At 32.5% G+C, this 71,427-nt stretch overlaps 5 protein-coding genes across 14 annotated transcripts; 2 read left to right on the top strand and 3 right to left on the bottom strand.

Moving 5' to 3' along the window:
• Positions 1–464: 464 nt before the first annotated feature.
• Positions 465–9,603, top strand: LOC137830021 (UDP-rhamnose/UDP-galactose transporter 5). 4 transcript variants are annotated; one of them, XR_011084130.2, is made up of 8 exons: positions 465–709; positions 2,708–2,733; positions 6,779–6,945; positions 7,338–7,522; positions 7,597–7,797; positions 8,121–8,282; positions 8,837–9,183; positions 9,287–9,603. XR_011084130.2 is itself a non-coding variant. In XM_090305310.1 (7 exons), the coding sequence occupies exons 3-7, from the start codon at positions 6,816–6,818 to the stop codon at positions 9,125–9,127; spliced, it is 969 nt and encodes a 322-aa protein (XP_090161436.1). In that variant the 5' UTR covers positions 465–709; positions 2,708–2,733; positions 6,779–6,815; the 3' UTR covers positions 9,128–9,285. The 4 variants fall into 4 exon arrangements, 1 of the variants encoding a protein (XP_090161436.1); XR_011084129.2 differs by having other exon boundaries at positions 516–709; positions 2,654–2,733; XM_090305310.1 differs by lacking the exon at positions 9,287–9,603 and having other exon boundaries at positions 8,837–9,285.
• A 572-nt stretch (positions 9,604–10,175) lies between these two features.
• Positions 10,176–11,963, bottom strand: LOC137830022 (small ribosomal subunit protein uS13z/uS13y/uS13x). The gene is made up of 4 exons (XM_068637103.1): positions 11,779–11,963; positions 11,510–11,670; positions 11,236–11,424; positions 10,176–10,505 (listed from the first exon to the last, which is right to left on the bottom strand). The coding sequence occupies exons 1-4, from the start codon at positions 11,779–11,781 to the stop codon at positions 10,400–10,402; spliced, it is 459 nt and encodes a 152-aa protein (XP_068493204.1). The 5' UTR covers positions 11,782–11,963; the 3' UTR covers positions 10,176–10,399.
• Positions 11,964–13,708: 1,745 nt separating this feature from the next.
• On the bottom strand, positions 13,709–32,133 carry LOC137830390 (protein GIGANTEA). Of its 3 annotated transcripts, none has more exons than XM_068637697.1 (15): positions 31,795–32,133; positions 30,961–31,102; positions 28,127–28,198; positions 27,897–27,951; positions 27,638–27,780; positions 26,977–27,251; positions 25,897–25,952; positions 22,138–22,378; positions 21,899–22,049; positions 20,764–20,973; positions 19,044–20,651; positions 17,946–18,014; positions 17,414–17,632; positions 14,524–14,616; positions 13,709–14,318 (listed from the first exon to the last, which is right to left on the bottom strand). In XM_068637697.1, the coding sequence occupies exons 2-15, from the start codon at positions 31,066–31,068 to the stop codon at positions 14,019–14,021; spliced, it is 3,600 nt and encodes a 1,199-aa protein (XP_068493798.1). In that variant the 5' UTR covers positions 31,069–31,102; positions 31,795–32,133; the 3' UTR covers positions 13,709–14,018. The 3 variants fall into 3 exon arrangements, with proteins under 3 accessions (XP_068493798.1, XP_068493797.1, XP_068493799.1); XM_068637696.1 differs by having other exon boundaries at positions 30,961–31,183; positions 31,795–32,075; XM_068637698.1 differs by having other exon boundaries at positions 30,961–31,144; positions 31,795–31,994.
• Positions 32,134–52,939: 20,806 nt separating this feature from the next.
• SOL1 (carboxypeptidase D) lies at positions 52,940–60,672 on the top strand. 5 transcript variants are annotated; one of them, XM_068634339.2, is made up of 15 exons: positions 52,940–53,183; positions 53,629–53,701; positions 53,809–53,904; positions 54,102–54,132; positions 54,240–54,296; positions 55,046–55,141; positions 56,133–56,255; positions 56,573–56,677; positions 57,119–57,165; positions 57,726–57,851; positions 57,940–58,042; positions 58,274–58,336; positions 59,501–59,584; positions 59,775–59,838; positions 60,192–60,672. In XM_068634339.2, exons 1-15 carry the CDS (start codon positions 53,081–53,083, stop codon positions 60,503–60,505), a joined length of 1,485 nt encoding a protein of 494 aa, XP_068490440.1. In that variant the 5' UTR covers positions 52,940–53,080; the 3' UTR covers positions 60,506–60,672. The 5 variants fall into 5 exon arrangements, with proteins under 5 accessions (XP_068490440.1, XP_068490442.1, XP_068490441.1 ...); XM_068634341.2 differs by having other exon boundaries at positions 52,961–53,183; positions 54,061–54,132; XM_068634342.2 differs by having other exon boundaries at positions 52,996–53,183; positions 54,079–54,132.
• A 1,418-nt stretch (positions 60,673–62,090) lies between these two features.
• LOC137830392 (S-adenosylmethionine carrier 1, chloroplastic/mitochondrial) lies at positions 62,091–69,716 on the bottom strand. The gene is made up of 12 exons (XM_068637702.1): positions 69,537–69,716; positions 69,256–69,360; positions 68,703–68,785; positions 67,688–67,764; positions 66,853–66,943; positions 65,539–65,592; positions 65,368–65,463; positions 64,977–65,066; positions 63,356–63,407; positions 62,818–62,879; positions 62,596–62,676; positions 62,091–62,510 (listed from the first exon to the last, which is right to left on the bottom strand). The coding sequence occupies exons 1-12, from the start codon at positions 69,568–69,570 to the stop codon at positions 62,403–62,405; spliced, it is 933 nt and encodes a 310-aa protein (XP_068493803.1). The 5' UTR covers positions 69,571–69,716; the 3' UTR covers positions 62,091–62,402.
• Positions 69,717–71,427: the final 1,711 nt, after the last annotated feature.

Consider the following 71,427-nt stretch of genomic DNA (forward strand, 5'->3'; position numbering starts at 1 on the left):
TTGTATCTTGTAACGTTAGTTTGCTAGGAGAACTTAAAAAATTATTTGAGAATTGGACATAGTCTCCACTATTAGATGAAACACTATAAAAACATCTTGAGTAAGTTTTTCTTTCTTATCTTATTATATTGCACTAACTTAAAGAAGGAAAAAATTTTAAACTCACTTTGTGAATTTTTTTATTAATTTGTCTAACTAACAAATTATATCGTCTAGTTACACTTACTTAAACGATAATTACAAAAATTAGTCAAATTTTTTTAAAACACAGTTCATTCATTACTTCTTTTATTTTTCTTATTTTTCACATATACAATAAGTAATAGGACAAAAAGATCAATAATAAGTATTTTTATATTAAATGTTTTATCTATAAATGTTTGTGAACTACAAAGAATGAGTTAATATAGTATGGTTTAATATAATTGTGATTGTTTAAGAAAAGGAGGAAAAAGAAAGCAGTTACAGTGTTGGTGTTTGTTCCAAAATGAAACTAAATCTGAGAAAGAACATGCATGTTTAGCCAAACCAACAAGGATACTTCAGAAGCATAACATAACATGCATATGATGCTCCTCTTTCTTGGGTGCATAGCGCGTGCCACTCCTACTCCAATCTGCAAACTCCATTTTCCAATCTCCTATTCCTTTCTCCCCACATTTCCTTAATACTACATTCATTCCAACGCCCAATGTCTTCTCTATTCACGGTTAGTTTCTTCTTTTTCAACCCATTTTTGCTTCACATTCTCAATCCTTCTTAACTTCTACCCTTTATTTTTTATTTTATTTTAATTCATTCATTCAATCTTATATTGTTCTTCTTTTAAGGGGACTACAAAAATTGAAACTTGGAAAATATCAGCTTACCCATGTTTGATTATGATCTCTATTTTAGAAAGCATTGTTCTCATTTACAAAATTTTAGTGTCACCCTTCTGGATCTGAGACCCCTTTTGGGATCTGTTTATTAAGGATATGAAAAATAGGAGTTTTAAATTTATTTACTTTTGTATTTTTTTTCACAGAACGCAGAATTGTTTTGCATTGTCAAATTTTATGGGTTCGTTTGGTGATGTATTGGAGTTCAATTTATTTGAACTGGTTTCTGATGATATGTCATTATGGTGAATTTAGGAGTTTTGTTTTGACAAGTGTAACCCAGTAAAGCCAAATTGGAATTGACATTTCATTCAATTCAGACGGGCTATCATAATGCCTTCTGCCCAGAAAACGAGTGAATCACTTTAGGGTTTGTTACTATGCATGGTTAGAACAGAAATGTAATGTTAGCTTTCTTTGGATGCAAGATCTATTTTATTCACCGGGGTGGTTCACTTTATCATTCTTCAGCTGGGTTTAATGTACAGATAGTAAATAAATAGAAATGAGTTTGGTCCTGATGCTTTTAACGTTTCACATTCCGTTGATTTCTCGCCGATTTCTGTACCTACATCTGCATATGTTAATATTAAAATGTAAGAATTATCATGGTGGGATGAATTGAAGACTATACCATTTGGGCCTGTCTTTAAAGAAACCATGGCGTGATTTTGGTGAAGATTCTTATTCACTTAATTTTTATCATTTCTTAGTTAGTCAATACATAAGTATAGTTGCTTTTTGCTGGTCAATCTATTCTCTAAGGGGAATTTTTTTTATAGTCTTTCGGGGAAAAGAGGGTAATATTATTTTATGAGAATAGCAATGATTTCTAGGTGAGAGAACGGTTGATGTGAACTGAAGGTTCTGAGAGGGGATGGTGTGGGTTATTTTGAACTTTAAATTAAAGATGTGCAAAGCTATCTAGCATTGACACGGATACTGGATACTGATACGACACGGATACGAATCTATATATTATATAATTATGAATTATATAAATTGACAATAAAGATTTATGTGCACAGGTATGTTCCAGATTATTTTTTGGAGCTGAAAGATGTTTTTCATGACTAGTTCAAAATGCTTTGTTTCTTAATTTTATAATTATAATAAAAAATTATACAATAAGTTTGAGGTTTTAGAAAATTAATGTATTTTTCCTTTTTAAAATTGTGTTAGAACCGTACTAGAATTATCAGAAATCCAACAAATACTTTTTGAATTGGACATTTTACGGATACGTGTTCTACAAGTGTCATCCGAGTGTCAGTGTCGGACACCGACACGCCACTTAAGAGGAGTGTCTGAGCTTCATAGGTGCAAAGTCTTCTGATTTTGAGTGTTCGCTGTATCTGCAGCATATAACTTTTTTTAATTTCATAAACTTGATTTGATACTCTACTCTAAGCTTAAGGGCTTAGTAATTCTCATTTTATCATCATGTCAACTTTCTATCAATGTAGGCTATTCTGGCATAACAGAAAGTGAACAAAGTTGATACTAGATGTTATTCATCAATGCTTTTATCAATTAATATTAATAATATTATCCGTGGCTTAGTGTTGAAGGTGATGAGATGCATACAATTCCTTTGGTTGTTGTTCATTATTCGTTTCTGATCCTTTTAATTCCCATTAGATGACTTAAGGTTGCATTTTTGTTTTTTCTACACAGAAAGTTGTCCAATCATAGTTCTTCTTAATGATCACATTTCCATCTGTATTATTTTTATTTTAAATATGATAATTTCGTATTTTCCACTTTACCAGGCTTTGTTTATTTCAATGGACTGACCAATGCACATCATTTGAATGGATCAACAGAATGCTATGGAGGCTAGTTAGAAGAGATTACTGTTGATTTTGGCTTAATCCCAAGTCCCACATCGGTGGGTTCATTGTTTGGGAAGGAGGTTTGGGGGTTATAAATTAAACTCTTCTCCTTCACTGTTAAACATCCCAATTTGTAATATCTTCTCTCATAGTAATAAAAGGGAGCTGTTTTTGCTGTGCTCGGAGATTAGGCTAAACAGGCCGAACTCCGTTAACAATTTTCGGGTGTGTTTTTTCCTCTTTATCTCTTTTATTATTCCGCTTTATTTATTCAATATTATTTGTCGGGTAGCTCTGTTAGGGTTTTGTTTTAGTGGGAAAATTACCCGTTTTTCCCAACAAGTGGTATCAAGAGCCGAAGGTTCGCCTTGGGTTGTTTGAAATTATTTGTAATATTGAATATTATATTGTGAGTCTGTAATGGCAAATTCGGATCAAGAAGGGAAGGCTCTGCAAGATGCAAATGTTGCAGAAAGCAAAAGTGATGTGTTGATTGTCTCGCTTTCAGCATCATTGCATCCAGATGAGTGGATATTGGATTCAGGTTGTACCTATCATATGTGTCCCATTCGGGAATGGTTCTTTGATTTTCAAGAACTCGATGGCGGGGTTGTTTACATGGGTAATGATAATCCATGTAAGACAGTCGGGATAGGTTCAATCAAGTTGCGGAATCACGATGGATCCACCAGAATTTTGCGGGATGTACGGTACGTGCCAAAGTTGAAGAAGAATCTCATCTCATTGGGGGCTTTAGAATCTAAAGGCCTAGTTGTGACGATGCGAGATGGAATTCTTAAAGCAACTTCAGGAGCACTGGTGATGTTGAAAGGCGTGAGGAAGAACAATTTGTATTACTACCAAGGTAGTACAGTGGTGGGGACAGTAGCGGCAACAACTTCTAGCACTAAGAAGGATGCTGAGGCAACGAAGTTGTGGCATATGAGGTTGGGACATGCTGGAGAGAAATCCTTGCAAATTCTTACCAAGCAAGGATTGTTGAAAGGTACGAAGGCTTGCAAACTTGAATTTTGTGAGCATTGTGTTCTGGGAAAACAACGAAGAGTGAAGTTTGGCACTGCAATTCACAATACCAAGGGTATTCTGGATTATGTGCATTCAGATGTGTGGGGACCTGCCAAGACTCCGTCAATCGGAGGTAGGCATTATTTTGTCACTTTTGTTGATGATTTTTCCAGGAGAGTTTGGGTGTTTACTATGAAGAACAAAAATGATGTGCTTGGAATTTTCCTTAAGTGGAAAGCTCAAGTTGAAAACCAGACAGGAAGGAAGATTAAGGTTCTCCGAACAGATAATGGAGGAGAATACAAGAGTGATCCGTTCCTGAAGGTATGCCAAGATTGTGGCATAGTTCGGCACTTCACTGTTAGAAAAACACCACAGCAGAATGGGGTTTCGGAGCGTATGAACAAGACACTTGTGGAGAAAGTTCGTTGTATGTTGTCTAATGCTGAGTTAGGCAGAGAGTTTTGGGCTGAGGCTGTGACATACGCTCAACATCTCGTCAATCGTTTGCCATCATCTGCTATAGATGGCAAAACCCCGTTAGAGGTATGGTCTGGAAAACCTGCAACTGATTATGATTCTTTGCATGTTTTTGGTTCTATTGCATATTATCATGTGATTGAATCAAAGTTGGATCCACGGGCAAAGAAAGCTCTTTTCATGGGCTTTAGTCCTGGAGTGAAGGGATACCGTTTGTGGTGTCTAGAGGCAAAGAAGACGATTATCAGCAGGGATGTTACCTTTGATGAATCTGCCATGTTAAAGAAGGTAAATCCAGAAGGAGCTGATAGTACTCCGCAACAGGTGGAGTGTGCCCGGAAGCAGGTGGAGTTTGAGCCGACAGTGGTGATCCCAACACGAAATACCACAAGTGACTCTCCTATGGTAGAAGAAGAGTCAGATGAGGAAGAGGTTCCTACCCAAGAATCTCAACAGCAATCAGCGCCAATTGCAGTTAGAAGACAGAGACGAGATATTCAGAAGCCTGCTCGTTTCATGGATATGGTTGCCTATGCACTTCCAGTTGTTGATGACATTCCATCCACTTACCCAGAAGCCATTCTGAGTTCAGAGAGTGGTAATTGGGCAGGTGCGATGGAAGAGGAGATGCAGTCTTTGAAGAAGAACAAGACGTGGAAGCTGGCACAATTACCGAAAGGTAAGAAGGCAATTGGGTGCAAATGGGTATTTGCAAAGAAAGAAGGATTTCCTAATAAAGAAGATGTTCGCTACAAGGCAAGGTTGGTTGCTAAAGGCTTTGCTCAGAGGGAGGGAATTGATTATAATGAGGTATTTTCTCCAGTTGTTAAACATTCCTCCATTCGAATTTTGTTGGCCTTGGTAGCACAGTTGAATTTGGAGCTTGCTCAACTTGATGTAAAGACCGCGTTCCTACACGGTGATTTGGAGGAGGAAATCTATATGACTCAACCAGAAGGATACAAGGTTGATGGTAAAGAAGATTGGGTTTGTAAACTTAGCAAATCGTTGTATGGACTGAAACAATCTCCGAGACAGTGGTACAAACGATTTGATAAGTTCATGAAGGATCAGAAGTACAAGAGAAGCAAATATGATCACTGTGTGTATTTGCGCAGACTTGAAGATGGTTCCTACATTTACTTACTCTTATATGTTGATGATATGCTGATTGCAGCAAAGAGCCAAGTTGAGATTGACAGGTTAAAGGCTCAGTTGAGTAAAGAGTTCGAGATGAAGGATTTGGGGGAAGCCAAGAAGATTCTCGGCATGGAGATAAACAGGGACAGAGAGAGGGGAAAACTTTGGCTGTCACAGAAGCAGTATTTGCAGAAGGTACTACAACGTTTTGGTATACACGAAGATACAAAACCTGTAAGTACCCCACTTGCTCCTCATTTGAAATTGAGTAGCTGTTTATCTCCGACGACTAATGAAGAACGAGAATACATGGCGAAAGTCCCATATGCAAATGCAGTTGGAAGCTTGATGTATGCAATGGTGTGTACAAGACCAGATATTTCACAGGCTGTGAGTGTTGTTAGTAGGTACATGCATGATCCGGGCAAGGGTCATTGGCAAGCTGTGAGATGGATTCTACGGTACCTCCAAAATACCTTAGATGTTGGATTGACATTTGAGCAAGATAAATCACTTGGTCAATGCATAGTTGGATATTGTGATTCTGATTATGCAGGTGATTTGGATAAGCGACGGTCTACTACTGGTTATTTGTTCACTTTAGCAAAAGCGCCAGTTAGTTGGAAGTCTACCTTGCAGTCTACGGTGGCTTTGTCTACGACAGAGGCAGAGTATATGGCGATTACAGAGGCTGTGAAGGAAGCAATTTGGCTTCATGGGTTGCTTAAAGACTTGGGAGTTGGTCAGAAACAACTTGAGTTATATTCTGACAGTCAGAGTGCTATTCATTTAGCAAAGAATCAAGTCTTTCATGCACGGACGAAGCACATTGATGTTCGCTATCACTTTGTGCGTGAGATTCTCGAAGAAGAGGAGATTGTTCTCCAGAAGATTCACACTACGGAGAATCCTGCAGATATGCTCACCAAGGTGGTTACAAGGACCAAGTTTGAACACTGTTTAGACTTGGTTAATATCTTGCACATTTGAAGTTGGCGTCCGGAGGCGCAAATTTGAAGCACTGTAAAGTTTGTTTTTGTTATGTTTTGAGAAGATTTGTTTTAGGTGAGACTTGAAATTAAGCCAAGGTGGAGATTTGTTGATTTTGGCTTAATCCCAAGTCCCACATCGGTGGGTTCATTGTTTGGGAAGGAGGTTTGGGGGTTATAAATTAAACTCTTCTCCTTCACTGTTAAACATCCCAATTTGTAATATCTTCTCTCATAGTAATAAAAGGGAGCTGTTTTTGCTGTGCTCGGAGATTAGGCTAAACAGGCCGAACTCCGTTAACAATTTTCGGGTGTGTTTTTTCCTCTTTATCTCTTTTATTATTCCGCTTTATTTATTCAATATTATTTGTCGGGTAGCTCTGTTAGGGTTTTGTTTTAGTGGGAAAATTACCCGTTTTTCCCAACAATTACAGCTAGTTAAATTGTGAAAGATAAACAAGAACATGGCTCCAGCTAGCAAGTCCGAGAAGAAGGCATCAGTGGATGCAGCTGCATGGCTGTTCAATGTTGTCACCTCTGTTGGAATTATCATTGTAAACAAAGCTTTGATGGCCACTTACGGTTTCAGTTTTGGTAAATTCCTTTTCCAATTTTTAATGATATCTTTTCTTGGCTTACTTACATTGTTGGAATTATGGAATTTTAGATATAATGGAAGGATATACTAACTGTTATGTATTACAATGTACAAATTTGTTTGATATGTTCATAAAATATTAACCCTTATTTATACTAGTCCTAATTCTAACTAATTAAGAAAACGTATCGTACTAAGACGTGAAAATATGTTAATTAGTCCTAAGAGATGAGGAAATAGGAAAACACTCAAGGATAATTTAAGATTTGACAAAATATTTTTGAATGTTTCCATAGATTTTAACAATCTTGTCCCAATAAATACATTATGATGCTCTTACTTAATTTCTTATAAACTTTTAAATATGATTTGGCTTTGCCTGCTGCAGCTACAACATTAACAGGTCTTCATTTCGTTACTACAACTTTGATGACATCCATACTAAAGATGCTGGGATACATCCAGCCTTCTCATTTACCCTTTCCAGAGCTTTTAAAATTTGTTTTATTTGCTAACTTCTCCATTGTTGGAATGAATGTTAGTCTAATGTGGAACTCAGTTGGATTCTATCAGGTGAGTTGGGTTGAATTTATCTATTTGTCCATTAATGCATTCAGAAGTTAAAATTTCTTTTTAACCATTTGCAGATTGCTAAGTTGAGTATGATACCTGTATCGTGCCTTTTGGAAATTGTTTTCGACAAGATTCAGTACTCTAGAGATACGAAACTCAGCATATGTATCGTTCTTTTGGGTGTTGGTGTTTGCACTGTTACTGATGTAAGTGTTAACACAAGAGGTTTCGTTGCTGCTTTTGTAGCAGTGTGGAGCACTTCTCTGCAACAATATGTAAGAGTGACGTTCCACTATATGCGACACACTGCTTCTGTTTAAAATTCAAAATTCAAACTTAAAATATCTTAATTAAATCTAATTCATGCTTCTGCATGGCAACATTACGAAGAGTTGTAGGCAATATGACAAACATTTTGAAGTTTCTCTATCTTAAAAGTGTTCCATTATATGCTTTAAATATATCAATGCATTTTAGGCAGATTCTAGTATCATGTATGTTATCATATTTCAGCTATCAGCCCTTCTGTTCTGTAAAAAAATTTCTATAAGAAGTCTGAGTCTTTTTTTTAATGAATTTTCAATGTTTTCATGTGCAGTATGTCCATTTCCTTCAGAGGAAGTATTCACTAAGTTCTTTCAACCTATTGGGACATACAGCACCTGCACAGGCTGGATCACTACTTCTTGTCGGCCCTTTTCTAGACTACTGGTTGACAAACAACAGAGTTGACAGATTTGCTTATAATTCAGGTTCTTTGGTAAGTTCTGGAACACAAAAAAGAATCCCAATGCCATTGATTCAATGTGTAAACCCTTGATGATTTGTTTTCTCCGAGAAAGTGAGTAAATGCATCTGTGGATTCACATAGATGTACATATAATGGATGACTTGGTGTGTTAAATCGATATTGATTTCACCTTCAAATGTATGCAGATAAGATAATTATGCATATGATATATATGATCTTGTTTGCATGCCTTTATGTTTAAGAATGCCCCATTTCTTTAGATATACAATATGCTTATTTATGTGCTTGACTTACCTGAAATTATTTTTAAATTTATTGTATATGGCTAAAAAACTTCCTCAGCATTGGAAGCTTTGGGATTTATGTGGTGATTTTCATAGAAGGATTAGTCTTAATATAATTTAAATGTGTATAACTTAGATGATACAAACATTACAGAACAAAATCGAGAATGAAGTAAATTGAACTATAAATTTATCTTTTGTTGCTTTTGATTGTCGTATGTGGGTTGGTATCAGCCTTTACCTACCAAGTTTCTAAAATTTTGGGGTTGGCTTTTGCAGATGTTCATATTTATGTCATGCACTATAGCAGTTGGGACGAACCTTAGTCAATTTATCTGCATTGGCAGATTCACTGCTGTCTCTTTTCAAGTACTAGGGCACATGAAGACCATACTTGTTTTGGTAATGGGGTTCTTTTTCTTTGGGAGGGAAGGTCTTAATATTCACGTGGTTATAGGGATGCTTATAGCTGTGTGTGGAATGATATGGTATGGCAATGTCTCAACAAAGCCTGGTGGAAAGGAGCGTTTGAATCACTCTCTTCCCACCAACAAAACAGAAAACAAATAGTTTCACACCATTCACTCGTTATGGGGGTTTTATTTACAAAAGTTGAGATCATATAGGTGATTATTTACAGGAAAGTAATTATTTATTTTAAATTAAAACCTTATTATTTCAACTCATTGTAATTCTTTTAATTGATATGATTATTGTTTTGGATTCCAGTGGATATTTCATTATAGGGCTGACTAGAATCGAAGCAAAAATTTCATCTCCTTCACAAATGACACTCATCCATTCTAGTTGCTTCTTCATTCTGGTTCTGTCAACAAAAGCGGCATACAGAGCTGTGTGTGAAGACTGAAAATTCACACGACATAAATGAATGACAAGGGTTGCGTCCTAAACAAGTGCTACGAATGAAATTAGTAATATTGCTATTTTCAATAGTAATGATAAGTACACATTTTTTTTCAATAACAAAAACGTGAATTTTGTACTATATTAGAAAAGGTACTCAATTTTTTATATTGATACTCTCACATGCAAGTTTATGATGATTGGTATAAGTATTAATATTAGACCCTTCAATATATCAAGAGTGTCACCCATATAAAACAAAGTTTCATTAAATTTTGGATTCGGTAAATTTACAGGAGCTCGAATTAGCATATGATTATCCCTTCTAAGATGAACCAGAAAATCTAATCCCTTGTAAAAGTTACACTATATCGATAAGAAACTTTTAATAGTGACAAACCAAAATTGTAAATTGTTATATTTGTTGTACAAAATAAAGAGTTTTACAAGAGTTTAATGTTTTTATTTGACTGAATGGCTTTTAAAATGAAAAGATAGAATGGTTTGTACAAGACAAAGTTCTATTGAAAAGATGAAATACAGGAGAATGAAGTTATTTTATCTTTAACATAACTTAAATAAGAACACTTTCAACGTGAATAATGATGATGATGATTATAATTTTTAGGAAGAAAACTAACGAAAAAACTAGACAAATAATTCACACAGTTAAAAAACTATTGATATCGAACGGAAATACAACATATTACCATCACTAATTAATTGCTTAAATGTGAAAAAGTAAAAAGGTGGATTTTACTTCGGGAGTGAATATATAATTTCATCAATAATATTGAAGGTTCTCTACAAATAAAAAAAACCAGCATCGTAAAAAGCTTAACGCAAAACAAACAAAATTGAAATTGTCACCACATTAAATAACTGATACAAAGTCGTTTCGTTATGAAAAACATGTCTAGTGTTCTTTAAAATTTGCCTCCTCAACAAAATCTAATCTTGAAGCCAAAACATAACAGCTTAACGCTTCTTAGAGACACCAACAGTCTTCCCCCTACGGCCAGTGGTCTTGGTGTGCTGACCACGGACTCGAAGGCCCCAGTAGTGCCTCAATCCACGGTGGTTTCTGCATAAAAGAAAGGATGTGAATCTCAAGGGATGCGGTTCTCTACGCACCAATATTTAACAAGCAATGCACATTCTCCAGAAAAAATGCTTGGGAAAATTTGTAATTACATAATTTGACTTTAAAAATATATGGCAGGGTTAGGTTAGATAATCTCATACACTCATATTCCCATATCTACATGAATATGCAATTAATTGCAATAATGTCAATCTAACAAATTAATGATATTTGGAATATTGGGCATGCTTCAATTAGATTTCTTTAGGGTTGGTTTCAAAATATAATTGATAGTCTCACTGACATCTCGCAAATAAATGGCTAACAGCAAAACCAAATTAAAGATACTGGTCAAGAAAGGCAGCAAACTACACTTGACTAGTTTCTTCTTTTCTAGAGAAACTCCATTAAAATAAAGATTAATGTCGCTACTAGTTAATGAGAACTATTCTATCTAATTTCTGAAGTCACACCAAAAACAATTTAGACAAGCAGCTACAATATCTAGAACAAATTAAACAAACTACTAAACAAGGACATAGAACCACATCAAATACAACAATTCTGCAACCATGTCATATTACACAAACTAACCACAGACTGCATCAACTAAAAACTATCATTTGATTTTGTCAACAAAAGCAAAACCAACTTTCATTTGAAAAGACACAGCAGACCTAATTAAAAAATTGAATAACTAAACAACAAATAGACATTGTAAAAGAATGACCTGATTTTCTTGAGTCTCTCCAAGTCATCTCTGAGCTTCATATCGAGAGCATTGGACACAACCTGGGAGTACTTGCCATCCTTGTAATCCTTCTTCCTGTTAAGAAACCAGTCTGGGATTTTGAATTGCCTTGGGTTGGCCACCACAGTCATCAGATTATCCAACTCAGCGGCACTCAATTCACCAGCCCTGACAGTAGCAAAAAGGATGTCAAAAAAGGAAATCCAAAAACATGTGAATCAGCGTGCAATTAAACTGACCAACAAAAAAGTACCTCTTGTTCATGTCAACATCAGCCTTCTTGCAAACCATGTTGGCAAATCTTCTACCAATACCCTTGATGGAGGTAAGGGCAAACATGATCTTCTGCTTGCCATCGACATTAGTGTTCAGCACACGGAGAATGTGCTGGAACTCCTCGTTCGCCACCAGAGCCTGCAACATTCGTAAAAAAAGATTCAGTTACCGATTAAGGATTCTTCAAAAATTGAACTTTTTTCATCAACGTCGCACAGTGAGAGGTGCGATGAGATGGCCACGTACCATTTTCGCCGCAGAAGTGTCGTTGGAGAGTGACGGTCGCCGCCGCTGCTATCGGTGCTGGTTGAATGAGGATCTGAAACTCTAGGGTTTGGGTATGAGTGATGTTATATAAATAAATGTGCTGAGCCTATTCTAGGGTTTTGTCGCGTGGGCTTGCTTAACTTCAATGGCCCATTTAGAACCTCAGTTTGGACTTTGATTTTTTAATTTATTTCTTAAATCAAGGAAAAACGGATTGATGAGTAACTAAACGCTTTCAACACCCTAATAATATTTTCTTACACCAATTTAGAATATTTTTTCTAATTGCTCTATTGGGTAATCGGAAAGTTACTAATATAATTTTACAAGAAAGATACAAATTTGTGAATCAAGTCCAAAAATTAACTTTGTTATGTCATTTTGCTTTTGGGCAATTCTCCCTAGGCCATGTAAATTTGAATATGCACCAATTTTTTCAATAAAATGAAGGAAATATTCCTTTTAAATGATAAAAATTATCTTAAATGAAAAGAGTACAGATAAAAAAAATACTTTTAGAATATTTTTTCTAAAATATATTTATGGATTTAGATTTTCAGAATATATTTTTAAATTTTAAAAATTCTTTTGTTTAATATATTTTCATTTTTTTTTTCTGAAATATAGTTTTTGCTTTTTGAATTTGTATATTTAGAATGAGATTTTAATTTTCGGATTCTAGATTTTTAAATTCAAAGTAAAAGTTAAATTTAAAAAATTTAAGAGATGATAAGACTCCGGTTCAAATTAGTACACTGCAGAAATAATTTGCCTTTGTTTTTATTCTGGGTGATCCAAAATTAAACTAAAATCAATATCCTAATGAATTGATAAATGTTGTATTTTCATTTTTTGGTTAAAAAATACAACTATTTCCAAATTTTAACAGCTTACAGTTATCATATCACCTCACTTCAAATCTTGTGTTATTTTATGCTATATTTTCCTATTACATACTTATACTATACAGTATACCTACCTATATTTGTAGAGATTTTATGTCATGTGATTCCCCATGCCTTATGGGATAGTTTCTAAAGTTACTCCACTTTTTATTTTCTTGTTTTCTATGCTTGATTATAGTGAAATTCTTATTTTTTCTTCCTTTAAAAACATTATTATACAACAAATAATTTTTTTTCTTGATAATGCATATTTAATTTCTTTTAATATTTCATGTAATTTTAAAATCAACGAGTAAAATAATTTACCATTCCCATATTTTTAAGATTTTTAAATTAATAATTTACTATTCCCATATTTTTGAGATTTTTAAATTAATAATTTACTATTCCCATATTTTTGAGATTTTTAAATTAATTTTTATAGGAGTCTTTCATATTGTTTTGTTATCATAAAAATGACTGTGATTTATATTAATTTTACCAATGTTTTAGTATGTTTTATATATTCACTTTTACAAAAAATAAGCAACCACCTTCAACGTCTTATTTTTTTGCCTGTACCTAAATTTTTTCCTAGCTAAATTAATGAGATTGATAATTAATCAATAGTATGTCTAATTGAAGTAATGCCATTGCCAAATAATCATTAGTATGTCTAACAAAATCAGTAATGTCTTCTTATATATGTTTAACTCTTACATAAAAAAATTAAAAAATGTGATAGTACTAGATGAAGCAAAATTAAGTTTTTAAATAGAAATTAAAATAATTAATGATATTTAACTATATATGACACAAAGATTGGTTGTAGCTACAATAAAGTGAAAATCCAAAACCACTTAATCAGACCTATTTCAAATATACTCAATGAAATATGTTCAATTGGAAAATAGTAAAAATACAAAAATCTTCCGCCCGCTAGAACAGACACTACTCCAAACAATTGAAACTGGCTTTCATTACAAGCTAAATCAATATAAACATAACACAAAATGAGACGATGATGAAGAAAAAGGACCTGGTTACAGCCTCGTCTATCGTTACTGTACAAGTCTGTTCTATTGAGACCAGAGTCACGACCAAGTTGTAGGTGAAAACTTAGTTTAACTACAATACATGCATGATACAAAATGAGCTTTCTATAAACATACTAGAATTGTGACTGTGACTCTTTTAACAGGACTAGCATAATGATGTTGCTTATTTTTGTAAACACGTTAGTTCCATAAGCATCAATAATGTGTGTTTTTTTCTACAAGTCTAGTAAAAAAATGTCACAGACTATGATGGATGGTTGCAGAGTTTGATTCCATTTCACATGGAAATATTACAGCCTAACTCTTTGGCAGCGGTATCAAGAAAGTTAATAGGCAGTCTGGTTGAAAGTCGGCTGTGAGCTTCCCAAGTCAAGCATTTTTCTATGTCAGCTTGCCAGTCAATGGCATCCGAATTGAAGTATTGATAAGAAGGGTTGTGGGTGCCATTTATTCTCCGAGGTTTAAGATTATATCTGATTGAACCAGTATGCAAAATGTCACGAAGAACTGATATACTCAGAGCTCGGACATGGGCGCTTGGATGAGAAAGACATCTGATTGTAGCTGAGAGACGACACTGCATGCGATTTATTCACAGCTCAAACATATCAGTAATTATGACTAAAAAAAAGCACAAGAGTTATTTTAGTTTTGCACTTGATCGCCCTTTCCCAAATATGCATATGTCTTGGAATCTAAAATTATATTTGCCAAGTTTAAGCTGCATATTGCATTCACTAGCTTTGCTAAAAATTAAGTTCCAATAAGGATAATTTGTTCACCTTTAAAAGGTTTGAAAGGCCATCTGCCACAGCCAATCCAGATTCTCCAAACTCGAGCACTGGCTGAACCGCTCTGGCTGTCGCTTCCAATAACTGGCCATTGTAATTATTGAAACATAAATATCAGTAAAGCTCAAGTATAAATAAAAAATATATGAAACAGCAAATCCTCCCTTCACAGTGCCACTAGTAGCTGCTCGAAAATTCATGTTTGTTAGCACAAGGAAATAAAAATCATGATGAATTATTAGAAAGCTGGTTCGTAAGATTGAGAAACCACACATGCTTTCTCAGCATGTGTGGTTAATCATATCTTCTGAGTCCACTAACGTACACATTTTGAAAACCTAAGATGAAGACTGTGCTAGTTGTTAGTTGTATAGATATGGAGGACCTTGGGGCACTGTATTTACAGGGAAACCAAGTTCCTTGTAAGAGGATAAAGCAAAATGTAGTGGTATGTAGACTCGGGGTATTGTGCTATTGGATAAAACTAGTAAACTTGTGTGGGTGTCACCTATTTTTCATGAACAGATGGAACACTATAAAGAAGATTGTCCCTTTGTCAGAAACTTCACCACTGACTCCTTAATGCAAAGAGTAAATCCTAATACTAAGAAAAGTTGTTGTTAGAGGATAGATTACATTTGTAGCAAGCTGCACATTATCGAATCTTATATCTACTTAGAGGGGACTGTTAAGACAAAACAATGCTTTAAAAACAAGACCTGTTAATGAAATTGAAGATACCTAGTTAAATTTCACCGGCTAAAGTTGAGCTGTGGTCAAATTAACAATAGTTATTAATTTTAGTATTACAAATTAAACAATAAATTAACGTAAAAAAAATCATGGTAGGTAAATTTTTAAATAAGGATACAGAACCATTATACAGGTCCAACAAGATAAAAAATCAATAGCAAAAGGTTAATAATACAACATACCTGGACCTTATATGAAGACCTTTACTTATCTCAATCTTCATTGATTTTAGACGGATTTGACTGTTTTTCACAAATATTTAGCTCTTCTGATTTTTGGTTTTTCTGAAACCAGTGACTTGACTAATTAACTAGTTTTTCCCATGCTCCGTTCCAAATTTCTACTCCAAGGATATAACAATGTTTTAATTTTATGTGCAGTAATGGCATGTTGTTCCACTATATAGTAGTTTTCAATCTATTCTATCTCTATTTATTTCCATGACTGCTTAAATTAAATACTACTATAAAGTTAAAGCTAGGGTGGACCATCATTAGCTGCGGTCCAACGTGCACCGCATTCAACACCTATGATGTATGTTCTTATGATGGACCTTCTCCATCAAATAATTCCTCATACTCCTCCAATCTCCTCCAAATAATTCCTCATTCTCCGTATGTTGAAATGGAACAAAGAGATTGGGGAGGGAAGAGGAAGATTCTGATAGAGGGTTGTTGGACAAAGAGATTCGGGAAGGAAGAGGAATATTCTAATAAAGAGGGTCTATTTTAAAAACATACAACCTAAATGAATCTTACGGATGATGAAATGAGCCTAATATCTTTCCATTTGGTGGTGGTTGCAAACAACAAAGATAACAAGGGAGGTGGCATAACCATGGTGCATTAAGAATGGTGATAACAATGACAACAAGAGTGAGGGTGGTGAGAGAAGGAGTGTGGAAAAAGAATTATCCTATCCCTCATTTCTAACTTAACTGTTTCAAGATAAAAAAATACATTGCACCACAAGTTAGAATGTGAAATACGACAAGACATTGCATCCTATTAGCACACTAAACAATAGAAGACAAGATACAATTATCCTATTTCATCCTAGACACCGAACACACCCTTAGAGTTTTGAATTAATAGGCTACAAAAAGGATTTAGTAGTTTCATAATTGAGTATACATCAATAGTTAAGTGTACAAAAGGTCACAAATCACAAGAACTTTTTTAATTCTATAAGAGTGCAAACCTCACTTCACAAGATAGTTTTGTAGGATTGAATTAGGCCTAAATTTGCTTTTTAAGATTATATCAAAGCCTATCCTAACAAACCTTGTTAGGCCTATTGTTGGACCACCTATTAATATTTAGTCTCACACTTGAGATTTTCAGTTTTAAATGTATTGATGCGTGTTGGAAATTTCACGTCAACTAGAAATATAATCAAATTATAATATATAATTGAGAACAAATCTCACCTTACAGAAAATTTTGTAAAATTGAGTTAAACCTAAATCCACTTTCTAAGAGACAACATGAAGAAGTGACATTAGCTCATCACTTTGATATGTCAAATGTGTGCAAATTAAAGAACTATGGAAAATATTTTTGAGAAAAAATTGTGTTATTGAAGGGTAAAAATGATAGAGCACCAATTGATAACCTAATTAAATATAACACTAAACGTAGAAATTACAAACAAGACAATAGCAGCACATTTGTTGTCAAAGAGACAAAAGTCTCCTACAAAGAGTACTGTTTGTCCACAAACAGCAAATAACAAAACATTGCCTAATTACACACCCAGCCATTTTTATTTTTGCTCCAAACACATTACTTCCATCAGTTATTTTTGTAAGTAACTACCATCAATGAAGTTTAAGATTGAACTAACTGCTAATACAAGATAAGTTATTTTCTATCACATGCTCGTAATGATAACTACCTCATATCCATCAATGGATCCTTTCCTGGCCCACTTAAAATTTTTAGGGTAAATACAATGGCGAATAATTAAATGACAATAAATACTATAATGCAAGTAAATTTTAAAATAGAAACACTAATATGGAAGTGAGAAATGAGTCAGTTTTCCGGTTTTAAGAGTGAGAATTGAGTAAATTCAGTAGATTGAGAGCTAAAATATGTATAGAGAAGCTAATGTTGAAACACACTACCTCCAGCTGTGGTAAAGTGCAAGCTTCTCCATCAACCAGCATCCCATCTGTGGCTCGCAGTAGTAAATCCGATGAACTTGCCACAATTACCAATGATTCTGCACTTTCATCATTCCTCATAAGTTCTACAATCAATTTTACAATCCGCTGATTGATTCTCCACATCTTCTGACCTAAATCATCATCCTTGGCAATCCAGGGCTGCAATTCCCTCTCCGCCTGACAAGTAAACAAGCTCAGGAAAGTGACTAAACAAGTAAAATGCAGGAAAGAATAATAATAATAATTTATAAAAGAAATGTATAACAAATAAACATTGGATAACGAGATTTCAGTATCAGCTATAGAACTTTCTAGGCAGTAAATGTAAAAGCCAATTCCCATGATAATTCCTAAAATTTGGAAATCTGCTTAAAAAATGACATTATTTTGGATAAAAAATAGTAATTGTTCTTGATTAAACAGAATAGGAGTCTAAGTCAGCAGCCAAAGTCATTTATTAAATCCTTCTTGATCAGACGAAATTTTGGACCTGAAGAACGACGGCAGTAGCTGCTTTTGTTGGTGAGGCTGATACAACATTGCATAAGGCATCAACAACCTGCATAACATCAAATCCAAATTTGTCAATTATGAACCTTTTCCGGTAGAAATAGGGATACAAAAGAGATATTTGGATCCACACAATTACATTGCACACATTTATAACTGTATCTTATTATGTAACTCAGTAGGGGCAACTCTGTCAACCTTTACCAATTTGTAATATTTAACCAAAAAACTAAAATGTGAATTCTTTGATACCTCTCACCAGTGGGCACATATTATTATAGTTTCATTTGAAATTCAGAAGTTACATTCAATATATCTCGTTTTAGTAGTAGATTGTCTTGGCATGATGCTTCATCCAGTTTAATGTAGCATTTTTTACTTGATCCACTAATCTGCCTTTGATGAGAACAACTATTTAGTTTTTTTCAAAATAAATATTTTTCAATGCTAATCTTAAGGGAAGTTGCTTTATCGGCTTTCTAAAATATCATATCAGAATTTTCTTCAAATGTATCTGTTACAGAATTTTGCTAGTCTTTCCCATGTTCTTGTGTGTACACAGGATACACCTATTTATCCTCTGATAGGTTCGGCATAGTATACTACAAGACAAGAAATAAGTAAGGTTGTTGTGGCAGCTGTGTCTGAAATATATTAAATAGTCCAGGGACAGTTGTGGGAGGGGAACTTTTTGGGGAGAGAAAAGTTTAGAAGGATTGCGGAGAGTGAGGTTCTCACAAACAACCTCAGTGTGTGTGTACCTTTGTAGTCTATTCTTCTCTCGGATTCTATTCCTACTACATTGGTAGGAATTGCATTGGAGTGGTGCAATAAAGATTGGCAAGGCCGAGTCTTTAATCACAATTTCTAATATTCAGTTCTATCATCCTCAAACAGCACTCTGGCCTTTCGGAACCTAACTTCTATGATTAACAAGAACTAGGCGGTTCCATCAAAGAATTTTTCTTTTCAAATTCCACCATAGGTTAAAAACACACAATTCAACCATTGTAAGAAAAAAGAATATTCAATAAGAAAAGATGACAAAGTTCTTGCAATATAACATTTGCACTTGTACCTGTCTCCATCCCTGTTGGGCAGAAGTGCTTTCTGCACAAGGTTGAGTCTCAGGAGAAGCAATCAACTTGTGCCATAGAAGCGAAACTACAGAGAAACATAATTCTTGTTTCTCTGCCAGCATGGATCTTAGAAAAATTTGTGCATTGCAATTCAATCCTATATGCCTGTCCATTGTGAGAAAGTTGGCTAGATCAGAAGCATCCAATGGAAAACCAGAGACACCTTTACCCAAGGTACAACCTGCTGCTTCATTTGAACAAGGGGTTTTCTTAGAAGTATGGACAGGTTTTGACGGGAATGAATCTGCTGAAGGTATAATAGATGTCTGCCCAGGGTCAAAGCAGTTACTTTCACACTGATTCTGCCTTTTATTACCACAATAAATACGGGAATCCCTCCAAATAGGTGCATGAATTAAGGTTGCTTCTAAAGGCTCTGCCTTGTTCACTATAGATGCAACAGCTTTGCTGTGAATGTCTATGAGATTATACAATGATGATGCCCTGGAGTGAATTTCATTGTCCCACTTGCAACGAATTAAAACAGACAAAGCATGCATGCAAGCTTTGGACCTCCTAAACAGTTCAGAAACATGAGCAGCAACCATAGCTGCTGCAACAATCTCATTTGAGCTGTAACTCCAAGGAGTGCCGACAGAAGATGGCTTCAATGAAAATAGTGCCTCTAAAATTGCTAAAATTCTGTGAGTATGACGTACTGCAGAATCTAACCCATTTCGCAAGTCATGGGAAGATCCATTTTGTCTAATATGGGAAGATCCATTTTGTCTAATATGGGAAGATCCATTCTGTCTATGGGAAGATCCATTCAGTTTAGCAGGCTTGGCTATAACTTGAGCATTGTTGGAAACTAAATTATTACTCCCTCGTGAAATCAAGGGGAACAACTGAAGCTCACAGGCAAGAGCACAAACAGCAGCCAGAACATAAGAATCAAATGCTGCTACAGGACCTTGCTTCTTCATTTTCCTATTTTTTGATTCTTTCTGGTTTTCAGATGTTTGTAAGTCCTCAATAATTTCCTCAGCTGGATAGTTATCTTCACCTCTTGGCCTCTTGCTTCCACTGAATTGAGCTTCATGACTAACACAGACAGTTAAAACAACAAAAAGTAGGCGTGAAGCAAGCTCTACAGATGCACATGATTCTAAGAAGAGGGAATGAACCATAGTACGAAGTTCTGCCACAGCAAGGTTTTTAGAGGCAGAGCCAATGATAGACAGGTATTTAGACTTTCTGCTTTGTTCTCTAGTGGACTCAGGTGGAAATGTCCTTTGAAGAATAGCTTCCACTGTAGCAGCAAATATTTTCATAAGACATGCCTCTGATGGGCTTCCACGAGGAAGATATTCCAGGACCTTAAGTAGGGGTATGTACAAATTCCATGACAGTATGGGAGGTTGTAGTGGGGTTGCAACTATAATTTCTGGAAGATCAACAGCCGAGGAACTTGTAGGAATCAGGCCATAAGCAGCTTCCCAGATGGTGCAAATTCTCCATTCAACCTCTGGACCATGAGCACAAAGCATTGATGCAATGCCTTGGGCAGTAGCTTCAATGGAGGCTTCAGCCGCAGGAACTTCTATCTGATCAACAACAAAGGTTTTAGATTGCAAGTGTACAGAAAGAACCTACATGCATAACTGAACAAAAGAAGAATAACATTAAAATATGTTAACTGATAAAGATGAACAAAACCTGCTTTTTATAGGAAGAAATATAACCACCCAAAGGTTCATGTTGAACTTCAACTCCATCAACGTGTCTAAGAGGAGGAAAAAGTAATGCAGGCTGTGAAAGTATACGGAAAAGCAGAGCAGCTGCAGCATCAGCAGCTATGCCAGCTCTCATGGACATTGCAGTCCCTATTGCACGCAAGAAATGCAAATGCATCCAATTTCTAGGAAGCTTCATTAACATAAGAAAAGAAAAACACATCAGTCAATTGGTTTTAAATCTGATTTCTTCAGATGAAAATATCAAAATGCAAAATAAGTAATCCGACTACAATGCACATATAGCATTGATACTGGATGTTGGAGTATTATGCTACACACTATAACTTTGTCTATGATATTCCTCTCATCGTTATTCCTAAGTCTCTACATGAAGCTCTTTCTAATCAGAATGGCAGCACACTAAGAATGATGAAATGAGAAAATTAGAATCTAATCAAAACATAGATAAATGTTCCTCGTCTCCATGGAAAGTCCATTGTTGGAGTCATTGGATTTACATTGTCAAAGTTGGTCCAAATGGAAGTATTGATAGACTGAATGCTCAATTGGTAGCTAAAGGCTACACCCAAGTGTTTAGCCTAGACTATTTCTCTTTCTACGGTTAAAATAGTGTTTGTTCATCTCTTTTCTTTGGCAGCCATGCAAACTAGTTGTTTTATTTTATCAATTAGACATTAAGAATGTCTTCCTTCTGCATTTAAATTATCTATATAAAGTTAAAAACTGCATATAAATCTTATAATAATTAAATAAAAGAACAAAATACTTAGTTATCTGTTTTCAATATAAGTCTTTCCATAATACTCCATAAGGTTATAAATATATGTTAAACCAAATATTACTTTTAGGGGGAATTACACTCACTTCCCGAGTTTTTCTTAAAGAACACTCACTCACACTCTAGTTTTTAAATCGACACTCACTTTCCTCAGTGTTTTAATAAAGTAACACATACTTCCTTTATTTTATTTAATCTTAGAAACTCAAGCTATTTAATTGTAATAAAGCAATACTAATAAACCATAATAGTAAAATGACCGTTTCCATTAATGTCAGCATTGCAGTTATTCTCTGTCTATCAGGATTATGCTTACCCTTATGCCAGATGCATAATCTTCAGCAGCTCGAAGAAGCTCCACAAGCTGCACAGCGGCATCAAGTGCATCTGGGGCCCACGATGGAGGTGCTTCTAAGAGTCCAAGAAGAAGTCTTTGTGTAGCACTTGGAGTAGCAATTGCATAATATCTGCAAAGATTAGGTGTATATATATTTTCTCAAGCGGATGAACTTATGAAAAACTAAAAAACAAGAAAGTATTGAAGTTCAAAATAACCTATGAAATAAACGAGCATATGGTTCCAAAGCTGGTAATCCAGCAACTAGATGCTCATCAAGAGCAGTTGTTGGAGGAGGAAGCAAAAGTGCAGGAACAGCAGCTGCTGTTAAAGTAGCAGTCTCATTGCGAGCAACTTCATCATCACAAACACTTAATATTACACCAGCACCATTGGCAACAGCCCATCTTGGAGTTGAAGGTACAAGTTGAGGATGCTTCCCAGAACCACGAGAAGAAGCTAAAAGATAAAAGAAAAAAGTCATCTCCTTGTCATATTAAAAACATAAACATTAGTGTGACAATATGATAAGTGATAATCTTTTTTAATAAAACTCATTGACAAATTTTTATATAGTTGTTCAATTAAAACGAACAAAATTAATTTCTAGTCTCCTACCAATGCATCAAGGATATCAATCACACCAGAAAACTTGTGTTAATAATATCATTAACTGCAATCAATAAGTGCAAAAAAACACAAAAATATACCAAGATCACAAATAAAAATAAGAACACAAAAAGTTAACTTCGATATATAATAACTAAGCTTCATGATTTGTATTCTATTATTAAATGTCCTCATTAGTGTTCTACTATTATATGGCTAACAGGATGCAATAGCTTTGGCATTTGTAAAACTCTTTTAACACTAAGCATTTCAATCTCAGTTGGCCATTCTATAATTTCAACACTTAAATAGAATAGCCGAGTGACCAAAAAGAAAAACACTAATAGTGTGTTTGGATAGGGAAATTTAAGAGGGTAAATAATTTAAAATGCTTTACGAAAATATGTTGTTAGGTTAAGAAATTTCAAAAGAAATCAAAATTCTATAATTTTGAGTAATTGGATTACTCAAAATAAGAAAATTACAAATTCCACCTTAAAAGTAAGAATTTGAAATTCTTCATATTTTCAAATTCACGTCTCTTACCTTTGTATTTTCTCTTTAGCTCGATTTTGGTTAGGGCATTGTTGGCTTGGCTAAGACCAAAACATTGTTAGGAAGACTACTTTGCAGTTTTTTTTTTTTATCAGCAATAGACTACTTTGCAGTTGATGTCAACTAGGGCTTTCATATTGAAGTTGATTAGAGTTATTTTTGTATTTACATTAATTTTTGTTGCTACTATTCTTTCTCCCTCAAAATTCTCTCGGCCAATTCAGGAAAACTATTTATGACAGTTGTGAACTGCATTTTTTTTTATTGATGCTTGTCGTGACTATTTTTTATTTTTTTGTCGATGCAATGACTACTTTTTCATCATTGCCACCACCAATGTTATTATTTGTCAATAGTTTGTTATGATTTTTTTTCTAATGTTGACTGGGAAACTTTTGATACACATTAACTTAATTGCATTTTGCCAATGTGACGAAGACAAAAAAAAAATCCGACCAATGTCATAAAAATAACCTCAATCAATGCAGCCAAAATAATTGTGGTCGGCAATAATGGTAAACAATAACAATCTTAGCTCACGTCCTGAGAAAGAAAGCTTTGTCAATGCCATTAAAATACCTTGATGAACATTGATCGAAAAATACATCAATCAACATCAACTAAAAAATAGTCAATATTGATATTTTAAAATTATTAACAATTGTTTGATATTTAAATAATTACATGCATTTAGCGGTAATTGAAATACTTTTACCAAATGAGAAAATTAAAATTCAATAAATTTGATTTGTCTTATCCAAAGAAAACATTTGAAATGAGATCAATTCAAGTTCAATGTATTTAAATTTCTAAGAAATTGTAAAATCCCCTATCCAAACACAAGGAAATTGAGTTTTCCTTTTTCAAATGAAATTTCCCAAAGAAGTTTCCACTAATGTTGTTACCACAACTTGTATTTAGTAATTTGTACATTTTCAATCTTAAATGTCGAAGTGCCTTATACCATCTCTTTCCTGCATAGAACTTTCTCTCCCTTCCCTCATTTTTGGATGCCTCACAAAGGGTATGTTTCTTTTAGAAACATGGGGTGCATGGCAAGATTATCAAAATCCAGATAATTTAGGCATTGCTCATAGTGGTTGCAAGTTTTTGGTTTTTAACTTGCAATTTTCAAAACAAAAAACATTCAGTAAAAGTATAGTTGAAATATTTTTTAACTCAATTTCAAACCCTTCTACATTCAGTAAAAGTTCAGTAAAAGTATTATTGTTATCTTTGTTGATGACCTTATTGTGGTCATGGCATCATTGCCACCACCTATACCACTATCACCATCATTGTTACTTTCACTATTTGTGCAACATCATTGTCGTTATTAGCACTACCACCGTATATACAAACATACCTTGAAACTATTTTTAGCATTATACAAAAACCTTTAAACTAATTTATTTTGTAAATTAGAAGAAGAAAAACTATTTTTTAAAACTAGATATCATACTAAACTACAAGCTAAATTTTAAAAACTATTACATGTTTTTTAATGTTTTCACTACTTATTAATTTGTAAATTTTTCTTAATAGAAACTAAATACAATTCTAGAAATGCTGCCATTATATGTATTACTGTCATTGTCAAAATTGCTTGTGTGACTTTTTTAATTTTCAATAAAATTCATATGCTAGGCATCACTGTGAACCATGACTTCCCAGCTAGACTGGCAGCCCAAGGTCCAACAATCAAATGTCATTACATGGAAAGATGTATTAAAGAGGGAAAAAAACACATAAAAAACATTGGAGAACCAAACTAAGCTCACGTAAACAACAACCCTCCCAAAGAAAAAAGCTATACAAATAAAGTCTTGGAGTTGATACCTATTACGAAAAAAAAAATATAAACTAATGATAGAAAGTAAAATATCATACCAATTAAAGTCTAATCTATTTTCAGTCTCAATGTTGGCAAGATTGTCAGCACTGCGATTGCCTTCACAGTATATATGAGGGCTTGTGTGACTTATATTTACCATTTTTATTATTTTTTTATATATTTTTATGTTTAATATTTATTTTGTCAATTTATATTTTCTTTCAATGTTTTCATTTTTTAAATCATTTTTATGTTTCAATATTTTCTTTTTATATTCGGAGAGTTTTAGGTGGGACAAGGTAAGTTGCAGTAATCGACTCAATTCCAATTAGCAAAAATTTATAATAAAAAACTAAACCAAAAAAACTGAATCTGAAAACTAAACTGGGTTTTAACTTTTGAAATTTTCAAAACTTAAAACTGAAAATCACGCCAAATGGACCCCTGTAAAGTCACAAACCAGAGTACATTACGATTGATATGCAACATAAAAATTATCTTGAAGTCTTAAAAATGGAAAAAGAATGCTTAACTTATTTTAAGATAGAATACGAGTAACTATCTAAATCAGTTTTAAGCAATTTAATTACATTAATTGACTAAACTTAATTGCCTAATAATTTCTTCATGTCATATTTGGATTAACTGATAAAAAATGGTAGTTATGGAAGAGAGGGTTAGAAATAAGCCGGGAAAAATGAACATGAAGATTGAAGGGAAAAGGGAAAAGGCAAATGTGCATATAGTTAACCAGCATATAATGCAATCATAAACTCAATCTTTGGTTAAAAGTATTTGAAGTAGATTTTATGTGCTACAAAAAACTAAAAATAAACATACAACTTAACCAAACTCTACTGTCTAAAGAAAAGTCTCCTTTTTTATATATAATTTTGTTCACAAATTATTATGGTGGATAAATATCATTTTAAAAAACAAAGAACAGCATTCTGTATTAAATTACCAAAATTTATCATACCAGTTGATGGAGGTTTGAGTTCTCCTGCAGCATATTTACCCATAACACCACTGCACCTGTTAACATACAGCAAAATCATGGACTTAAAGCAAAGATCTCAATACTCAAAGCATAACAAATAATTCAATACATTATACTATGGGAGAGTCAAATCATGTATGCTGTTTGATTTTACCAAGATAAAGGAAGAGAGACTATATAACCATACATAATTTACACTGCTGAGAAAATAAATGAAATTATGTGCCCCTGAACTTAGTTATGCTATATTCCAATACAGGAAAGTCCTAATGAACATGAGTCAAATGCCTTTCCATTTCACTGTTATGAAAGATGATTTTCAGCTCAATCCATATATTTCAATTAACAATCAGGAAAAGCTGCCAATAAGCTTATATCTCAATTGGCACCCATTTCATCCTTTATGGTGGTATGTAATTGTTGAGAGATGAGAGACACAAATGAAATCCATGTATTTAAACTACAGATTTGAACAGAATTATGTTGACTAAAGCATAACTTATGGGTCACTAGCTCAATTGGTGAGTCAATGGTTGATTCGCATATTTAGCTTGTGTATTGGTAGAGCTATGGTATCTGTCTGAGTTGGGAATCATTATTAGACTCAAGGTATGTCTGGCCTAGCTTATGGTTAGATTAACTTCTTACAAGTGACAGTTGGGTCAAACAGTGCCGATAAAAGTTCTTACAAAAAAAAGTAACTTTATATAAAAATTACAGATTACTAGCTTTTTGAAAAGCTACGGCAAGGAGCTTTTTCAACTTGTGCGAAGCTTGCTTTGGAAGCTAACTTTATATATTGTTATTGTTACATTTTACCCATACTAAAAACATGTAACTCCCTTTTTCCTCATTTCTTTAATCGTAGTTGTTCAAGTCATTTGGTTCTTGAAATTGTGAACCATGAGGTATGGTTGAGTTTGAGGTCAAACCTTAAACTGAATCATGACACCCTTAGGACATGCGAGCAAAAAGTTAAAGCATACATGCAGACATAGTTAACCACATCTGGCCAAATAAATTGATAGAGCTAAACTATTTGTTACTAAGAATACTCACCACCGGAAATAGTCACTTCTAATGCCTACTGGTGAAGCCAACAATATATCAGTAATCCAGGGAGACAATGGCCTTATAGGTTTCTTCTCCTGATTTGTCAAAGAATTATGCACAGATTTCCCATCAATAGGTTCACTAGTTGTGGCATGACTGCCACTACTGCTTCTTTCTGTTTCACCATATTGTCTTTCTATTTTGTAAATAGGGCGATTATAATGAGTTAAAATACGCAAAATTTCACCACATGCCAGAGCCCATTGTTCTGAGTATTCATTCTGCAAAATAATACACAAAACGAAAATAATAGAGAACCACTTTGCAGAAACTGAAGTCAGATAGTTGCTACATTAAATCAATTTAGAAGATGAAAGACACAAAGCAAGAGACTTCTTTTCTTTCAAAGGGATTAGCTAAATACCTGATTTATTTATTTCTTACTGATTCTCCTACAAATTTTACTTAAATAGATTTGCACATATTTGAATAACTGACTTACTTGCTGTTTTATTTCATTAATAGAAAGATTAGAATAGTTGTAATCAAGTCATGTATTAGGCAAAGATTTATCATAATGTTAAAAGATTCTTATTAAATGGGATTCTATGAGAGGCATTCAGTCAAATTTGATACTATGCTATGAAACAAGGGATTATACTTGTACCTCAACTTTTGGGCAGACTGAAGATATGAAAGAAGCAAATGGAGGACTAGCCTTATCATAGACTAGTGTCCCATCAATAATACATGAAATAATTGGAAGCACAACGGCATGTCCATGCTCTGGATGATGAAGGACAAATGTGGCTGGATGTAATGTAAAATATAAAGTTATTTAGCATAAGATAGAAATAAATTCGTGGTAACAACATAAATGTTGAGTCAACCATAAGTCAAACTAACGTGAGAAAAAGCATAAATACCCAGAACATCATCAAAGAGAAGAATCTCCTTGGACGGATAACGGTTACGAATCAACTGACAAAATAATATAGAACAGAGTGAGTGGCATTTGATAAAAATCATTGGCTTTCTCATGTAAAATAATAATAATTATAGTAATAATAACAATAATACAAAAAAATAATTTATATAGATTTTTTCTGTTCCAGTTCACAAGGTTCATCAGTAAATATGGGTGCATTTATCATACCTCAGCAATATCGTCAGTAAATTGTTCTGATGTAAACTGAATGAAGTATTCAACATATGCAGCAATTTGATCCTAGGAAAAGCAGAAGTAATAAGACAAAAACCAACAAAATGGAAAATAAGCTGTCAATATAGCAGAACTACATAAGATGTATAAATGTTTGCAATCCACATATTTGATTGAGAAACAACTACTTCAGCATTACAATTTACTAAAAGCCTGCTGATTTTTCACTATTACAATACCACTGAAGAGTTTCCAATTTATTACATGTATTATGAAACATAGACTTTAATCAAGAGATAATATATACAAAGACGGCATTTAATATGGTTATTTAGCCAACTTGTGTAAAACTACGTAGGAAAAAGATTACAAAACAACGGATTATATCATCTCCTCCAAGGTAATTTTTCATCAATAGAAGATATATCATCAGACCTCAAAGAAATTTAAACACACATACACAGAAGTTGCACATCAAGTGAAAAAGTCTCCAGCCTATCTAAAGTCAAATGAAGAGACCCTTCAGAAATAATTAGTTAAGATAGCAAAAAAGATCATTTAAGTGATGCAACTGGAAAAAATATCCTTAAAAGATTGACAATGTGGTCTGAACATAAGCATTCTGCATTCCACTGCAGAATCTTGTCTCCATTAGCCATTATTACTCATTAGTCCCACCAAAACCTTTGAAATGACATACAAGAAAGTTATCTAAATTCTTAGGATATTCAACAGTTCCCAAAAATACCAGAGAATCACAAATATCTAACAGCTAGACTGTCAAATTTAAATAGCTGCTAGTCTCATCGTGGTTCCATATGTATGCTGATTCATGCAAAGAGTACAGTACAAAGATGCATCCCCCCATATCATTCCAGTCATGAACCAATTATCTCTCGACAACTCATTGCATTCCCAACACACACAAGTGCCCTTTGCGTTTGGATAATGCATGGGCCCACTAACATTGTACTGAAATTCAATTTCTACATTAGGAGAATGGGAGCAGCAAGGATCCAGTTGGTTGTGAGGACTCCAACAATATCATGTCATGAACTAACTATTCCAAAAGCCAAAGTTCTTCAGTAAAGTCACGTGAATGGATTTTATATTACATAGTTAACAATTCCATTATCAGTCCGTTGAAACACCTTCACTTTTAATCTTTTGGAGAGGCCAATCACTAACTATTTTGTTGCTACATGAATTTGTGGATATGGAAAGTTTCATCCTAGAGGTTGTCGATAAGCATACTTGGATAAACACCAAAGAGTTAAGCAGGCCTTTTTGTTAATCTACAGGGAGTCAAAACGCACCAAAAGCATGATTCAAACCTTGTTAATCTGCTTCCTTTTCATTGTCATAGCCCATGTCTCAATAATTCAAATAATTACAAGGATTTTTATCATCACAAAGTTCTCTGGTAGGAATTTTTTTCTGGATTGCATTAGGTTGAATTAACTTATGGGAGGTTCATAATTGGATATTTCCTTCTTTTTACAACGTGCCTTTAAAAGTTAGGATCTAATGACTCAAGAATTGACAAGACACATAACAAGTTTTGTAAACACATGTATTAGTTCAAACAATTACACATATTATACACTATAATTTTCAGAAATACCTTCACTCAAATTTTTCAACAAAATTTCAGAAAAAAATGCAGAGATAAACAGAAAGAAATTTGGATAATACTCCGGAAAATTTCATTTGATTGAATACACCCAACGCCATACATTCTTCAAATTCAATCAATCTAACGATATAAAACAAAAAAAAGGATTATTATTTTCTGCAACATGAAGTAACCAAATAAGTAGCTAAAAAAGGATCCAAGTGCAATCTAATGTTTGATATAGGCATATATGTAAAGAAAAATAATTATGGATAAGTCTAATGCTTCACAAATTAATGTTTTTCCATATTATTTTAGAAAAATGTCATAAAATGGGAATTATAGAACTTCTCTCCACAAGGACGTTGCAACAGTCAACAGTGCCACCTACTGAGCTTATCAAACTTCAAAATATATTAACACCAATGTTTCTGCAGTGCAGTCATAAGACATAGGGAAAATAAACTACTTTCTCATCCTAATTATTTATGATAATATTTTACCTCTCTTACTGCACCCATACATAGATAAATTAATTTTAAATTTGACTTGACATGATATTCACAATTTTATTTTCAGATATTTGAAAATATCATAATTTTTGTTTTAAATTCTAATGAAAAAATCCTACTTCTCTCGACAAAATAACAAACCATACACTCTCACAAGGATATTCCAACAGTAAACAGTGCCGCATAAAACAACTCTAACAGCTAAGGAATGTTGAACATCAGCGCACTCATTGGTCACAGGATCAGAGTAAACCAAAATGATCAAGTGAGAGGGAAGATCCTAAGCAAATTAATTCACTTTACAAAAATATTACCAGATGGCGCCTCTTTGCCGAGGAAAATATCCCATGTTTTATAGTGGAAAATAAAATGCTACTATTATTTTTACCGGAAGATTAGCCATGTCTACTTCAGAAGAAAAAGATGAAGGTAAAGCCCTCAATTAATATGCAATTACTTGGACTAAATATCATATAGTAAGTAGAGATATAGAAAATTCATTTCTTAACTTCTGAAGTCCAAAAAGCTTTATTCTAAACGTTGAACCATTAAACAAAATATTATAATTATTATCATTATTCCTATTATAATTCATAAAAGAGAGCAACTGACATTCAATGACTTAAGTTATAGTTTATTTTGAGAGAAGAACATTACAGAAGAAAGGGCTTGGGGAGGGGGAATCAAGAGTGAAATGGCACCTTTCTTTGTTGACCATCTGGCGGGGGAGGCCAGAACAATGAGGAGAACTGAAGACGATCAATCCACTTTTCACTGGGAGCAGCCATTGAAGAAGAAGAAGAAGACATCTATCTACTTTCCAGGTATTGTTTCCTTCTACCTCTGACAATGAAAAGCAATTATCCAAATTCCAGCCAAAACATGCTACCAATCAAGAATTAAAATATCGTAATTCACCATTCCCTGTTCACCAACATCCACCAAAACAATTTTCACAAAAAGCTTTACTTTTGACAGAGAGCAAGCAAATAGGAAGACAGCCAGATTCATCTCGAGAAAATAGTAGTTACTTAGCACAACAACTAGTTGCCCTCTACAGCTAGAACCAGTATACTTTTCAAAATTACTAGTGATTTCTAAGTTTCTTTTCACTCTAAAACCACTATAAAACATCAAAATTATTTCCTAAGTAATGAAAATCAGAAACACGCATAAATCTGAAACAAAATCCTGCCAAACTGAGCAAAATAAATTTTAAAAAAATAAATTAAACAAAAATAGTAGTGAGAAAAAGACTTTTTCCAATAAATATTGAATTTACCTCCAGGCCACAGAGGTCTGCTGAGATTCAAAAGCTAGTACAAATTAAAAAAAATAAAAAATATAAAAAATATAAAAAATAAAAAAGTAACCCCCTTAAATATCTAACCCAGATTCACCACACAAAATTTTCCTAAAAAAGGTAAGATAGCGAGCCGATGAAATCGACTCCAGAAATTAACACAAACACCATGTTCAAACCCGGAAGCCATGCAAATCTTTACATCAATAAAAAAAACAGCAAAAAAATGTACCTGGGTCCTATTGTGTGCGGAATCAATTGTTTCAGGAAGCAAACATGGCGATTCCGAAGGTGAAACGATGGAGGTGAAAAAATGGGAAATTGTGGTGTTTTATGGAATGAAAATATTTAAGAGGTGGTGGTTGAAGGAGGAAGGCAGAGTGAGAGAAAGAGAGAGAGAGAGAGAGAGAGAAAGGCTAAACAAACACAACTGGGAGAGAGAAAGAAGAAGAAGATCTTTAGGAGCTCTGAGAAGCCTAGATTGATTGCATACGTGGCAATGATATTTTCCTCTCACCTCACACCCCGTGTCACGTCATCTTACTCTGCACATTCATCTTCATGCATTCACATCCATGCTCACCCATCATCATTACACATACATATTCACCCTGCCCTTATTTGTAATTTCACCTATTACTTTAGCTTAAATTTCTTTGCATCTTCCCTAGTTCTATTAAATAAGTCCTTGTAGATAAAGCATTTCAAAAAAAAGTCTTTATAATTTCAAGAAAATGTAATTAAATTTCTGCAGGTTAATATTGTTATAATCTGTTCATTTGTAAATTAACAAGGTGGTGAAGGATGGGATCAGCACTAAAATTACTAAAATAAATTATTTAATAGAAATGAAAATTATATAACTTAAAAAAATAATATTGAAATTATATTTAGATATAATACAAGTTTGAGTAATATTGACAACATAGTGACTAGTAATGTAAATAAATATTAATGTGTGCATGTAAGTTAATAGCAAAAATTACTTCCTACCATTTTAGTTCCTATTTTTGTCTTTAGACCTTTATTAACATGTGTTTTTTTTAGATCTAGAGACTAAAAAACCATATTAACTTTTATAAGTATTCTTATTTTTAATTGTTTAGCGTGGTGAAAAAATAAAATGTAGATTTAATTATGTTTTAAGTTTTTAAAATTCGAAATAACTTTGATTTTATTCTCTCAAATTTTTAAAAGATCATAGTCTCTCTAAATTGAAAACTACAATTTTAGCCTAAAACGCTAATTTTGAGACTAAAAAAGAGTTTTATGGGATTTAAAATTTAAGATTCATAATATAAAGTTTGAAGATTAGACTTTTAAGATTTAAAATCGTTTTTAATAGTCAAATTTACTGTTTATGGACTAAAACTATATTTTATCAATTTCAAAGACTAAATTTCATCAATTTCAAAGACTAAATTTCTTTTTTCTAAAATTGAAAATTGTTCCAAATTTTAACCATTTAAAATACAAATAAACTATATTTATATATAAGAGAATTTTCAAGACTCGAACTTCATTCATTATTTATTATTAATTTTATTTAATTTATCCTTTAAAATATTATGTAACTTATCCTTTGGAAATATTATTTAATTTAAATATTAATATAATTACTTTTCAATTAATATGAAATATGCTTATCAACAATGTTTTTTATAACCGTCCAAAAACTATTTCCTAAGAATACTAGTGAAACAGATACATGTAATTTATTAAAAATTTGTATTAATTATGTAGCAACAAAAATTAATATATAACAAATGAAATTCACCACTTATAAAAAATAACATCAAAATTACATGTCAACGTACTTATTTATGTGATTAGAGTATCAATAAAATTATGTTGTTGTTTTTTTCTTTAATAAGTTGTGTGTTCAAAGTTACACAATATTTACTTAATATCATCATCACACACTCACTAAGGAACAACGTACTTCAAAAGACAACAACATAACCTAAAAAATAACAATACACCCTTAAATAAGAAATGTATGACCATATATATTCTGAATTATATATTTCAACATTTTATTCGTATCCATAACAAATGCATCACACACATACTCTTTTTATCTTATTATTTATTTATTTATTTTGTTGAATTCATTTTTGTAATAATAAAATCTTCAATCAAATTATTTAATTTTAAAAAAGAAATAATATAATTTTTTAAATATTAAATGAAGTCCTTTAATTGAAAACATTTTCATGATCCTTTAATATATAAAAATTAACACTTTTATATGTAAGGATTTAGAAAATAACCTTATGGTAGTAGAAGTGAGTATATTTTAAATGACACCTGAATATTTAATTATTAAAATGAAATTAGTATATAAATAGGAAATTTAGTTATTTAAGTTTTATTTTAAAATAATCATCATCTCTCTAAAAGTTATTTTTTTCTTTCTTTCTCTTCTCACTGAAATTCTTATATCTTCACTTATTAAATCAATGATCGAAGTCCGTCATTAGACTTGTAGCAACGAACTCTACAAGACTGACCAATCAAAATCCTAAGAACTTTTTTCGGCAAGTGCACCGCATTGTCAAAAGTAATAATGTGTTCCTATATGACAGATATCGAACACACAAGGAACAGTTGAATAAAATATTCAATAAATACAAAATAGAATAATTAAAGTTTGTTGAGAGTTGTTATGAAGGCAAGAATCAACAAGAAAACAAGTCAACGAGTTTGTTGCTTCAAATGGAGAAAATAGGATTGGGTTTCATCTTTCCTCACTCTTTTGTATTTTGATTAACATGACAATATTGTGCCCTTTGATTGATATTGATATCCGTATAAAAATTATTTATATCCATTCCTCATATATAAAATTATTAAGATGCTTCCTAAATATCGATTTCTCGCATATTTATAAAAACAACTTTTCATTAAGATTAGACGTTGATAACAATTAACATTTCAAATTTATTCCTAGCATTCAAATATGTTAAGCATTATTGTTTAGGTCAGAATCTTATAAGTATTCTCCAGCCAAATCTAAAATTCTAGATCAGGGTAAACCAAACATTATAAGCAAAACAATAATATCAATCATCAATCAATAGCCTCAAGCCCCTTATTTAACCTAATTTGCTAATGTTAAGTGACTTCTTGCGTGGCTTTGATGGGCTCGTTTGGGTGAGTAAAACGTAAAAAGATCCAATGTTCTGGTGTTATCTCGCTCAAGCAAGATATAGCTCACTTGAGCAAGCAAAGCGTCAATTTTGTCCAATGCTGCTGGAGCATTCTCACTCAAGAGAAAATGGGCTCGCTTGAGCCAGATGCTCTGATGTTGATTTTGGCTTTTTTGTGCGCTTGTGCATTCCAATCCTTCCACCTTTCTCCTTTTAGCTTATATTATTCTTCTTTAGCCCAGTCATCTACATTCTTCCCTGAAAACCTAAAATTAACACCAAAGTTGATATATAGTAGGTATATACAGATTTTCCTGAATATCTCGCTCAGGTGAGATAATTATCACTCAAGCGTGAATAGATTGAAAAATTGGGTGGTCTCGAGTCCGTTTTCGCCCAATGCGCATAGGGCGAGACCATTTTCGCTAAAAAATTGGATGAATTTTTGGATGCTCTTGGGTTCAATCTCGCTCAAAAGAGAGGATTTCCGGTTAGGCGATACCAATTATCATTCAAGCGAGATGATTTTTGCTAAAGCTAGAGTACAAAAAAAACTTAATTTTAAGTTTTGTTTATGTGTTCCTATTTTATTATTGTTTATTATTTTTAATTATATTTTATGTGAAGTATAATTATATTTAATTGAAAATCTTTTAGTTTATGTATTTTACGTGATTTTTTAGATAAATTTTGTTTTGATTGAACTTTGAGTTTTGGTGTGATATGAGATATAAAATATGAAAAATTTGATCGAGATATAGTACATCCGTGTTGAGCTTGTTAGGATGTGCATTGACTAGGAATTCATCTAGAAGGAGGTATCATGACTCTACTGATATAATGAAATCATATAGATGATGTGATTCAGGTGGTGAGAGTCGAATGAGATTCATATGAATGAGTCAGTTATTTGAAAGATAACTAATTTGACCTGTTAAGAGTTAATTTTGTCATACTAGGAGATATGATATTGAAATTATTGATGTGTAGACTTCACAGTGAATTAGTATGACAGATGCACATCTTTGAGTCTAAATCAATGCACGAGTATTCCGGAACTAAAGTCAAGTGTCTGAGTATGTGAGTCCTTAGAAGTCTGACATGAGTAAAATGTGAATGATGAATTATGAGAGAAACTTGATGGTTTGTTGAAAACTTGTATGAAAATTTGATGGATTATGCTTGTTATTAAAAATTTATATTAGAAATCTTAAATATAGCTAGTTTACATTGAGGTTTGTTTTGTGTTTATTTTCTTTAATTTGCGATGATCACGTGTTAATTTACACGGGAGTAGATGACGTTACATGTGAAAGAGCTAAGAGCTACATATTAAAAATATGACAATATTTATTTTCTTTATATTTTGTTTATACGTCTAATAAATATTAAAATTCCTATGAAAATTGATATATTTTGAGATATTTCATGAAATAATTGTATGTATGTATATATTTATTTATGTTTATATATTAATTTTGATAAATTATGGTTATTAGATATGATAAAATTAGGAATCTTACATGTGCATTTGTTATAAATTTTGTCACGTGTAAATTAAAATTGCCAATATTGATTAATTAACGATTTTATTGTTAATTGTATGAAAAATGATTTCATGGTTGAGTTTTCAAATGTTGCGATATTTAATTAAAGATTTTATTAATAACATAATTAAATAAATAATAAGATTAAAAAAATTATTTCATTTTAAAATAATTAAATTCAAAAAATTGAAATAACACTATCATATTTTATGAATTAAAAATAGAATTAATTTTGTGTATTTAAATTAGACGAGTTATAATGTTTAATCGATTGCACAAATTATATAATTGCACAAATTTTAAAATACAGGGACTTTTTAATATAGTTGTTTGAATTATGAAAACTTTACTAAAAACTTATTAAAACTATGGGGATATGTAAAATTTATTCATAATTTTAAGCATCATGTGTTTGTCACTCGTGTCGTGTTATTATATTATACATTTCTTCGTTTCTATAAATTTTCTTTCTCTTGTTACGTATATTATTTTTTCTCTATTTTTTTCTTTTCCTTTTGTTATTGGTATTCATAGGCACCCTAAAACAGAATGGATCTCAAATAGTATACTTTCCATTCACAAAACACGTGAACGCATACAAAACTTTAGGAAAAAATAATCATTAAACTAGAATAACTAGTTCAATCGTGTATTTAATTATAAAATCACAAAAGATCACGTGAAACTAATTTAAACCATCTATTTTGATTTGATGATTGGAATATCATTCAACACATTCGTTCAAAGTTTTGCGGATTCTAAAATTTATTGTTTTCCTACGCATCGCATTCATAATATGATTGAATATCATACATTAATTATAGAGAAATGATATTTAATAAAATATAAGTGAGTGAAAACTTTAAGTTAAATTTAAAGTTTATTTCTTAATATAAAGCATATTTATTCATAATTTATTGTAACGAGAATTTGTTTGACTTATTAAATTATTCAATGAATTTGTTTGACTTATTAAATTATCCACTGTCGAATTTTATAGTATATAAGTGGAGTAAACCTGATGTTATGATGTTAATTTTATAGTTCACTTCTTAATTGTCAAGAATAAAGAGATTGGTTTCAAAATGGGATGAATTCTCATTGAAAAAGTGTAGTATATATATACAAACAAAATTGTAACTAGTGAACATAAATATAAAACCTAATTATATTTATTCAATCAACTAATTATGTCACATAATAATTAATTATATCATATGATAACTGATATATAATTTCCTTAATAACTATTAAGTCATATAATGACTAATAATATCATATGATAACTGGTATATCCCTTAAGACCTCCCCCCCCCCCCCCCCCCCCCCCCTAAGTTGGAGAGTGCAAATTAAGAACTCCCAACTTGCTGCATAAAAATTCAAATTGCTCTGTGTCAAATGCTGAAATATGTGAAAGTTGTTTGATTATCACAAAATAACGAAGCTGGGTTGTGCAATTCAACCTTCAAATTCTGAAGTATATATCTCAATCAAGCCAATTCCAGACAAGTATTTGCCATTGCTCTGTTTTCTGCTTCGGCCGACGAACGCGCAACGCTGCTTCCCAATGTGGCTTTCGGGGTGTGTTCATGAATTGACTAAGGGTACGAACTGAATAAACTATGTCAGGTCTGGTAAATGTCAAGTATATTAATCTTTCAACCAGTCTCTGATACTTGCTCGGATCATGAAGTATTTCGCCATCTTCATTTGTCAGTTTCAAGTTTTGCTCCATTGGAAATTTTTTTGGCTTCACACCTGATAATTTTGTGTCTTGTAAAATATCCAATGCATATTTTCTTTGAGACACAAAGATCCCTCTTTTGGAATGAGAGAATTTTATCCCCAAAAAATATTTCAATTCATCGAGGTCTTTAATAAGAAAATGTTTGAGCATATGAATTTTGAGCAACTTGATTTCATGTAAATCATTACCAGTCAACGTAAATGAGAATAGTGGTAAACTTTTTACCTTAAGATTTGGTAAAAAGTGAATAATCTGTCTTTCATTGTATGGAACTAGCAAATTAATTTAACAGTAGTTTCAAAAGTTGGGAACCAATCTCGTGATGCTTGTTTTAAACCATAAATAGATTTGTTAAGCCGACATACTAGACTCTCTCCCTGTCAGGGAAGACCAGGAGGTGGAGTCATATACACCTCTTGTAATTTCCCATGAACGAATGCATTATGCACATCAAGTTGATGGGTATACAAGTTGCGGACAACAGTTAATAAACAACGAAGAGTGGTGAGCTTGGCAGTAGGAGAAAAAGTCTCCTTATAGTTTATACCTTCAACCTGGGTGAAGTCCTTGACGACCAAACGAGCTTTATATCGTTCAATGGTCCCATCAAAATTATACTTGATTTTATATACCCAGCGACAACCGATTGGTTTATGCCCCGGTGGAAGAGAAACCATTTGCCATGTGTTGTTGCGTTATAGAGCTTGAAGTTCAATAGACATGCCTTGGCGCCAAAGTAGATCATGATCAACTTGCTCGAAGGAAGATGGTTCTTTTTGTGTTGTTAAGAGGGCAAAAAAGAGACGGTGATAAGGAGAAAAACGAAAAACAGACAAATGAGAAGAAAGGGGATACCTTGTACTTTTACGAAAACTTGATTACATCGGATAATGATTAATATGGGAAGACATGTCGTAGCCTTTTTGCCATGCAAAAGGTTGAATATGACGAGTGGAATAACGAAGAGAAGGTTCACCGAGGGTTGATGATGGATTGGAGGGTTTTGACATCACCGAAGGTGAGGAAGAAGACGAAGTAGGCAATGGAGAATGAGATGAGGATGGTATGGCTATTTCTGGGGATGAGGATTCTGGATTAGCGACATCAGAGGAAGGTGTAGGTGATTCGGGATTGTGATCAAGTAAAGGAAGCATGGAATTGGGAGGAAAATCAGGAGAGGATATCGGTTGAATCGGTGTATCGAAAAAAATGTTGTGAGATAGAGGAAAATATGGTGATTAATTTTGAGGAAACTGAAAAAGGAAAATATTTTCTTGAAAATATACGTCATGGCTGATGGATTTTTTTTGGTTTGTAAATAAAAAAAATTATACCCCTTTTGGCCATGTGGATACCCCATGAAGACACAAATAGATGCACAAGAGTCAAATTTTTGTTTAGGGTGAACATTGGTCGCGTAACATTCACAACCAAAGACCCATAAATGTGCAAAAGAAGGAGGGTGGTTATATAAGACCTCAAATGGAGATTTGTTGGATAACAATGGTGTTGAATTTCAGTTGATGAGGTAAACTGTAGTTAAGACACATTCCCCCCATAATTCAAGTGAGACATTTGATTGAAACATGAGAGAACGAGCAACATTCAAAATGTGTCGATGTTTTCGTTCAACAAATCCATTTTTTTGTGGAGTGTGAATGCAAGAATTTTGGAGCTCAATTCCTTTATTTTGAAGAAAATTGCAAAGATGAATAAATTTTGTGACATTATCTACTCTTGTCGTTTCAACATTTGTTTGAAATTGAGTTTTGACAAACTTATGAAATTAGTGAATAAAAATTGTGTCTCTTGTTTATGATGCATGGGAAAAATTCATGTGCAACGAGAAAAATTGTCAACAATTGTAAGAAAGTAATGAAAACCAGTGTGTGTATGAATTTTATGAGGACCCCAGACATCACAATGTAAAAGTGAAAAAGGAAATTTTTTGGTTATTGAGTTTTTGGGAAAAGGCAGACGTGTCTGCTTAGCCTTTGGACAAATTGTACAATTAAGAAAAAGAGAGATGACCCATGCGTAAATGCCATATGTCGGACGACTGAGAGACATGGAAAATAGTCGATTTATTCTTTGATGGATGCATGTAGTATAGACCACCACACTATCTACCCAAGCCAATCATCTTCCCTAAAACCAAGTCCTGCAAAATACAAAATTCATGAAAGAATAAAATGCAACAATTTAGGTATTTTGTGAGTTTACAGACTGAAATCAAGTTCAAGTTAAAAGATGAGACACATAGGACATTTTAAAGTGTGAGTTTGGAATTAAAAATAACGGTGTCAGTGTGTGACTTGTGTCGTAGCACCATTCGGTAAATTAACACTTGTAATATTGAAAGATTTAGGTTCAATTAAAAGAGACATGTGGAAAACAATGTGATTCGTGGCGCCGATATCCAAAATCCAAGAACTTGCGCATAATTAATCGACACAAGAGTTGATGGAATCAAACCTGTGATATTTGTGTATGCGTCAATATTACCAAAATTATTTTGATTTAATACATTGATTGCTTGAGCCAATTTTTGAATCTGCTCCACAATGAATTCTTGTATGCACTAGAAGAAGTAGAATCAGATACTTCCTGAGATTCTATTATAAGATTGAGGTAGTCAATTCCACCTCTTAATAATGATTGCGACAAGAATATAGAGAAAGTATTTTATGAGTCAATTGTGTTAATATTTTGGAGAGGAAAGCAAAGAATGAAAATGAGGAAAGTGGGGATGGTTGGGTGAATTTGATATTGGAAAGTTGGAATTATTGGAGGGAGAAGGGGAGTGAATAATAGAATAAAATAGTGGGTTTGTTTGTTTGTTTGGTGCGTTGCGTTGTCGAGTGCACTGTGATAGATATTTATTTGTGTTGTGAGGAAACTAATGGTAACGTTTTTGCACATTACGCCATTCTCACCCTTCCATTTTTGTGCTCATTCTCCTATTATTCCAACTCACATCAATCGCCTCTTTTACAACTTTTTCTTCTCATAACTTTCTCAATTTCATGTCAAAACACATGATTTTGTTTATATTAGAAGAGGAAAAGAAGAAGAATTTAAAAGTGATGGCATTTAAAAAGTCAACGAAAGGTTGACAAAATTGGGAGGTTCATAATCTTGGAATGAGTGGTGATGCGTGGCAGACATAACTTATATTCTTGGCATATCAGGCAAAGGCTTCTGGTTGACTTAAACTCATTGGCTTCTCTAACCCTTCTTTTTCTTTTTCGTCAAACAAAGAAAAAACCATTTTTTTAGTTCATCGAAGAAGATGGATCATTCGTTTAAATTTGCTCAAAGTGGAAAAATATTGATTTAGTAATGAGTAGTGCATTTTTTTTTTTAATTTTAAAATTGGACACGTTGTTTAGTGCTTGTTGAAAGGTACCCTCGGTAACTGCTAGTGCTACTTGACATGGGAGATTCTTCTTTGTGTAGAGTGTTTTTTCTATGTGTAAAATATTAAAGCAACCTAAACTAGGGGAAGTGCTTTTCCAGTTGCAGTTTTCTTTTCCCAACTACCATAATGATGTAACTTCAACATGTCTCAAAACCTTCAACATAATTATGTAACTTGAGTTTTATTTTGTGTCTTCTCGTGTAGACTAGAGTTTCACATATTAAATGAATTTATCATTCATTGTTAAGTTCACTATAGAGGATTTTTTTACTTTGTATAAAATCAACGTTAACTTAAATAAATATTAAAGATATATTCATAACATATCTTCTAAGTAATAGAAGTATTGATTTACTAAACAAAACAATTTTTTAAAAACTAAATACATCATTAAAATCTAAATTAGCCAAAATTCATATTTTTCAATTTGATTACACATGCACGTGACAATCTATCATCCATGCAAACAATATAAGTATCACAAATTTTAAGGAAAAATAAAAGAAATTATTTTATTAAAAATCATGTTCACTACTCTTAACATATTCAATACCGCGTAACCTTTTTAATCTTAATTTTTTATGGAACTAAGGGTGGGCAAAAAAATTCAAATTGTCAAATTCAATCCATAATTATCCAAATTCATATTTTTGAATTTTAAGTCTAATCTATTTAATTGGATATGGATTAGATATAGATTGCATATTTTTTTTATTATCCAAAACGAATTTTGGGTTGAATTTTGACTTGGTCCCAACTTAGGTTGAGCCGAGTCAATCCGGGTCCAGGTCGAGCAAAGTCAACCCTAGTCCATGTCGAGCCGAGTCGGTCTAGGCCAAATTCGAACCAATTCGGCCCGGGCTAAAGTCGAGTCGAGTCGATCTGAGCCAAACTCGAACCGAGTCGACCCAAGCAAAAGTCGAGAAGAGTCGACCCAAGCAAAAGTCAAGTTGTGTCGGCCCAATCGATGTCAAGTTGTGTCTACCTAGGCCGATGTCGAGCCGAGTTGGCCCGGGTCCGTGTCGAGCCAAGTCAGCCCTGACCAATGTCGAGCCAAGTCGACCCGGGTTGTATCGAGCCGAGTCGGTTCGGGCCCGTGTCGAGCCGAGTCGGTTTGGGTCGATGTCAAGCCGAGTCGACCTGGGTAGATGATGAACCAAGTTGGCCCGTGCCCATTTTGAGTCGTGTCGATTCTGGCCGATATCGAGCCGAGTCAGTCCGGGCCCATGTCGCATCAAGTCAAGCCGAGCCTAAGTCGACCCAATTTGACCTACGCCAAGTCTAGTCGAGTCCGCCCGAGTCCAAGTCTAGTCGAGTGGGCCTGAGTATAGATATAGCCGAGGTGATCCAGGCCTAGATCGGGTCGATTTAGGCCCAAGTCGAGTCAGGTAAGTCTGTGTCCAAATTAAAATGGATTTAATCTAATTTACAAAGTGAATTTAATCTAATTACAAAGTGGATTTAATCTAATTTAGAAAGTGGATGTATACCCCAAACCCTTTAAATGGATTTGAATATATCCAAATAAATTTGATCTAGTTAAAATGGATATGAATTTTAATACAATTCATTTGTTTGGATTTGGATTTAGATTGGAATTTAAAGAATCTAATTCATGACCACCCTAATTGGAACTTGAAGGCAAATTCTCACTCCACCTTAGTAACTCTCATTTTTCACTTTCATATTACTTATAAAAAATCGATTTTAACCTTTTAATTTTTTTTAAATAAAACTTTATAAAACATAATCTCACATTTTTAAATAATCTCAGTTGCACCCTACACCTTCATACCTTATTTTCAACTGCATCACTTTCATTTTTATCAAACTGCAACGTTTGAGAAAATAGTTTCATCATTGAAGGTTGACGAAAAGATTCATTATATTCAACATTCTCTAATGTTAAAATATTTTTTTTTTTAGTTTTATACTATTTTTTCACCTAGTTGATTTTTTTCTTTTAATTTTTTTTTTTGCTGTTTAAATTTAAATATGAAATTTTGTTCTATTAGTTATTTTTTCACCTTGCAATAATATGTTTTCCTATAGTGTACAACAAAAATATGAAAGTTCTAAGCATAAAACGTCTGACCAAAATACTATATTTGCTTAATTTTAAAATATTGAAATAAAAGTAAAATAAAAAGAAGAAGAAGAAGAAAAGTATTGCATGAATGAACAAAACATAAGAAAATAAGTTGATTTTTTTCACTTCTCTAGATGTACAGAAGAATGGGTGAAAATATTAATCATTTTATATATTTTTATATTAATATCAGATACTAATATCACTCTTAATATAGTTGCTCAGCTGAATTCACTATATCTTACACTAAACTCTCAATACTGTAATTTTCACTGATTTAATGAATTTTCGTACATAATCAAAATCAAATATAATTTTTTCGTTATATAAATGGATTTTAGTAAGGTATATAAAAAAATTACTTTAATACTACAGTAGCGAATGAATAAAAAATATTATTTTGATATAATATATAGAAAGGAACATCAGAGCTTATTCATAAGAGGTTCTCATCAATATTTGTTTTAATATAAACTCTACAAAGATGGAATTTTTACAATAAAAGAAGTTTGTACATAATTTTTTTTATAAATATTCTCAAATGAAATTCTAAGTTGATTTTTTTAAAATTATTTGTTATATTAAAAAAATTTGAGTTTGGAAGTAAAAGTTGGAGGCAATAGAGTGTAGTGTGATGATACCAGATTCAGATTTCCTTCGCATTTTAACAACCCTGCCCGGGAAATCATCGCGCTGCCGTGAAACGACACGTGTCAGACCAGTGGCTGGGAGCTACCGGGCAGCATTTGGGTCAGCTAAGAAATATCTGGTGGTGGAGGCACGCACTTCTAGGATATTTGTTTGGCTGACTCGCTCCGAGTCCACCGTGTCGACTCGGTTCTGCCATGCCCAATCAGGTCTCGTTTTAAGATATACACAAATCTAATTCTCATCGCCTCCCTCACTATGCTTACTTCTTTCACACATTCAAATTTCCAACCCCCACCTGGGTCCCACCTCCTGCACCATCATCATCATCATCATTCACATCATGCACATCATGCCATCTTCTAAATTTCTCTCTCTTCAATATTTAATAATAATAAAAAACTCTTTTATTTAATGTCTCATTATATTTTAAACGCACTCTTACATATAAAAAAACATTTAGTGTGATTATGGTTTAGCTGGTTCATTTTTATTGGCTCCCTTAAGTGGCTGTCTTCACATGCTTTGGATTCCTACTTTTCTCGAATCCTGCTTTGACCAAAACACCCTTTTCTGCCTCGGGGTTAGTTAAAACAGTTTTTCATGCACCTTCCTTTTTATAACTATTGTCACAATATTTATCCAATTAAAAAATGGTTCCTATTTCATTTCACGTTTCAGAATTTGTTTTATTTTAATAAAACATTTATGATATTTTCGATTTTATCTTTTTCATTTTCATATCACAGTAATGTTGTAGTGTAGAAAATGAGTAATGTTAAGGAGTGATGAAATTTAGCTTACAAAGTGGTCCCGTTTTTAGCTTACAAAGAGAAGAATCAATATTTGTTTATGAAAACCTTAATGCCAAACTCACATGCAACAACATGATGAAGGTTTTTGTGGTGTAGTTTAAAATTAAAAGTAATATTATTGTAGAATATTGATTTGTTTATTCCAGTGTTAGTTTGGGAAAATTACAATACAGATTATAATTTTGTGTGTAATTAATTATTAGAAGGCATGAAAAATTGAGATGGAAGAATCTAGAAGGATGATAAGTAAGGTAGGAAGTTGGTCGGTTACGGAATAACGTCAGCCATTGGTACACTTGTCAGTTTGAACAGTCTCTTGGCGTAATGGAGTTAACGATTAAATACTTTACATTAATAATGGAGCTGTCACATACACCGTACACGTGTCCATAATTAGGGTGTTAGGCGCTTTATATGTGGGCTCACGCGCTTCAATCGTCACTGTGTCGGCAAGTGATATGCTATTATAAAGGTTTTGGGCGGCTCCTTAACCTAACAGGGATTAATCACTCTCTGATGTTACGTCTCACTTCGTTTTCCATTATTAACCAAATACCAATCACCCCATGCTTTTCACTTTCCTAATTTTTTTTTTTATCTTTCTTTTTCTTTTTCTGTTCACTCTCATATTTTTCCTTCTTTAATTATCCTCAAAGTCTCGCTTCACTGGTTAAAGAATGGAAAATTAGAGACCCATGAAACACACCAAAGTGTTTTTCTGTGCTGTGTTTTATTATTTTTTTGTGTGATAACAATGTTGTAAGGTTATGAACTATATGAACCCGAAGCTCTTTTCCAACGTTAGGAGTTTGTCTTATATGGGTGATTCCTCTCTAATTTGAAAGATCTATTTAGTGATTGTCCTTAGTTGTTCAATGTCGTGATCGATCCAGTTACTCGACCTCTCCGTTAATCTTTTCTAAGACCGAACGAAGAATTTGCTATATTTTTAAGGATCACTAAACGTTAAATATCTATAAATCATTATTAAAAAGACAATTAAGCTCTTTTAAATCTGATTTTTAACTGTATGTGGAATAAAAGATTCAATACTATCATTATAAATAGATGATTTAAGGTTTTAGGTAATTCGATTCTTTTGTAAACTACCATCTTTTACTTCGATCCTCAACCTGTAATAAATAGTGTCATTTTTGCGATCTAATTAAGCTATGGATGGTTTAAATTTCAATCTACTCCACTTGATGTAGTTTGTTATAAAATCAAAATTTTCACCCGTGGTTCAAAGGTTTTTCTGGGTCATGCTAGTGTATAATGGGTTGAGTTAATTTATATTTCTCTCTTTCTTTAAATCAATCATAAAAATTCAACCATTTTCTTATTATGTCTCTCTTCTTTATAGGAGAAAAGACTTCCTACAATATATAGGGTACTGAAAAACGGTTTTCAAATTTTGTAGATTAGTAGGTCAATTTCCAAGATTCTCATTGAGAATCTCAATAATTCCTCAAAAACACACTTAAGGGACTTGAGAGACGATCTCCTTAATGACTAGAGATTACCCTTCGATTGATATGGGACTTGAGGGGTCAATATCTTCAAAACCATGACTAAAGATCACCCTTCGGATGATAGGGGGCCTGAGAGACCGATCTCCTCAAAATCGGTGACTTGAGATCACCCTACCGATTACTTATGTCTTATCACCTATGTCTGACCCCCTACCAAGATGGTACATAGGTCCCCAAGCTCAAGTCGGGTAGGCGAAGAGATTTATCCATGAAAAACTAAAAATAAATTAAGTTTGGCTTAATCGGTTTATGGTCGTGCACAAAAACATTAGATCCCTCATTTTCATAAGTTGAGTCCAAATTGATAAGGCTTTAAATCGTATATTGGCCGATAGAGTTCTCAAATTTGTTTTATGATGTCCCACTTATTCAAGTTTTTAATGGTTGAGACTGATCGATCGACCTTTCAATAATTTGGTGGTGTCAGGACATAGGTCGAACAATTAAGCCTTTTTATTAGTTGACTCGTAGTGATAGAATTTAGGTTGAAGCCCTATTTTAAGTCAATTGACAGTGCGAGAAATTAAGTCGAAGCTTTTTTATGTCAACTGACAATGCGAGAAATTAAGTTGAAGCTTTTTTATGTATCAACTAGCAGTTCCAAAAATTAGGTTGAAGCCTTTTTTTTATGGCAATTGGCAATGCCAGAAATTAGGTCAAAACCTTCTTTATGTCCATTGACATTGCCAAGAACTAGGTTAAAACCTTTTTTTTTATATAAACTAATATTGTTAGGAATTAGGTTGAATCCTTTTTTTTATGTCAATTAGCACTGCTAGAAATTAGGTCGAAGTCTTTTTTTATGTCAATTGACAGTGCCAAGAATTAGACCAAAGCCTTTTTTACGCTAACTGGTAGTGTCAAGAATTAGGCCGCAATCTTCTTTTTTTTATGTCAACTAGCAATATCAGGGATTAGTTCAAAACCTTCTTTATGTCCATTGGCAATGCTAGGAATTAGATCGAAGCCTTTTTTATGTCAACCGGCAGTGCCAAGATTTAGGTTAAAGCCTTCTTTATGTCAGGTGGCAGTGCCAATAAATAGGCTGAAAACTTTCATTTTTCAGTTACTTTCACCGAACATCAAGAGTTAAAAGAGTAATTTACCAATCTCACAAGGAATGTTTCTCATTAAAGGGATCATTCTCATTTCAATCTTTCCTTTCCATCTGTAATTTTGCTTCAAATCGAATCAAAAGTGCACTCACCTTTTCATGTTTTAATTTATGCTTCAGTTCATGTATGACTCGCTCCATCACAAATCTTTCCGTCTCAGTGGAGACAAGAGGACCAAAACCAAGGGTTTCCATTGAAGTTTCCTTCATATAGGTTGTTGTCATTGCGTCGCTCAATAATTACAATTTTCATGATTACGTGGTGTGATGTTTTTTGGAGGTAGGACAAATTTTGCATAACCTCACAGTGAATGCCAACTTGTTATGGTTAAAAGGTTTGTCTAAGTTATGGTTGTGTATAATGGTTTGAGTTAATTTCTATCTCTTCCTCTCTTTAAACGAGTCACAAAAATTTGATCCCATTTCCAATTAAGTTCCTCCTCTTTATAAGAGAAAAAGTTCCCACAATATATGGGATACTCGAAAACGGTTTCCAAAAATCGTGGATTAAATGGTTGGTTCCTGAGATTATCGCTGAAGATCTCGATAACCCTTAACATGCGCTCAAGTGACTTGAGGGGTCGGTCTTGTTGAGATTATGAGAGTCTAAGTTGAAGAAAGGGTGAATTGGACTTAGGAAAATTTCCCCAAAAATACTATTTAAGAAATTATGACAGAAAAAGAAACATATTGATTTCCTGATTTCAAGAAGCAGTTTCATAAATATAACATATTAGTTTTAGAATCAATAGATTTTATTTTTGACTTATCAACTCTAATCTTTATACAATGCACTGTTATAAACCAAATGCTTTGAACACAATGGGATATCAAAGATTCAGTTTAGTTTCAAAAACCAAAATCTTGAAAAACAAATCAAGTGAGACGAGACATTTCTTTCAAATTTAAAGAACATTTTTTTACACTCACAATTTAAAAAATCTATTTAAACAGGTTTTGCAAATATTTTTTTAAAAAAAAACAACAACAATTTTTCTTTTTAATTTTTTTTTTATATGAAGAGTTAAGAGTAAATCTTAAACCAAGATTGCTTTTAAGAGGCTTATCTTGAAGAGATAGTCTATCAAAGAGTAAGGTTCCCTCAAGTTCAAAGATTGATTAAAGACTTATTAAAAACTGAAAAATAGAATGTGTTTTTTTTTCAATATACCAGTTAAAACAACAAATTCGATTTTAAAACAATAGATTTATTTATCACAAATATCCATATTTCAGTTTTTAAATGCAGAGATTGAGAGAGAAGAGAAGCACACACAAAATTATTTTGGTTCACTCAAAGTAAGCTACATCCAGTTTCATCTTACACCAAGATGAATTTCACTATAACCACAACAATCTTTACAAGAAGACTACAAACAAACTAGTTCTTGAACCCTACAAGAACCAAAAAACACACACTGAAAACCCTATTTCAGCAACTTTCTACTTCAAGAAACACTATCAAGAAGCATACACAAAAACACTTTTACAAAGAAAGAAAATTTTGAAAAGAAAACACCTTGATTGCAGACTCAAGAGTTAGAACCAGGACCCTCACAGCTGCAACACTTAGCAGAACCGTGAATTCCAAGCCAAAGGAACTAGCACAAGAGCACTTACAAGTTTTTAAGAAAAACTTTCAAAAACTAAGCTAACTTCAAAAACTCAATGAAAGCACTTACAAATTGTATGTAAATTTGTAATTGCAAGGGATGATTTGACCTGAGATTATGCTTCCTTTTTATAGCTTTCAGATCAAAACAGTTTTCTGAAAAACAATTATAAATTGTTATAAAACAACAATTTGAAGTCTAAAAGAACAAGTTGTTTTTTGAAAATACTTTTGGTGGTAACATAACCACTTTCTGATTAGTTGAAAACTGAAAGTGTAAACAAGACAAAATTTTGAAAAAGCCAATCAATTTTGATACAATACCAATGAATCAATTGTTTTGTAAGACAACAAATTAAATTTTTGTGCAGTAAAATAATTTTATGAAAAATTTGAAGCAGTTTCTTAAAAAACTCTTTTCAAGAGACCCTTGTGCTTAAGTTCATCACCATGACTTTGAGATATGAGGTTTGACCAAGATGCAAAAGGCTACTTAAACAATTCTAACCTAACTAAAACCATGAAGAATATTTTTCATACATCTTCAAACAAGTTGTCTTCATCAAACACTTCTTCATGGAAGTTGAGTAGAATCTTCACTTTCACTTATCCTCAACAGGTATTCTCAAAACTGATGAATAAAGATCATCCTTAAGGAGTCAATTTCCTTAAAATCGATAACCAGACATCACTTTTCGAGCGATAGAAGATTTGAGAGCTCGATCTTCTCAAAACTAATTATTAGAAATCAACCTTTTGAACGATACACATTCATGACTGATTATTTATGTCCAATTACCTATGTTCAACTTCCTATCAGAATGCTACACTACCCAAACCTTTATTTTATTTGGTTTCATTGGTCCTTGTTTTCAACCATGATTACTATTTTGTAAGCATATGGTAATTAGATTTTCAAATAAATTCCTGCTTAATATCATTAATGAGAAAAGAAAAGGTTTCTTTTGAGAAGCAAGTGCAATCCACAATGATCCATAAAGTACCCAATCAATTAATGTTATGAATTGTAATGGGATATTGGTTTGTATTTTTTGTTAGAAAAATACATTCTTATCCACTTTAAAAGCAGTTTGCCAAAAGAAAAAAAAAATCTTACAAGTTGAAGCTACAGTTTTATCCCAACTTGTGATTATACTAGTTGTCTGGGCATATGCGTAATTTCAAGCATAATTTAGAAACACAATCATTTACCAAACATAGAAACCCTTGGGACAATGCATTCAACACATTGCAACTAGACGCAATCCATTCAGCATTGTCTGAAAGCATTACGTGAAGCGACTTGAATTAATTGAATGAAAATGTTGGTTTGATTAAGCGTATATTTGTATTTTAATTGTTACATTCAGTAAAATAATTTCTCAACGTTAAAAGTGATCCTAATTCCGTAAAAAAAAATTGTAATTAATTAGTAAGGATTAATTATTTTAAGATATAAATAGCATGAAATAATGGATGTAAGAAGGAATCGAATTTCATAACCAAATTATATCTTTTTGTGCATATTAAAAATTTGCCAATTACTTCCTGCCCAGACCTTTTTTTAAACTATGTCTTATATAAAATATAAAAATATTTTTTTGGATTTTATTTTCTATAATATCTTGTTCAGAATGTATACTTTTTATTTCAGAATAAATTTTCTATTTTAAAATTCTATTTCGAAATTTAAATTCTATTTCAATATTTCATGAAATATAAAAATCTAAAAAAAGGATCTTCTTTTCAAAATATATTTTTTCATTCCAGATTTTTAATTCTACCGTGAAGAACGATCTTAGAAATTCAGAAGTTGATTAAATGCGGCTAAAAAATTGAGGACGAAGTCTGAGAAATTATTAAAAAACTATCTATTTATTGACTGCTACAAAAGCATAACAAGAACAAATTGTCCTAGTAACCAATCTTTTGTATAATAAGACCGTGATAATTAGTAACTCTTTAATGGTATGTTTGGATTAGAGAGAAAAGGTAAAGATATGAAGAATTGAATTTGAAGTAATTTGAGAACAAAATGTGAAGAAAGTGAAATTATTTGAAGTAAGATTTTAAAATGGATTTGTGGAATTTTTTTTTATTCAAGTTTGTGACGTTAAGAGATAATTTTTAATTTTTTAAAGGTTTGAAATGTAGTTTTACTTATTTATACCTATCTTTAAAAATATTTGAATAATGAAATATAAGTATTTTTTTTTTTGTAAATTTGAGATAATTAAAATTTTGTAAATAATTTTTGATATCTTTATATTAAAAATTGTCAAAAATTTTGTTGTGTAAATTAAAAATAAAATTATAATAAATTTATGTATGATATAATGAATATAATTAGTAAATTTTTTAACTAAATATTTATTTAAAAATAAAAAATAAGTTACTTACTTGTATACAATTTTTTTAAAAATTAAAATATTATTAATAAAATATTTCAGTTAAAAAATAAAAATTATCTAATTATAAAAAGGTACTAATTATAAATTTTAATACAAATAAATAATATCTAAATATTTATAATTATAAAAACTCAATAAAAAATACTTTTAAACTAAATAACATTATTATATATATATATATATTTTATAATTAATATTATTATTATATAATTTTTTATTATAAATAATTACATTTATTGTTATTATTGTACAATTAAAATTTAATTATTATAATTAGTTACTATTATTTTTATTAATAATATTATTAAGTATTTTTATAACATAAATTGATCAAGAACATGTTGTGTCATGGAGAGAAAATTTTGCATAAGCACAAATCTTTCTTCTCTTTTTCTTCTCAGAGAGGATGAGAAAAAGATACCTCCTTCAATTTTGTAATTACAAATCCACTTAAATTATTGAATAGAAATACAAACACAATTAATTCCCTCAAATCTATATGTATAAACAGTAATTGAAGTGAAACAAACAAATAATAAGAGTTTAGCATTCTCCAACTCACCTATACAAACATTGATCCTCAAAAACAGACACTTCAGAGTGAACCCCTAAAATTACACAGTTAATATATGAAATCACTCAAGCACCATCACTGTTAATATAGTATACTCTAAACTTGGAATCTCTGCACCATATAATAAGCAAAAAAATAGTAGGTTTTACAAGAATAATAAGTTTTCTCAGCTTAAAGTTTAGTTGAACGAATAATTTTTATTATAAAGTTTCTAAAAGGTGAAAATAGCCTTCATGACATCAAAAGCTGTTTTCTCAAAGAATATATTAAAAGAATCTGATGGACCTTCCAAACTCACGAGTGGGTGAGTGAAGATTGAAAAGAGGGTAATTACTTTATGCACCCAATTTTTTTGAACTTACACCCAATCAATTTTTGAAATTATAAAATTGTCATTCATTCTTAAATTTAAAATTTAGAATTAAAAAATACATTTCAAAAAAGGAAATACGGAATAATTTTTTTGTGTTTCGAAAATAAAATTTCAGAAAATAAAATTCAGAAACATATGGGATCCGAAAAAGTATTTTGAAAATCCAAATTCAGAGACATATTTTAGAATACTAAATCCGAAATATATTTTGACCTACAATCTTTACTTCTATTTAAAAACTATAAAGGATATTTTAGTCATTTTGCGTCAATAATAGGATGCAGGTTCAAATTTGTTAGGTGGAGGAAGTAATTAGCTTGAGAGCCAGCCCATTTAGAGCCCAAAAGAGAGAAAAGGCAACACAACATTACTTGAATGTGAAAATTTCGATTTTTCACGTCACGTGAGGGACCCGATAAATCGCAACAAAACGAAGAAACAACCTGAGCCTGATGCCTGAAACCAACATCATCACCCACGTCGATGGTTATGAAGACGAAGCTCCTATTCTTTCTTCTCCTTTTTGCTTCCTTAATTTCCTCTTCTCTTGCCAAGGGTTCCTTGCAGCAAACCCTTAATTCTTCAGGTCTTCTTTGCATCTCAAACCATGCTAATTGCTTTTGTGTTTTTATTTTATTTTAGTTATTTGAGTTTATTTGAATTAACACGTCTCCATTGCGCTATTTGAGTTAATTTGGCTACATTAGAAATTAAGTTGTGATAACTAATATTTAAGGTTTGGAACTTTTTATTTTACGATATTGTTTACTCGTTATAATCATTTGTTGAATTTCTCGAGGTTCTGAATGGATGAGACTGTGGAAGTTATCTTGACTTGCATCTGGATTTAATTATTCTGTTTATTTTTATTTCAATTGCCTGCGTTAGAAGTTTGAAGTGAGATGTTTCAACTTTGGGGCGGCTCAGAATTTACATGTTGTCCTTAGTAGCTTGATAAGGTCTGCTGTTTAGTTTGAAAGGTGGGATTTTGAGTTTGAAGTTTCTAATTGGCATGTTTTTGTGTGTATTAGAAAAATTCGATGACTGTAGTAATGCAAGCCGTACAAGGCATTTGTTAGAGGATGAATCTCGGGCTCAGACAAGGTAATCATAATGGATCTTCTCCTGGATAGCTATGATGTGGTTATTTCTATGATTTGTTCTGCATTTAATGTGTTTTCATTTTTAATGTTTATTATTTTATTTACCAGTGTTGATTTGGCACAAGGATATATGTCCAATGATGACCTGGAACGGGCCATCAAAGAATTTGGACAAAGATGCAGCAACATTTCCAGGATATACAGGTGATTCCTCATACTGGTACAGTTCTCAATTGTCTATCTCAACATTTTGCCTCGACAAAGGTCATTAGAGTTTAGTGTTCATTAATACCTCCATTTACGAATAAATAAGCTTCTTAAAAAGTCTTCTCTTCTTGCAATTGATCAACTGACTTGCAGTTTGTTTCTCTCTTTGAGGGATTCTTGGAATGGGCTATCAGTATTGGGAATAGTGTAAATGGATTTCCACTGGTAATTTCTTCTTCTTTTTGGAATTAATTTATAACTTAAACTTGAATCTCAATAAGTTTCATATTACTAATCGTCATCGCTTTTTTCTTTTCCTTTATTCCATATAGTTGGTGATAGAGATTTCTGACAAGCCAGGAGAAGAAGAGAGTAAACCTGCATTTAAGGCGAGTGTTTGCCACCCAATACCAGTGGAGCAACTAGCTTATGCAATTATTTTATTTAAATTTTGCTGCTTTTGACTGGGAAATATTACAGACATTTAAAACTTTTAAAGTAAGAATCTCATGATACATTCAATAATAGATTGAAATTAGTTTTCCACTCATTTTAATCCTTTTGATTCCGATCATTATTCAATGGTTATTACTTAGAAATTCTTGGTAATCAATTCTCCTATCCGTGTCATATGGGATACTTGTCTTGATATTCCAAAATTGTCTTGCTCTTTATTAGGAGCACTAAGGCATTCTGCATGCATCAATTTACTAAACTGGCAGAAGTTTTTTGGGGTAAGTGGTTAAATAATTCAAGGATTTGAAGTTTAAAAGAAATCATTTATTTGAAAGTGTGTAGAAAACATTTATCATAAGAATCCCACTACATGTTCAATGCCCCTCTAAAATAATTATCTCAGCTCAATAAATTGCAATAGGATGCAAAATAATATTCGGAGTGACTACTCAATTATTTTTTTCTGGGACTTTTACACTTTTGCATATAAGGTTTAACAAAATGTTGTTGCTTTTGCTCTCAATAAATTATTCTTTATTGTTTTTTTTACTGATATATGGAATAGTTGTGTTTCCATTTTTTGCTATTATTTTGTGCTCTAGGTCATATCTATACTTCTTCTTTGTTAATCAAATCTGTGGTCTTGTATTCAGCAACTCTGACCAAAATTATGCTGATGCAGTATATTGGAAATGTGCATGGTGATGAACCTGTGGGACGCGAACTTCTTATATTTTTGGCCAATTGGTTATGTGATAACTATTTGAAAGATCCATTGGTATTTTTCTTTCCTTTATTTACACAGATATAATCTGATATCTTTCCTGTGTATGTCACTTTGATGTGCATGACAGATATGTGCCATTGCTGTTATATTGCTGATACTGTCAGAAAATCACAAGTTACATAAGAAATAGTTTGGGGAAAACTTATCTGAACTTTACAATAGATAAATTTTTAGGAGACATTACAGTTGTTCATGCCACATGGACTGAAAATTGTAATGTCTAACTAAATAGTAATGGTAATAGAATTATAATGTCTAGTTAATAGTAATAACAGCCTAAAGACAGATTTGTATTGTACAACTGTAACTTCTAATAAATAATTATGACTTGACAGCACAAAAAACATTACTGATACTGGTGGAAATTCTTGAAGATTATAAGCTGTTGTAATAAAGGTTTTAAATTGAGTTTGTAGTCTCATCGCATCCTTGATATTGTGGGAAAATTGGGGAGGTGATGTTCGATATTACTGTAAATTTGGACAAATTTGGTTGTCCGTGACATCCTTTATATTGCTGTAAATTGTGGACAAATTTGGTCATGTTGCAGTCACAGTGACTGCAAACTTTGTTGTGGCAAAAATTATTGTTGCATACTGTTATTTAAAACCTTGGTTGCAAATTGGATAATTACTGTTGTGCACAGAAACTCTAGGGACTGGCCAAAAGAGAAAATTATTCTACAGCCTATAACAATTTCTTTTTTTTTGCCGGTATTGGATCTTTTATAATGAAAAAATAGAAGGAATTCCATCCTGCTGTATACTCAGATGAGTGAATGTTAAAAGACTATTCATGTTACTGATTCATTCAATTTGTAAGCATGAACTAAATTTTCTATATATTGGAATTTCATTAAATCAGCTTTAGTATTCATATCTTGCATTTTGTCTGTTACAATCACTATTTTATGATTTTTTATTATTCGGTTTTTACTTTTACATTGTCTTGTCTTTGTCCGACTTTTAGTGACATGTTTCAGGTGAAATTGATTGTGGAGAATGTGCACCTTCATTTGCTTCCATCAATGAATCCTGATGGCTATAGTTTAAGAAAGCGTGGTAATGCTAATAATATTGATTTGAATCGGGATTTTCCTGACCAGGTATATGTTTTTTAATTCTAATAGTAACTGTAATGTATGCAATATTTTGATGAACTTGGTTGAAAACTGTTACTATGAAATAAAATTCTAATATTAGAATCAATATTGATGTTTTCATGTTGAATGAGAATTTACTATTAGAACCATGAGCTTTTACTCTTTGGATGTGCATGTAGACATAGTTTTATTTGCATTTAATTTAAATTTAAAGTTACAATTTTTTTTTGCATATCAAGTTATTTGTTAAAATTACTGCTATTCTTGCTAAATATCATCTTAACATTATCCTACAATGTTTCAATTAAAAAAAAAAACAGTTTGTTTCTATAAATGATGATGAGGATTCCCGGCAGCCTGAGACAAGAGCAATAATGAATTGGTTGAGAGATATACGATTCACAGCATCTGCCACGTTACATGGGGTATTAATTCTTTGAAATCACGTAATATCGTGTTTCCTTGATTTATTAATTCATTAATTTTTATGATGTGTACTCTGGACTAAACTGTTTATTTCCAGTTTTTCTTGCATCTATGGGGATCCTTCTATACATCAAGAAATTGCATCTAGTTTTCTTTCTGCAATCTTTCAATTTCCTTCATTAGATATACATACTGCTAAGCAGAATTATATGGGGTTGGTTAATGGCAATAAGATAAATTTGTCAAAAGTCATTGAAAACTTGTGTTAATTTCTTCCCTGACATTCATTTTATTTATTTTCATTCTATGGTTGAAAGGCCAACCTATGTGAAATAGCTTTGAATAGTTGATATTGTAGAATTGATTATGGCTTGTCTTTATTAATATTTTTCATGTATGCAGACTTGGTTCATTAATGGTGTCTTTTTTTTAAACCTCAGGGTGCACTTGTTGCAAATTATCCGTGGGATGGTTCTGAAGATAAAAGGTCGTAAAATACTTTGGTTGTACTCATTCCTTGCTATTTAATTTGCATTTTGTGTCTACTTTGCAACTCTTTATGTGTTTCCTATGTCATAATAAAGGCTATTTCAGTAGCTCACCATTTTTCTTCTGAAACGAAAACTTTACCTCAACTTTAAGACTTGCAGTGTCGTATGGAGCTGAATGTTGGATGGTAAAAAAGTCAGTAAGAGAAAAAGTCAATATAGCAGATACGATATTACTGCATTGGATGAGTGAACATACTAGACAACATAGGATAAGAATATAAATGCATTAAAGAAAAAGTTGAAGTAAATTGTAGAAAAGATGGTAGAACATGTCTTAGTTTGGGCATGTGTGAAGAAGACTAGTAGAAGCTGACAGTTAGGGGAGTAAATCAGACGGAAGATAGCCCTATTGTTAGATGTAAAGGGAAACCAAGAAAAACTATAGATGAAGTTATTAAGAAATTATTCAGACCATCTTCAGTGCTTTACTTTGGAAATGTATAATGGCATGCTTCCAATTGCGTTGAATTTGTCTATTGATATGAATAAATTGCAGGACAAAGTACTATGGGTGTCCAGATGATGATGCATTTCGGTTCATGGCAAGCATCTACAGTCATTCTCATTACAACATGTCTTCAAGCAAGGAATTTCTCGGAGGAATTACAAATGGAGCAGAATGGTATTGTTTTCTGAATGTATTGTTCTGTAGTTCATTACTGATGTTTCCTTTTAATGTGTGCACAATTTACAAATGGTACTCACTCCAGGTACCCTCTATATGGGGGAATGCAAGATTGGAACTATATACATGCTGGCTGTCTTGAGTTGACCTTGGAAGTTAGTGATAATAAATGGCCTAATGCTACTGAGGTTAGTTCTAACTTTTAATTCCGAGCAGTCTTTAAAATTACAGAAGAGTATATGGTAATATGTTGTTTATCACCTAACTCTGCATGTAAGGAGCTTGTGTTTCCATTTTGTATCCTAATTCCAAGTATCTGTCAGATACTTGGTTTCCATGTTTGGTATCTACATATTATTGGTTATCATTTATTTTAAAAGTTTCTTATGATGACACCTGTTTACTTTGTTAATGTGCAGCTTCCTATTCTTTGGAGATACAACAAAATGAGCTTGCTTAATCTCGTGGCAAGTTTGGTGAAGGTATGCTGTTTCTGTTCATATGCTTTACACCTAAAGAACTAATGTTAAATCTATATCCTGTCTTTAGCTTCAGAATTTTTCTAGAGGCCCTTCAACGGTTCTTGTAAATATTCAAGAGAGAGGACGTAGGAAGCAACAACCTATGTGAATGTATAATTGTATACAAGTGATCTCTCACATTATGTATCAGTTTTAATTTATAGAGATAATGAGGCTCTTTACAGTCTGTTGTAAAAGTGTGTAGTATGAGAACACATGCTAATTACATTACATACAATATATTATTATGGCTACTATTTCAACAGCTCCCAGTGATAAAATCATATTTTCTTTTTGACTCTTGAAGTTACTTCACTCATGATTGGTCACCTTTTTGCCCAAGGAGAATCATGATAGAGACTGGTTGACATAAAATACCATAATAAGGAAACATCAGTTCTTAATTCCATGTTCTCCATAATGGAACTGGACATCTCTCATCATTTCAGTTATAGTTTACACTGGAAAATCCACATCAAAGAAATTACTCTCACCCTTCTTCATATTCCATTCTATTAGAATATAGATCCAAAATATTAAGGCGTTGTCAATGTGTCCTGAGAAAAGGAGAACATAAGCTTCCAAGAATTCTCAGGCATGTCATAACCAAACAAGTATGAATCTACTGTGTCGTGTATCCTCTATTATTTATACCAATTACGAACTAAGGCTGGGAAGCCTTTTTTTATGTGATCATCTACTCAGAATATGTTCAAAGGGCAATGCGCACAAGGAAAAGGAAAGTTTAAAAAGGGGCTTCAGTAACTGAACTGCTTTCTGTCAATTGCTACCATCTGCACGTTATTCTATAGCAGACATAGTCGTATTCTTTGATTTCTAACATTTACTGTTCTTCCCTTCATTTTTTACAAACATTGAAGGAGACCTGAAAGATTCAGTTTCAAAATGCTTGAAATAAGATGTGCAATAATATTTTGGGAGTTGCATGTTTTTTGTTTATTGGGCTTAGTTGTATTTTATTCTTTCCTGTATCTTTTTTTATTAGAAGATAACCTTTTACATTATATTTCAAAATGCATAGATCGGTTAGCAGATTCTTATGGTTAAAGTGTTGGTCCTGCTGCTTCCTATTAGATTGATTAGCTATTTGTTTCTACTCTCTAGACAGGAGTGCATGGAAGAATATATTCTTCAGGCGATGGAAGGCCATTACCAGGCTCTATAACTGTCAGTGGAATAAATTACACAGTATGTGAAAGTACATGTTCTTTTTTGCATTTTTCCTTTCAAATTTGTCCCTACCCCTCTTCGTTTTAATTGATAGTCTATGGGTTGTTTTGTTCGTTGCTACAATTCTTGATATCTTCTAAATGCATGTTTGATTTTACGCTTCACTTTGATGGTTTAATTTGTATCTGTTAATTTTCTGGACTAGCAGGTTACAGCCGGAAAAACTTTTGGTGACTATCATCGCTTTCTTGCTCCAAGAGATAAATACGAAGGTATTATTATATTGTGATCCAAATTATTTTTCCAGTATAGATTGAAGTCTACCCAGAAGACGTTCTCAAATAATTAAACTCTAAAAATGCAATTCTCATGATTTGGTGAAATCTAGGTGGGTTCTCAAGTCGTCTAAACCCAAGTAAATTATTACATCAAATTGAATTCATATGAAACTTTGGGCTCTAAATTGAACTCAAAGGGAATTCAGATTGTACTGTCATTGGTGAAAAATTCCTGGATGGAATATAGATGTTATCCCAACCCAGATGACAATATCCTCTCTTTTCTTCAGCCTATTATACAAGTTTCAGTTTATATTTTATAATAAATTTCTCATTCTAAATTGCAGTAGTGGCAACCATGCCTGGCTACAAGTCAAAGAATACTACTATTTGGCTGGATGATGGACCCGTGACGTTGGATTTTGTTCTTGATCCTGAGGTCAGTGTCAAAGGAAGTGTGCTACAGAATGCCTGTGATTGTGACTGTAACAGTAAAAGCACACAAGAATTTGTTCAGTTTCTTTGGGGAGCTCACTTGGAAGTTTTCTTTATTTTGATTGTCATTTTAGGATTTTTACTTTTATTATTTAAGAGGAGAACAAAAGTCAAATTTCCAACAAGTAGACCGTTGGCGGGGTCAAAAAGAACTGTCGAGGTTTAAAGTCATTGAAATGTTTTTTGTATTAAAGTTTTGTTGTATATTAAGGTTTGATTCCTTCAGATAGCTAACGTGTATTCATATTACTGAATGGTGTTGTTTGAAGGAACTAGGACTATTTTCATATGAATATTTCTGAAGATGGATAATGTTAGTTCATGTTTATTTAATGCGTCAAATGTTGGTACACTTGAGTTCGTGAAAGGAAGAAAACGGAAATAAAAAAAAGAACGTTGCTCAAAATATTCAATAGTACTGGTATGGACATCTGCAGAATCTCGACCAATGTATTAACTGTAAGTTAAAGCTGGAAGTTCAGCTCCTACAATAACCCAGACAAGGCAAATGCTCCCTGCACCCAACACATTTTAACCTGCACCCAACACAATTTTAAAAATTCCAAAAATGCCCTTTATTCCGGAAATAAAAATCCAGAATTGAAAATAATATATTCCAGAAAAATATATCTGGAAGTGGTTATTGAGTTTCGGAAATAAAAATCCGGAAACAAAATTTAAAATTCTATTCCGGACAAAAAAATCCAGAATTGATAAATATTACATTCTGGAAAAAAAAATCCAGAAAAGAGATTATTGTGTTTCGGAAATAAAAATCCGGAAACAAAAATGAAAAACTTATTCCGGATAAAAAATCCGTAATATAAAATTTCGTTCCAGAAAAAAAAATCCGGAACACATATTTTGGAAATTTTTTTTAAGGATAGTTTCGTCTTTTCCGCTGAAATCGGGTGCAGTGATATGGTGCAGGAAGCAATTGCCCCCAGACAAAATACTCATGATCTTTGGAAAAATTATAAGGGTGTTTCTTCTTGCACCCCATCATTTTTCAAAATCTCAAAATTGTCCTTCACATTTTATTGAAAACGCAGTTCTGAGTTGCAGGTGGGATTGTGAAATTTGCTGCAGCAAAAGTTGAGCTGTTGTTCATGTGTTAAGAAGACTTTGTCGCTGATTCTAGGTAATAATTGAGATGTTGTACTCTTTTTGGATTAAGTATGGTAGCCTATTTTCAGAATTGGAAACCTGTAAGTGAAAATACGCTCCGAAATGGAAAGTTGTTTTCTGGAAGCAAAAAAATCTGCTCCGGAATGGAAAGTTATTCTCTGGAAGAAAAAAAATCTATTTTAGAATGGGTGTTCCGTAATACAAAGTTCTTTTCCAGAATAGACATTCTAGAAGAGAAAAAAACCTCAGATTTATTGTTGCCATTTCACATTTTTTATAGAGTGCAGGAAGAAGAAAGATGGGTGCAGGAAAGAAACACCCAAATTATAAATGCACCATTTGAGCCTGGGTGAATCATATAAGCTTGACGTGCTAGTTGGACACTTCAAATTCATAATTTACGTAACTGAAGACAGTTAATGTATTTCAAAGCTATTGATTTGAATTTTACATTCTCCATGAAGAGATGGTTGTACAGGTTGAAAACATGTTTTTCATTTAAAAGTGAGAAGAAAAAAAAAGACTTTTAGGGGCGCATATACCACGAGCTACAATTTCTTTTATCACTTCCTTTCCATAACTCTGCTCTATTGTTTCGTATTTTGAATAAAACGAAAGAACCATTTTTCAGCGCTGAAAAAAAAAAAGATGAAATAAATAAATAATGTACATTTGTTACAATCTCTGCTTTGTTAGCCTATTTGGAGAAAGCTCCGGGCAGATTTTATTCAGGCTTTATGACAGCCCAAATTTCAATTTAGGCTTGAATTTCCAGGTCCAAAAGGGCTTATCTTGAGCTCACCCTTTCAGGCCCGGCACCAATTTAGGAATGAAGCAGAAGAGGAAGAAGCTGAACAAAAACTATGAAATTGAATTAAATGTGCATTGCAACATCATCAGCTTAATCCCTGCCTAGAAGAATCTCACTTCTGAATCTAAGCTTTGGGGTGGCGATTCTGAGCAAGAATTCGCTTTGTCTTCTCAAGAACACAAAAAAATATTGAACCTCCAACTCCTATCCACAAAACTCTAGGCCCAATACCCTGCAGGACAGTGCAAATTACAAAGTTAATCGAATTAAGCATTCGGCAAGTTTTGGGTAAGGAAAAGTAAGAAGAATGAGTATACCTTAAAAAGAGCACGAGTTCCTTCTTCTTTAATTATTGTCCTCACACAATCACTGATGCCTTTGTAATGCTTTTGTGATCCCTGAAGTTAGTGACAAAGAATTCAAATAAAGCACGTTCGAAGAAAGAGAGCGAAATGCACAAAGCAACCCGTTAAAAAAAGGAGCTTCATTTGGGACCCGTCCCAAAGATTTCTTTCAAATAATAAGAAAAAATTCTGTACCTGAACCATCAATCTGGTCTTTACTACATCAAGAGGAGTTGTGACTGCTCCAGTTATGGCACCTGTCAGATATAAAATTCACCATTCTCAGTTCAAATAAATCAAGTTGGGTAAGATAATAGTATTTCAGCATAAAACATCGAAAAATAGGCTGATTCGAAGCTAATTTTTGCAGTAGTAATGCTTCTTACGGCCTAGCTACTAGATTAAATTATTGGTTCAGCATGTTGCAAATTCATATACTATCTTCCCTTTAATGGCACTTTTTACCAACTCGCAGGGCCACCCAATTATGAAATAGTTTATCTTTCACAAAAAATACATGGCAAAGTATGGAAAAGAAGGACCAAGAGCCAATATATAAAATTAGAGGCAACATTGATGATTAAGATAACCTTTTACATAAAACCAAGGTAAAAAAAAGAATAGAAATTCCAGATGAATTCAGCCATACAAGTTTGCCATCAATTCCAGGTAATAATGTACTTGAAGCATAACTGAATATTTCAACAGAGAGGTTTTAATAGATATGTAGTACCAGCCACTGCCCCAAGCATAGCATTCTCTGGATCATTAGGATCTCTTTTCGCCTGTAAAGAAACAAAAATTCAGAAACAATGAAGTACCTCTAGCGAGCCTCTTATTGTAGATAAATAATAGAAAACTTTATTGGACAAAAAAGATGGCAAAGTACAAATATGCAGAGAATATATCATCTAAAAGAGTGAACGAAAATGAAAATACAAGGAATATTTAAAGACTCAGTAATATAGTAAAGTTGTAGGAGTGGGCAAAATGCTCAACTATCATAAAACTGAACCAAACTTTAAAAGTGGTTTGAGAGAACTGAATTGAATTTTATAATGGTTTAAATGAATTGAACTGAACTATAACATAGTTTGACTGAACTAAACTAAATTAGAGTACTCTAAATTGCTTGAATTATATGAATTATTTATATTATTACCAGTAAACATCCTATCTTGAAGTATATTTTCAAGCAATTAAATTCAAGCAATCCTAAAGTAATTCAATTTTGTAAAACTAATTCAATAGAACAATTCAGTGCAGAACCTTAGTGTTCAGTCTCTCAATATCAAAAAGGGCAACTACCATGAAACAGCCAAGAGCTTAACATCAAAGACAAGCAACAAAACAATACCATTCCTTAAAATAATATTAGGGGCAAAGAGACATTTATAGACTATAAGGAAGCGAGAAATTTGTCGAAAACCAATAGTAGAAATGGGAGAAAAATCAATTCTATTAATTTGAAAGGAAAAACAGAAAATAGGAGTGATATCTCTCCTCCAAGGATTTTCCTTCACAAAGGATTTATCTTTTCACAAAGAGCAAAACTTCAATATACAAATGATAACCCAATAAAATGTAATTTTTCCTCTTAATTCCCCCTATTTATATATAACTAATTTCCTCTTCTATATCTAATTCCCAACAGAACTTCACCTGGTACTGACCAAAACACTCTTTCAAAGAACTGAAGAACATAGAGAAACTGAAAAAATAAAATAGCGTCACTTCAAACTCTAACAATCAAGATAGGAAACTTAGAAAAATGATAGATACATTTAACACATGTAACTAAAAAGAGCTAGCCCCAAGTTTTTTAGTTGGAATCATATAAAATTCACTCTATAATAAAGTGTGTTCCAACGAGAGTGTTGTTAGAATTGCTCAAGGACCTATACATCAACCATTATCGTCAACAGAAAAAGAGAAAGAAGATAAGCTGCATTCTCTCAAGAACTTTTGTCTGCACTAAAAATTTGTTTACCTGGAATGAAATCCCTTTGGTTTCTATCTTATAGAACCTCATTCAAGCAAAGAGAAAGACCCATCCTTGGTTGTAATGATCTTATAATATTAATATATATGCTTGAAATCCTTATTCCTGAGCTAATTATAATAACATCTATCAAAATGATGTCATAAATTCGATAAATATTTTAATATTCATCAGAAAAATTCTAATGAGCACAACCTTACTAATTTTATGCACTAACTTTTCTTCAACTCATACAAAATCAGATATACAATTTTGCATGAAACAGAAGCTTCATTTTTTAACAGATGGTTTAAAACCAAAAACAACTTTTATAAAATTCCATATAAATCAATTGACACTTAAACAAGCTTACCGCTAATTTATACCCAATACGGAGCTGCTCATAAATGCATAATTCTATGGCATCAAATGGTAAATCTCGCAATAAGAAAGATCCATATCCCTACAATATCAAAAAAACAAAAATAGAGATCAAGGGAGGTAAAAGAAAAAAAAAAGAGTTCACATATACATAATATTCAAATAGCATGTAAAATGGAAAGCTAAACAATAATGTAAAAAGGCATTATGGTATCCTGCAAACAACAACAAATCTCTTCTCACTTACATAAAACTGCCTTCCAGTGTTCTCTGAATAAAAGGCACCACCCAGAACAATATTTTTAAGCAGAAATCATATGCTATCTAGAAATTAATAACTAATCAATGGTGATTTCTAAGATATGAAATTAAGCCACACATACCGCATAAAGACCTTTAAAACCCTCATTTGAGAGAATGAGACGAACAGCATCTGGGGCTGATCTAAATTGCCCAATTTGCATCCTTTGCTTAATAACCTAGAAAGACATGGCTATACTCTAAGTTCAAGAAAGAAGAGAATGCTTGGCAATAAAAGCAGTAAAGCTAATTACCTCTGTTGGAACACGAACAACTGAAGAAGCAATGCCTCCAATAGCACCTGCAGCCTGCATTCAGTTTCAGAAGATCAAAATAGCAAAAATTGAAAAGAAATGTCACCCCAACTTCAAGGTCAGGGCACCAGGCTAAGTGGCTTGTGTGCCAATCATAGAAGACAAGCTTGATGTTTCGACGATCAACATAATAACTCACCAAAAAGTTCGGTTAACTAGTCATTAGTAAGTTTTATAACTTCTATTTGTCTGTTTCTGTTTATATGCATTCTGATTATTATTTTTCAGTGGCACCAAAAGTAGTGCAAATTTATGTTCAAGATATAATATAAATTGACCTGCAATTTAAAGCACAAACATGCACAAGGTGCATATCAAACTAGAAAATCTCTTTCAGGCCAAACATAAGCCCAGGCACAAAATCTATCACTGTTCATGTCAGCTTGAGCTACTCGAGCTATGACAGTTTGGATAAATTTCTCAATAAGCATTTGCAAAAGAAGAAATGGAGAGGTAAAATGAATCAAAGTTTTCTCATACAAAAAATTAAGTTATGCACCTCAACTTTTGAAGAAGCTTGATGAAACTTGAGAGAGCTTCTAAAGAATCAGAGTACATAAGTTGATTTTTAACCAATGAGAAAAGCTTGATGCATTTTACCTTTATTGTATTCGCTTATAAGTGCTTGTTGAGGAGCTTATCAAACTGGACCTCATGCAGACTAAGGCTAACTTGTAAGCATTGCAGGCCATTGTAAAATATTATAAAGCCGCTATCTTATTGAATTGGTTAAGAAAATGTTTTGGTGAAATTTCTTGGAAATTTGGAGATCAAACAAAATTACCAAATATCAGATACCACGATAAGTCTTCTAAGATTTTCAATTGGACAAGATTGACTGGGGCATCATCACATTTTTAGTTTGCAATGTCTTCCCTCATATCGTTTACAAAGGTTGAAAAGTATCTTCAATATGCATATAAAACAATAAAACATGTCTGAAAATATGATTTGGAGGTACCCTCATCAATGTCATATATGAAAGTACTGGGTTCTCATGTTTTTGGTTATCTACTCATCTTGCTGTCACTCCTGGTTGGTGTATCCTAGGATTTAACTCGCTAAGCAATGCTATGAAACCAGAAAATTGGTATACAGACATAAAAAATTAACATCAGAATTCTAAAATTGTATGTGGGTGAAGAGCATAATCACATACATAGCTAAGGTGGAAGTTGGTGGTACATGGCAAATAAAATCACTGCGAAGTTAATTTGAAGAGATTGTCTCTTTTAAAAAAGTTAGCCAACTTACAAAATGAGCCACAGCACTGAGATTCTCAGGCAATGACTTTAGCAATTGCTGCTTTGTGGGTTCATACACTCCAATAAAAATTGCAGACGCTCTGCAAGGAGGAAGAATGGTCTATCAGGCATACATACTGCATAAAATAATCAATTAAGAACCAATGTTTTTACCAAAATAAAAGAATGTTAAGGTCAAGGTATCCTGAAAAAACTATCTTGTTGCAGTAGATAGATTAAAAGTATAATTATCTTCCTCATTAAGATATAGCAGAGTAAAAGCAAGAAATGCCCAAAATAGATCCTCTCCAACTATTGCCACTGATAATAAAAGGTAATTATGTTTTCTAATATAAGTTAGAAGAACATTAATCTTAACTTGTGTCATAAATCATAATAGTCATGAGCTCTAGGTTCCAAAAGAGCTGAGATAGTTCTGAGTACAGAAATAGTAGGTAGTGTCTATGCTCTTGCATATTTACTCAGATTAAAATGAGAATACAATCCATCATTTTCTCTAGTACAAATATATAAACCACCTTCAAGAAAATAAAAATAAAAATATTTATTCAGAACAAGCAGATACAGAAAATTTTAAAAATGATTATAGAATAAAAACAGATTCCTCTAGTCAATTCCTAATATAGATAAAACTAGGAATAGAAATTTTCCATGCTAAGTTTATGGCACATAACAAAAACATCTAATTAACTTGAATTCAAAAAAGTTCGTCATGGAAAAAAATAAAGTGAAAACCAAAGAACTCAAGATAAACAACAAAAAAGTGATTGCCTTAAGAAGTGCGAAGGATGATGATGTAAATATGAAAACAAAAATTCACTCACGGCAAGACACCAACAAGATTTCCAGACAGTCCAGAGTACAGACCCTTCAGAACAATTTTTCCTCCATCACGAGCAACCTGATATGGGATGGAATGAGATATAAAATCAAAATTGCTGCAAGTCTGTTTGTTCTACAATTTTGACACTGAAACTGTAGAATAACATGGCCAACAAGTTACCTGTTACACAAAAGGAAGAATTCCATGCATTGGTCAAAGTCAATTTATGTTTAGTGGCTTATACGACAGACTCTTTCTAGAAGAAATGGTGAAGGGAAAATGGAAAAATATAACAGGACTAATATTGTTGTTAGAATATATGAAATATCTTATCATATCTTAGATTATCCTTGAAAGCTAGTTTCTTTATCCCCTTGTTATCTCTTAAGATTAGTTACTATGTTTTCTTATCCTATCAAGATTTGTTTCCCTAATGAGTTAGGATACGATTAGTATAAAATTTAAAAATAAGGATTAATACTCTTCGTTGTATGAACATATAAACATCATCCCACTGTAATACATTTCAATTAATATCAATTCATTTTCGTTCTCTTTTTTCTATCTTCCTCCTTCTATGATGAAAACACCATAATTTCAACCATTCTAGTATTCCTTTCCTTTTGAGGATTAAAATATCACAAGTTAAGAAATGCCAACACACTGCTCCATTAGCATAAGTGTTCACATCAAGCAGGGTAGAATGAATATCGAACAAAGTCAATATCTCATGCAAAAATACAATTTGAATATCACATCTTAAGTGACAATTATGAATTTACAGAACTCAAACTTTGACATGAACTAACATTTAGAAGCCACACTAAAATGGGGAAAAGAATATAGTATTTGGACAACTGCATTTTCAGACCTACAATACATGCTTCCTCTTGTAAAAATGAATTTGGTTATTTATGTTTCCTTCCTAGCTCCTCCCTCCCCTTCAACCGTCACCAAACAGATGATAACACAGAAAAAGTAGATTTAAAGGTTTACAATATATACACATAATTCACCTGTAGTCGAGTTTTGATGGTATCAATGGGGTATAAAGCTGTTTCTACCATGACACCCGCAACACCTCCAGCAATGCAACCATCTGCAATTAGATAATATTTGTAAATATGTCATACAAAAAAAATACTAATAGCAAAAGACAAATAGAGATGCGTGATTAGATGCAACTTATGACCAGTGGCAGACCCGGCATCATGAACCATGACTATGCGTAGAAATAGAAACATCGTCAACTATTTTTCTTGTAAAATATGGAGCCAAACATTGGAAAATCCAACTAAGACAACATAAGTTGTCATGGTTATCAATTCGCAATAGCATATACAGGAGGGGGGAAACGAGTATTTGAAACAGAAATTACAGTCTCAATGCTTTGAAATTTTCAACATTATATATGTCACTGGTCTCACTATCTGCTCGAAATGTAACATAGACACGCGACATATGCATAATGCAATAACAAGACAGACTGACCCAATATTTAAACACCAAAGGATTGCAGTTTTTGTATCCATGTATCTAACAATCTTCAGCTGGAATGGCGAAACTTACCATATAGAAGACGTAAAAAGTCAAACGGCTTTTTCTCTCCTTCAGTGATGGACATGAAGAACTTATCTGTGTCCTTCTGAACAGACATTTTAGACTTCAATGCATCTGTACAGACAAGTAACTTGTTCAAGATAAGCAAGGCAAAGCACAAGCACAATGGGGTCAGAATGAAAGTCAAAATCACCAAAAATAAAATTGAAATTTGAGGAAAACCCATGTGGAATGCGACAGAGTAATGGCTACTATGATTCTCTGTTACGAAATAGCAAAGAGCAGAATACCAATTGAATCTGGGGAGGGAACTTTCGAGGTCATGGGCGCAAAGATCAAAGCTTTATCAAACAAAAACAACTTTCTTCCGACTGTTCAACCAACCAAGTTTGCTGTACTCGTTCACTTCACGGCGGGGAGTAGCCAAATCCTGCAACAGATGGGTTTTACATGCGTTTATTTATTTATCTAATAATAATAAGGTTAAATTAGGTTTTATTGTTTGATTTTTTTAAGAAAAAAGACATTTAATAACTGTTACGAATTTTTTCTCTCAAATAATCTCATATTTCCCAAAAACAATATCCAAAAAACTGGTTAAATAATTATAAAACTAGACCTCTCCACTATAGCAGGTCAGAAATAAAGTTTTAGAGAATCGATTTCTGTGACCTAAAATGATTTTCAGACAACTTAAAATAAGTTGAAATTTGATTCTTCAAAATCCAAATTTTGACTTTGTTATTAAATAACAGTTATGGTAACGATGATCACAATGCATCTCGGTACATGTCTATAGTTGCTACAAAGACTTCAAGGGTGACTAGCATATTATTGGCTCTTAAAATAACTTTTATTCTATTAATATTTTTCATTTAAAAACGGATGATTAAAAAAAATCTTGAATTATAAAATTTGGAATAAATTTTTAAACTTAAAAATATTTTTTAAATTCTATAATTTAAAATGTGTTTCTTTTAAAAAAATACCGAACTATAAAATTTATAAATTCCTTATATGCCCCTTAGAATGTATATTTTTTTTAAGAAAAAAAATATATATCTAGAATGTATGTTAAGTTTAAGTTTAAGAAGTGGTCGCTTGACTTTAATTACTCATATCAAATTTTCAATCATATTAGTTCAATAGCTTTATGAAGTAGTTTTATTATTATCTTTAGGGAATATATAACATGTTTAATGTGAAATATGTATCAAATTTTAATTATATTACATAATCTCATGTGATTTATGTTAGAAAAAACTTGTCTTTATATGGTAGATGATGAACACTTAAGAGGTAGAGATATTTATTTAATAAAATGGCATGGAAGCTACCTATGAGCTTAAGGAGACACTGCTAGAGATTTGTCATTATCTTTTTCTTAATAAGATAAATGTAAGAACTTGCATTTTTGTGTGGTAAAATAAGGGTGCAAATTATTTTGTAAGTGTTAACTGAATTTATTTCGTGTTTAAGCTTTAATTTATTCAATTATATGTTTTATATGGTGTATGTATTTATATACAAGTGATGTTAAGAACAATGAGAGAGAAGCCGTGAGATTAAAAACAGGGGTGCCACTAGAAATCTTCATTTTCACCTCTTTCAAACTAAAAAAATGGCTACTACTTCTCATTTTTTCTTCCTCCTTCATTTCTACTCTTTCTTAGTTTTATACACCAAATTTTCTTCTTATTTTTTATGATCTAAGCCATGCATGCAATAGATTTGGGACATTTTATGAGATGATGTAATTTAAGAGGTGGTGATTTTTGTGTCAATAGTATTATTTTGATATAAAGTGAAACATTGCTATGATTATAAGTGAAATTTAAGTGTGTTATGTATATTGGTAGTATGTGATAACTTTTAAATTTGTCAAATTGTGAGTTTTTTTAAAAGTTGTTCATTTTGTAAATAGTGTTGGATTAATCGATATTTCGTTTAAATAATATTTTTAAAAGTTGCTCATTTTGTATATAACGTTGGATTAATCGATATCTAGCTTGAATGATATTTTTTATTTTATTTAAATTTTCAAGTTGGACTTCAAATATGATGATGACCTCAAATCTAAAAGCATGCAAAATTATTAGAAAATGAACATTTGTATTAATCACTTTTTGACTTTTTTATTAATAGTCTTGAATTTAAAAGTATATATAAAAATAGACATTA

The sequence above is a fragment of the Phaseolus vulgaris genome, chromosome 7 (assembly GCF_051622355.1).
Source record: "Phaseolus vulgaris cultivar YP4 chromosome 7, ASM5162235v1, whole genome shotgun sequence".
In the NCBI taxonomy this organism is placed as follows: domain Eukaryota; kingdom Viridiplantae; phylum Streptophyta; class Magnoliopsida; order Fabales; family Fabaceae; genus Phaseolus; species Phaseolus vulgaris.

Bases quoted from the DNA above. Each gene is read 5' to 3' on its own strand.
- LOC137830021 (XM_090305310.1), top strand. From the start codon at position 6,816: ATGGCTCCAGCTAGCAAGTCCGAGAAGAAGGCATCAGTGGATGCAGCT. The intron at 7,798-8,120 runs GTAAGAGTGACG...TTTCATGTGCAG, and splicing joins GCACTTCTCTGCAACAATAT to TATGTCCATTTCCTTCAGAG. The intron at 8,283-8,836 runs GTAAGTTCTGGA...TGGCTTTTGCAG, and splicing joins CTTATAATTCAGGTTCTTTG to ATGTTCATATTTATGTCATG.
- LOC137830022 (XM_068637103.1), bottom strand. The intron at 11,425-11,509 runs GTACTTTTTTGT...TGCTACTGTCAG, and splicing joins GATGTTGACATGAACAAGAG to GGCTGGTGAATTGAGTGCCG. The intron at 10,506-11,235 runs GTCATTCTTTTA...TCTTTTATGCAG, and splicing joins GAGAGACTCAAGAAAATCAG to AAACCACCGTGGATTGAGGC.
- LOC137830390 (XM_068637697.1), bottom strand. From the start codon at position 31,068: ATGTCTTCTTCTTCTTCTTCAATGGCTGCTCCCAGTGAAAAGTGGATT. The intron at 27,781-27,896 runs GTATTTATGCTT...CATTACATCCAG, and splicing joins TCTCTTTGATGATGTTCTGG to CCACATTTGTCCTTCATCAT. The intron at 20,974-21,898 runs GTAAGCATAATC...ATGTTAATGAAG, and splicing joins ATTATGCATCTGGCATAAGG to CTTCCTAGAAATTGGATGCA.
- SOL1 (XM_068634339.2), top strand. From the start codon at position 53,081: ATGGTTATGAAGACGAAGCTCCTATTCTTTCTTCTCCTTTTTGCTTCC. The intron at 57,166-57,725 runs GTCGTAAAATAC...AATAAATTGCAG, and splicing joins GATGGTTCTGAAGATAAAAG to GACAAAGTACTATGGGTGTC. The intron at 58,043-58,273 runs GTTAGTTCTAAC...GTTAATGTGCAG, and splicing joins AATGGCCTAATGCTACTGAG to CTTCCTATTCTTTGGAGATA.
- LOC137830392 (XM_068637702.1), bottom strand. From the start codon at position 69,570: ATGACCTCGAAAGTTCCCTCCCCAGATTCAATTG. The intron at 66,944-67,687 runs GTGAGTGAATTT...TCCTCCTTGCAG, and splicing joins AATCTTGTTGGTGTCTTGCC to AGCGTCTGCAATTTTTATTG. The intron at 63,408-64,976 runs GTAAGCTTGTTT...GTTTCTTTACAG, and splicing joins GTATTGGGTATAAATTAGCG to GCGAAAAGAGATCCTAATGA.